Below are 60,948 nucleotides of genomic sequence, written 5' to 3' on the forward strand. Positions count from 1 at the left end.
GACAATTAAAAGGATGATGTACATGTATAGTGCTTAGAGACACAGTAAAGAGACATTCATTTTCTAAAATATGAAATGGATTCACAAGGAGATCAATAATTTTGTTCATAGAAATTTTGATTATTCCATTTGGTTGGCACCAATATTTTTGTTGGTCTACCAAACTCAAATGAAATGCATGAATGAAGAATTCCTTTTTATTACAATTGACCAAACATGGCCCCCTAATTTTTCTATGGATATATGGATGAAAATCAGAAATATGCATGTACCATATAGTTGAAACTCTAGGGGGTCTCTGTGCTTTGTTTGACTGATCACCAACCCATTCTTTCCTCTTTTGATTCCACGCTATCTCAGCTGCATGATAACATGAATATACTTGAGAATATTCTAAGAAGAGGCTTAAAACTAGACTGCATTTGACAATAGAGAAATCATTCACCAAGAAAAGTCTCACATGAGTTAACATCCAAATGCAACAATTTTTTTTAATATATTTCATATTTTCTGACTGGTTTCAGGGATCAGGAAAGGATTAATTCCAGTTATTTCTATAATCTGCGGCTACATTTGGCTGGGTAAGCAAAAGAGATACCTACATGTATATATTTGTTAGAGATGTGATTGTGTATCATATTGTAATACAACCATATGGCAAACTATGTACTTGTACTCCTATCTCAATTTTCACATATTCATTTTTTCCTATCCGGAAGCCACATGCATGCACTATATGCAAGTTGCCTCATGACTTACCAAGTAAACAGGAAAAACAAACAAAGGATCCTAAAACATTTTGCTGATAAGTTTTTTAAAACATTCTGAGCAGGGAGAAAAAACAAAATTAATACTTGAAACGAGCCAAACCATTTAATTTGAAGTTAAACACATACGCGCGCGCGAGAATTGTTGCAGATCTGTTTAAGATCCATGTGCTTACAAGATACCCAAAAAAGTCGAAGCATGAAATAAATTTTGTTCACTAATTCTTATTTTGCTAAACTAGAGCTATCAACAATAAATGTCAGAAAAGGACATACCATGGTTTACAAAGGCTTCTTTCCCAGTCAAATTATTTTTGCGGGCATCATTTGAGCCCTTTGAAGAGTCGTTCTGATGGGCATTTGAACTACAACCAATCAGATCCATCTTTTATGGAGAGTTTTATAAAATTGTCTACTAAACAACTAAGCTGTATGAAAAGTATATGGAAAAAGACTATTAGAGGGAAAGCTTTCCACCCATGTTATACAAATATAAATTATAAAATCATTCCAAGGCCACACTATAAAATTATAAGTTTTTTGAAGATTCACCAATCATGCGAAAGAGCTTCTAGTTAAGCAATTGAAAATGCAAATTGTAATGCCATTTAGGCCTTACAGAACTAAAATGTGTACCAATTGGAGGCCAGATGAAATAATATGTTTTCAGCCTCTAATTCCAGATTCAAAACTAACAAAATGTAAATCCAAATTCTATTTCTCAATACCAAACTATCCAGAAACTAAATTTCAGAAGGAAAAAAAAATCAATATTTTGCAATTAGTTTACAGGGTAAAAGTAAACAATCTCAAACCATTGATGAATAAATCAATAGCGGGTGTAACATGCACACTCATAACAAATCATGAATATTTTGCAATATAAACATCAGATTTCTCATTAACTATTAAACTTGCTTATTATACTTCCGACTTCTGAGTCTAATCCATTAAGAAGAATTTGTTACCAATTGTACAGGTTTCAGGGAAGCATCCCTTCCCTCAAAGGGAAAAATGATCATAACCAAAGCAAATGTTAGGAATGAAATTCCTCGAAAATTGAATTCCTTGCTGTTGGGATATTCACACATTCACACGCGATCAATGTATTGGCCATCATTGCATTCAGATCAGATTTTGAGCATGGAATCCATACTACCCGATCTTGAACCAATTGTCATTAAAACGCTGACTGCATGAAATTAGAATATCCCGACCACGACAAAGGAGGAATCTTGATCCCTCCCTTTTGTGATTACGATTTTATTGGGGAAAAATACATTCATTGATAATGAACCACTAATTCACAAGCACAACACCTCAACATCAAGAACAAATAAATTTAAATATTAAACCAATACAAGATACCGTCACTCCAAGAAATGATCACCAAGGATTTCTTGATCATAGTCAATTGAATCGAACACAATATGCAACCATTGTCATTTCAATAAAAACAGTAACAGAAAATAATATAACAAAGCCGAAACAAATAATGAATACTACTACTAATAAAACAGCAATGATTTCATCAATAAAACAATAGGTTAAGAATATGAATTCATTGAGGATTGAAATGATAAAAGAAATTCAAAGGGGAAATGGAAAGAAAGGAAAGACTGACCTGTTGTTGTGTAGTGTGGACTGAACTTCACTGAGACGAAAGCGATGGAGAGAAAAGAAAACAAAAACAAAAGCGTATCAAATTTTGGCTTATGTACGAGTAATTCAATCAAGGAAAATTCAAACCACTCTTGGCTCCTTTGATGCACATGATGAATGAAAGATACGGTGATTGTATTATACTTTGTCTCAATGTAAAAAAAATACATGATTTATATCTTACATTGTCATAGTTAAAAAATAAAAATGTTGTCCGCTAGTTTGTCTTAGTTGTAGGAAAATTGCATTGCATGCTATATGTGAGGGTCGAATGAAATCAAGCAAAGAAACAACATCGGTGAGTGAAGATAATCTAGTCTAGGATTAGAGTTAAAGTGATCTGTTGAAAGTGTGGATCATAAACATCAAATCTTTATTTAGAAACGACTTGAACATGCATATTTTTAGGTGGCTTGATAAAAAATTAACTTATCACCTACCTCTAACATATGTACTAGGCAAAATTTGAACCATTGGCCGCCATTATCAAGAGACACTTATACCTTTTTTGCGCTTGTTTGTCGATGAGTGTGATTGTTTTCCGTCTTTCTTTAAATGTCATTGATATCTCATTTGAGAAGTGCTAGGTATAAAACACATTGTAGTGTTAATTAGAAGTTATATATATGTACATTTCTAAAATATTTACCAAAACATTATAAAGATTTACCGTAGGAAAAGAACATATTTTATTTTGTTCAAGATATTAGGAAAACAACATTACAATTAACATGATACTAATTAGAACCAATGAAGGAACCAACAAATGATTTTTGCCAACAAATGATACGTTACATAATAGTTAGGTATAAAACACATGGTATATCTTTCAGGATAAGGGAATAGTATATCAATTGAAGGCAGAAAAAAAATTTGGACTCAGAATACTTAGAATACTTTACCTCACCCTAAAGTGATAGGCTGCTGTTCAGAGCTATGACTTGTGAGGTGTGGAATCTTTGATTTACTACATTACCAAACTTTTAGGCTTACGAAGAATGAGAAAAAGCAGTTATGCCTCCTCATCATGACATTAAATGAATGAATATTCAAGATGACCTTAGTTTAATGGTTACACTTACACCTTGTTATGCCTGGCCATACTGAATGTCTTATAAATGTTGTCATATACAGTTTGTTTGAAGCAAATTCTTAAATGAGACATATCCACGTTGTTTAAGAATTTCCGGAAAGAAATTGAACTGGAAATTCTTTTCAACCACACAATAACCAATTTTGTTAAAGTTTCGAACATGATTTTGCTATGTGGAGAATACTTGTAGATTTCATCTAAAACTACTTATTGTTTTCAACCGTATAATTAATCAATGATCTGTACATCTTTTTTCCTACCCTCACGTTCATATTCAACACCGAAACTGCATGGCCACATTTTGTTTAATTACTGGGACAACTCTAATCATGTAGGCTAGCATGAGTTAAATGCCTAAATGTTCACTATAACTTTTGAAAATACTGTATTAGTGCAAAAGTCATTGAATATTTTTGAACTGGTTTAGAAACTTTGGTTCTGGTTGTTAAAAAGTAGCGGATACCTAATAGCATATGATTTGTAAAAGAAAATAATGGAAAGGTATAAACTCCCACTAAGTCTACCATTGAAGATGCTGAAAAGAGAACCAAAACAAAACTTCATTTAGAAGAATCCACTACACCATTTCCACAAAATGGGTTCAGGTTTTCTTCATCACTTCTGCTTCTTCCATTAACCATTTTATAGTGATTTGCAACAGAACAAAACAAAAACCTCAACATGATTCGATCCAAAATTGTTTCACATTCTGAACATAGTTGAAATTCAAACATGGTTCCCTCTATTTTACCCAGGTAATCTCCAACATTCATCCAATTACAGAAATGAAATATCCACTGCTGAACTATATCAAAACTAATACTTCATCTAAATAGAAAATTCAGAAATCAGAATAAAATTATATGAAAAAAACTACAGCCAACTCAATAGGTGCAAACTAAAGAAACCAGATTACTTTGCAGAAGTGGAATATTTTTTTGTCAAATGAGTATTTCTATTTACGAACAAAGGTCTTTGTAGAGAGGATTGAGAGAGTAACTTCAGAGCAATTTATTAATTCATTCTAAATACTTTGAAAGTGAAGTTCTTAAAGATTGTAGAAGTTCCCCTTTCATTAACATTTTTTCAATTGAGTTTCAATGTAGTTTCCACTTCGAATCACAATCCTTACACATCTTTTGAACATAATTAGTCACATGTTTATACTGCGCTATCTATGTAATTTGTTGTCGAAATTTGAAGTTGTGGAAGAAAACACAACTTTAAACTATATATTAAATCACACGTATTTAGTTCATGGGGGGGTTCTCATTTGAGCGGCTTTGCTCATGAGGAGTGCCCCCCTACCTGACATTAAGCCTCTCATCTTAAGAAACAAACTTAAAACTTAATTTCTGCTTTATTTTTTTTCCTTGCTACTTTGTAACAAAAAAAAAAAACAAAAGAGATACAGGGTTTGAAGTGAAAAGTATGTCATGAAATTAATTTTCAATTATTTTTAACTCTCACCAAGCCTACATTATGCCAACTTTCTTTTTAGCGAGATAAATATATATTTATAAATGATCATAAAATGTTGAATAAGTGTAACTTAGTATGTAGTTATGAGGAACATTATTTGAAGGGGTCAATGTTCGAACCTCTTTCTTATTTGTCTACATTTAATAGTGTGTGAATCTATCCAAGTTAGTTGTTGAAATGTCCATTGCAAAAGAAAAAGAAAAGGCACGAACCTGTGTATGTCAACTTGTATACAGAGTAGTGACGAAAGCATCCATCTTGTGAATTGTGATTGATTATTAACAAACGTGTAATGGAGGGTTTAATTGAAGACTATCTATGTACAAGTAATTAACTTGTATGGTGGTGAGCCTTGTAACGTCCATATCTGATATAAGCAGAAAATCAAACAATTAATTCAAAACTCTGTATATGGTGGTGAGTTTTTCTATCTGTCGGTCGGCAAAGTTTGCCCTACCATGCACCCTCTCTCTTCATCTATGTGTGACCGACAAATAGTTCAATATCCCGTTCGTGTTTGTGTCAACACATATTGGTCAAGAAAAGAAGCTCTAATTTGCAAGCTGTACGTGACTTGTCCATAAAATTTCAGATTTTTTAATCATATCTTCATACTAAAAATAGGATCATGTTTGATAAGTTTAAATTAAGAGTTTATAGTTTATATTCTCATACGATAAAAATATATATGATACATAATCACTTTTCTCACTAAAATTTAAATTGTGTCTAATTCAATCTTACAAAATTAATTTATAAAGCAAAAATTCTCTCAATTTATAAACTCATGTTTAAGCTTCATCTCATATCCAACATGGGATTCATAACAAAATTGATTCCACTTTATTTCAATAAACTGATCAAAATAAATCAGCGGTGATTGAAAGAGATTGTTGAACTCATCATATTGATTATTTTTGACTTATACTAGTATATGTTTAAATCTGAAATGATACGTAAACAAACACTATCGTATCCAAAGATAGACACTTTAGGGGCTCTAGTTCTTTAGAAGGAATGGTTCATATTTCAATCACTCATAATTTATCAATATTATCATTAACTTATTCATCAATAATTGTAATTCACTTTATATGAGGTGGATAAACGGTCGTGTTTTGGTTGTTACTTGCAGGAACCTCAATAAAAGCCTCTTGTCTCATGTGATTTTGTGGTATGTTTTCGGGGAACCATGCCTTAATTAAGTGCATGTACTTTGACACCCCAAACATTTTTTACTTTATGTTTTGTATTATTCATTGATCACCGATACACAAGATTAAATTGCAGGGACAATACATAATATATATGTTTGAACCCCGAACACCAAAAAATATATTTCAAAGAGGTTGGAACCTTTTACTATGCAGACAAGAGTTGTGTTCAAAATTATGTCCTAGCTCAAACTTCTTTAATCTGTTCATTTTTTTTGTTTATCCAAATTCTCTGATAATCATCCTCAGATCTAATTATTTGCATATTTGAGTTTATAAAATGCGGGGTGATTATGAACTCTTTCTATATTTCTTCTTCCAAAAGATATTAGTCTCTTTTATTGTTTATAAGCCACATTGATCAAACGATATAAATATTTGTATCTTTTTATTTTATCATCTCCAATTTTGTGTGGTCTGTTTGTTCCTCTCTATCGCCATTATGCCATATATAGCAAAGAGAAAAAACAAAAGGATAGCAATTAATGTTAATTCATTCCACTATGGTTAGTTAGGGTCCCCTGCAAAAATAGTCTCCATGCCGTTACCAAATAATAATAATACTTTTGGTTTCACATTGGATGGTGTCAAGAATTAATAATTTTACCTCCTATCAAACCTCATTTTAGTTTGTTTTTTTAAGGAACCTGTCTTAAGTTTCATACAATACAAATATAGAGATGTTATCTCATGCTTAAGCAATTCATGTACATTTTGCTCCAATGGTAAACTACTTCTTTGATTTCTATGCTACTAACTTTATAACGTCAAGTTATTTCAATAAGAAGAGAAAAAATATGTTCATTATTCTATGAAACTTATTTAAATATCTTCGTTGGAGACGCTTTTAAAACAAAATCGGTTTTTTCTTTAAAAAACGAAACTAATCCAAAATATTTTTATTCAAAAGGTTTGTTTATACCAAAAATGTGGCATTGTCAAGGAATCTATCCTATCAACTAGGAAAAATGAAAACGTTAGAGCAGTAAAATCTAGCATCTCGCACCTCTGTCATTCATTATTTTTTTAATGCCGACAAAAGAATTGTGATTACTTGATCCTTTTATTTACTAAGATTAATTGATCCCTGTTAAAACAACATCAACAACTTGTACCAGAAATAAATAAAAAATCAAACATCAACAATTATTAATAATAAGAGTAAATTTATGATAACAATTATCTTTAAATCATAATTTTCTATCAAAAAGAAAAAGGAAAATTAGCCACCATTTAACGAGAGTGAAGAAAAGTAATTTATAATAGTAGTAGTAATAATAATAATAATGTGATTGGTTGAGATATATATGAGGACTCATTTAGTTGATAGATCAATAAATTAAGATTTCAAATAATTCGTACCATCACCAAAGATTATTCTAGTTGTCAATCAAGCGTGCATATACCCCACTGAAAATCAAATCAAGCTTTGAGGGTCCATTAATGGATAGTTTCTTCTGACCCACCCATCCTTCATTGATGAAGTTCACAAGTTAAAACACACCGTTGCTCTTGTTTGATTCATGAGAATTGACTATATTAGAATCTGTCCCATGATATGATTTCATTAGTTTTATTTTGTTTCATTGGCCCATTTTGGCCTTTACTTGCCTTTGATTTGTATGTTTTATTGATGATTGGTACTCCGTAGTACATCTTGTATATTAAAGGTTAAGTATTGAGTAGATAATATAGTACATGATAAATATTTAAACTATTTGGACATTTTTTTTGTCATGTTACATGCTTGGTGGATAGTAGAAATATAGTACTCCTCTTTGTCAACTTCCAATCCCTTCTTTTATACGCATATTTAGAATTAATGATTTAAATCGAAATATAATTTATGATAGAATACTACGGCGTAATTGAAGTTGCTTTGTCTCGTCGTAATGTTAAAACATTACAAATGGAGGTTCTTTTGATCTTATTTGACTAAATTATCTAATTGTGGCACATGTAAAAAAATTATAATCAGATGCAATAAAATACACATGTAATCAGTAAAAGATCGTTTTCTTAAAATGCACGTATTACTTTAAAAGACATTGACATTTAATATGAACCTGGAGCAAATGACACACTGAAAAGGTGAATGATATGGTAAAAACTTAAGCAAATAAGGTTAATCCGGCTATTGCTTTCAGTGGTCAGACAAAGATACCTGTAGTCCTTAAATGAAGATAGAAATTTAAGAGGTACAAGCCTATGATCTAGTTGGACTCAGAAAGCCATGGAACACAAAATTAAGATACACATTTAAGGCATACTCATCTACCCCTTCTGCATCCCATCATCTTTTTTTACCTTTACAGCCAAGCCACAGGTTTTCTCTCATAAAGAGATTGGGAAAAAAACTAAAGTAGTTGTAGGGTGAAAAAATAAAATAACAATAATTAATTTCAATAATTTAATTTTTATATATTGTCAATTTTTTTCCATCGGTTTCCGACCCATCAAAGGTGGACGACTAATCTAACTCATGCGTAGAGGCATGCACACTAATCAAGCGTTATTCTCCCCTAAAAATCGAACTCGATATTCTTCGAATACGTTCTTTGAAGAAGCTCCTTACCACCGGAGCCTACAGAAACTTGGTTGATATATTGTCAATGTTACTTCAAAAAGAAATCTTAATTTAAATGTCAATACAGGGCATAATTGAATGATATCTAACAATTAAAGATCTATATTTGGTCTACAAGGATCTATGAATAATAATTGATATGGTAAGTTTAATTCACATGACTCCAAAATTTCATTTCACCACTAATTCTCAATTTGGGACCCACTAATAAATTTCATATATTTATATCAAACTCACTGCCATACTCTTCTTCCATATGACCCTTACTTTGATCATCACTTCCCTTCCACAACAGATCATTCCGGATTCTGCTAAAACTTTACCACCCATCACTTTTCATCATGCCTCTCTTTGTAGTTGCTATTTTATTCTTAATGACATTTTCAAGCAATGCTTATTGGCCACCTTCACCTGGCTACTGGCCAAGTTCAAAGTTCAAGTCTATGAACTTTTACAAAGGTTTTACAAACCGTTGGGGCCCTCAACACCAAAGACTAGAACAAAATGCATTAACTATTTGGCTTGATAGAACCTCAGGTTCTGAGTCTGATCATCAGTTACACATGTTTTCTACTAGTTAAATATCATTGAAATTTAATTATTATCGTTGCTTTTTTTATGGTAAAAGCAGGAAGTGGATTTAAATCGGTTCGCCCGTTTCGATCTGGCTACTTTGGTGCTTCCATTAAGCTTCAACCTGGTTATACTGCAGGAGTTATAACATCTTTCTATGTAAGATGTTACAACATGACATGCATGTTTAGATTAGCACTTACTTTCGCGAAATTACGATGACACTGTGTGATTTTGTTGAACCTCGAAAATGTAGTTTTCTCTAGAACTTACTGGCAAATTCAAACATGCATAAAGTTCACTGGTTTGATTTGAACTTATACATTTTGTTTAGATTATTAATTACTATTAGTACTAATGATAATTAATGATTGAATTATTGGCAGCTATCAAACAATGAAGCACATCCTGGTTACCATGATGAAGTGGACATTGAGTTTCTTGGAACAACATTTGGAAAGCCTTATACTTTGCAGACCAATGTTTATGTAAGAGGGAGTGGTGATGGGAAAATTGTAGGTAGAGAAATGAAGTTTCATCTTTGGTTTGATCCTACCAAAGGTTTTCATCACTATGCTATACTATGGAGTCCTAAAGAGATAATGTAAGTCACTGTATAATTTAATTATATTCCTGAATGTCTCTGAATGTGAAATTGAATGCCTAGATTAATTATATTAGTACTAATCTAAAATAGTATAGGGTACTAGACAGGACATGCACTACTTTCTCATTTGATGGGTATATAGGTGTGATAGGGAAATGGACTTACATGCACTCAATACCATTGATTAAGATTGGACGATGGAGACTGATTGTTGAACTTATAATTGAACACATAAGATTTTTTTAACCATGGTTTGGACTTGGTGATTATAGCGACTCTTGAAAATTCTAACCATTGATATAGATCGGATAGTCGAGACCGATTTGTTGACCTTACAATATAAACCATTCGATTTTATCAATGGTTAGGATTAGCTAACTATAGTGATTATTGGAAAATTATGAGAGCATGAAATCTGACTTGCAAGATAGGAAGAGATGAAGAGAATCTACAATTGAGCTTGGATTCTGCTTAGGTGGCATTGTTTGATTGGTTCTTAATCAATTGGGATCAAAGTTTAGGCAAGACTTATTGATATTTTGGAATTTTTTTAGGAGTGGAAAAAGAAAGGATAACAACATAATTTTCTATCCTCTAAAAACAAACAATATAATTTTCTAAGAAATAAAGGAAGAAGGCAAATAAGGATGTGACAGGATTAAAAATAGTAAATCATATCTTATAGAAATACTAAATCAAGGTCTCACATGAATGGCACAAAAAACCTAACATAGAAGTGTGGGGAAACAAATACTATGATACTAGTAGGTAGTAGCAGTGTAGCACCCAACTAATGAAAAGTTAGAAAGTGACAGTAATTTATTTTTTATTTATGAAAGGTTAAACTATATACTAATACTAGTAAGTAACGTTCAAAAAGCTGTAACTATTATATGAATCATAGAAATGATTATTAATACTATATAGTTGGTTTACACTGACATTAAATAATGTGTCAGATTTCTTGTGGATGATGTGCCAATAAGGAGGTACCCGAGGAAGAGTGACACAACATTTCCTATTAGACCAATGTGGCTTTATGGTTCAATATGGGATGCTTCATCATGGGCAACAGAAGATGGAAAATACAAAGCTGATTACAGATACCAACCATTTGTTGCAAAATATACAAATTTCAAAGCTAGTGGTTGCACAGCCTATGCACCTCGTTGGTGCCATCCAGTTTCAGCATCACCATATGGTTCTGGTGGATTGAACTCACAACAAAATAGGGCTATGAGTTGGGTGCAAAGATACCATATGGTTTATAATTATTGTAAAGACCCCAAAAGAGATCATAGACTAACACCTGAATGTTCGGGTTAAATAAAGATTAAAAACTTGCAAATTTGGGGGGTGTCCCAAAAAATACTGTTCTCTTGTGATCTATTTTGTTTGTTTGTTTGAGAAAGTTTTCTTTTTACATTGTGGGGGTGACATGAAATGGGACCCCTATCACTTGAGTGTCCAAGGCTCTAAAGACACGAGAAAATTTGGAAGATTGTGTGAGTTTTTTGTTTTTTGTTTTTGTTTTTGTGACATTTATTTGGTGTAAACCAAAGGGGAAAAAAATAAAAGAGGGACAGAGAAAGGAATAATGTTTGTCAATGTCCAAGAAAAGCAAAGTGGACAATTATGTATTGGTTTGTGGCACTGTTGAGTGCAAAATACTATAAGCATACTTCTCATTTTATAACGTTATTGTCATTTCAACGATGAAAACGAGAACACCATCATAAACAAGCTAGACCTCTGACATGAAACTTGGTTATCAATGTCATCTCTTGAAAAATGTCTGTTGGCCGTAGACACAAAAGATCACATGAATCGTATGTAAAGATTGTGGACATTGATATTCGATCTATCTAAAAGTAACACAGAGAGAGGAAAACAAATGCATGGTACAAAAGTTGGACAAAAATTATAGATAGTTGTAAGTTGTTAATTTGTTAAGGAGAACCAGAATTTGTGTACTCTCCTCGGTCATGTTTATAAGGAAAAAAAAAAAGTACTTTATATTCATTGAATGCATAATTTATTTAGTCTATATTGAATGAATCTAAAAAATATTTTTTTTGCTTATTAATGTGATCGGAGGGAGTAATATGTAAGAAAAAATTGACAAATTGTGTACAATGTAAATTGTAGTTTTTTTTTTTTTTGAAAGATGTAAATTGTTGTTGTTAACACTAATTATTTCGTTGGATGTATGGTTTTGCTTCGGACCTTTTAGCGACATTGTTGACAATTTGTTTCTAAAAGCTTAAGAGTTCGCCTTGCATTTTGAGTCTACCATAGATTTATCATCGAGTTTGACTCTAAAACAACATTGTCTTTGATTCAGATTGGTGTCCAATTAATTGTATCATCCTTATCCAACTTTGATACGCCTCATTTGTGAGTTAAGATCCTCTCTATTTTGAACCCTCTCCATTTTGAACCCTCTCCATTTCTTCAATTTGCCTCTCCATTTTGAACCTTATTTGAGGCTACAAAGGCCTTTCGAAGTCTTTTTTTCAATCACACTTTGGGGAGTTAAGATCCTCTCCATTTTTTATCTTCTCCATTTCTTCCATTTAGAGAGATAAAGACAAAAAAAAAAAAAATGATCGTAGGACCATTTAATTATGGGTATACCAATTAGTTAAACTTAATCCTCCATACTCCCCCTAAAAGTTAGGTCGTCTTACCCTACTACTCCTTAGATTAGTCATGTTCTCCTATAACCTGTAACCTTAAACCTCAATTATTCCCGCCCATCCACGGATTTCCGTCTATTAAGTGCTTCTTCGATGATTGTTATCAGAGAGACTTTCAAATTAAGGTCCTCTCCCCCATTCTTTCTTCATCCCTTCACATCCCTTCGCCACCAAGAAAGAATTCTCTTCCGTTACATGAGAGACCGACCATTCTGTCTTCAGACCTTGATTTAAAAAGGAGAGATGTGGGTTTAAGGGAGGGGATTTCTAAACTAGAGAGACATGAGAAAGAAAGAAAAAACTAGAGATAATTCTTTCGTCCTAGATACTCCTTGTCTTTCCTTCTGTTCTCACTGTCCTTCCTTCTCACTCCCCCAATATCCCTCCCAATGGCAAACTTGCATGAAAAGTAAAGAAAATTAACAAGAAAGTACAAGTATCATGTCAAAAGGGATGGCTCAGACCTTTGACGATGAGTTTCAACAACATTTCCATGCCACTGGAGTGTTGGACTCAACATTTTGGGAAGGCATGGAATCAATACCATGTCCCTCTATCTCAATCACGGCGGTGTCAACTCAATATGAAAAGTTTCACACGTGTGACATTTATGTGGAAGGTGGAACATCAACTAGTAGAAGTGAGTGATAGTGATTGAAAAAGAAAAAAAAGTGATGAGCTAAGCTAAAGGGAGATGACTGCCTGCAATTCAAAGTACCGCTACTAGTGGTGCTACTTTACATGTTAAATTTGTTAATGATAATGCTAAGGCAACGACAATTGGGTGAATCGAGAATCTCTCCAAACAATGGATACTTTTATTTCGAGAGAAATAGACACATTGCATAATATTATTATTTTATCTTAAGTGTCAATATCTTTTTAAATTGAAGTGTCTATTAAATTGAGATGATTCCACCACCTCCATTTAAATGGCAGCATGCGAGGTGGTTAGAATGTAACATACAAATCAATTTGAGTTGTCCATATTTAAAAATGACCTGAAGGACTCAATCAATTGATTTATCCTGATCAATATCACGGCTCTAAAATATAAAATACAAGAATAATTACAAAAAGCAAATACCATTTCAAAATAATTAGAGAAATCAACAGATCATTCACAGGCTCGTGGCAAAGTAATAAATATCTCAACTACTTTATGGACAGCTTCTAAAAAACAAAATTGAACAAAAACAATCAAAGGCTATGAACTAGTATATAATTACCTTCCTCACGAGAGATTGGTACGGAAAATTTGCAATGAATTCTCACTTAAACAACCAAGCATTCCATGACTAGGTGAGTACCTGATATCACGGGCTTGAGCTGGCATTTTGAATCGCTGAATAACTCTAAAAGATGGCAACTCTTGCAAGACCAAGTCACATGTAACTTCATCTCCAGATGCAAACATTCTATTCTGATTCGCAATGTTTATAATTATACATCTTGGTAGTCGAATTTTACTTACATTGCCATACGAAGAACCCATCTTTTGGAAATTATTACCACCTGTTCTTTTTAATAATACATGAGAGCCCTGTACTCCTTGTCCAATAAGCTCACCCGTCAACGTGTTGAGCTTTGGACGGTATGAAACAACAGTGTCATCACTGCTCGGGGAATAGGCAAGGGATATACAAACTTCTTGATTATCAGTCCCATGAACCATAAATGGCCTTCATATTTTCAGAAGGAAAAAAATAGAGTTAGGTGAGCTAAATATAGCATAAACTTTTATCCAATAATTGCTTCCAAAATCTAATCTGGCCTTATAGAACTAAACTAAAAGAGAAAAAAATCATCATATCTTATCTCATATCAGACTTGTTGACAATAAAGTAGTATGTGAATTTCCACAATGCAAAAGAAACCATCTAAAAAAATTGGAGAATATAACTTAAAAAAAAAAAAAAAACACTGCACTATCATGCAAACTACAGGATATGAGTAAAATTAAAATTAAATTCCATCAAACTTAAAAAATCATAATTATTACTGGATAGTGTCAGGAAACAAGTTCAATAAATTTTTATAAGGCATTGATAATTGATTGATAATATAAACAAAAGAAAGTGTAAAGCAAATATCCATAGAATTCAAAAAGCTTACCGATCATCAGAATCAATGTCCCACTGACAAGCACCGATGGCAGATGCAGATAGAATGGTTCTGACACCAGAAGAAAGACCCGTTGTTTGTGCAAGAGACTGCAAACTATGAACAGGGTTGCTAGTCAACCCAGCTAGAGATTTTAAGGGTCCTGCAGTTTGTCTCATGTCAAACACCAGGACTTTACCATTCTGCAGGAAAGTTATATGAAGATTAGCGCTTGAAGTTCCTAGATCTAATATATAGAAAAAAAATAAAAATAATGCTGACCTGTAGTCCAGCATATATGCAATGCGTACTGTTGCGATCCCATGAACAGGACCAAGCAGGAACCTGGAATACGATTATAGAAAGTTATACACCCCGCAGAAGGACATGCAAACTGACTAGTGAAGATTGCATGGTATAAGCAATAACATTAGTACAACCGGGGGAGGGGGGTATAAAAATTTACGATTATAGCAAGGTAGTCAAAATCGAGATCCTAGGCAAGATCGGAGAGGGGTCACAAGATCGTGAATCGATGGATCGTAAGATCCTACCAAATTCATCAATTGACATATGTATGGCAATAAATTATGTAAATGCATAAAAAAATCAATTGTGTACTTGCTAATTACATAATATAACCCTCTCAAAAAGAAAAAAATAATAATAATATAACATTCCCCAAACATAAAATATTTTCTTATTATTTATTTATTTTTGACCAAAAACATTTTCTTATTATTATATTATTTTGTTTATGTGTATGGTTTTTTAAAATCACATGATTGGTTATTAACTAATTATTAAAAATGCCCTTCAAAAAAATTAATTATTGAAAACAAACAGAAAATATGTTAAGAAAAGAAAAGACAACGTATAAACAAACAAAAGGCAAAGCCAAAAAAAAAAAAAAAAAGGAAATGTTGGCGTGTGTAACAAAAAAAAAATAAAGAAACGACTGCGTTTCACATGTTTTATTACTGACATCGTCGTTTTAATGAACCGGGTCGCGGATCCGACCCGCGAGCAACATCTCTGCGTAACGAGAAAAGAAGCGGCGGACATGCACGATTTCACCGTATTTGCGACTTTTCGCGGCGATCCTGGCTGCGCCCACCAAATTCCGATTCCAGCCATGTTTCAACACGGGAAGGGGTTGCGAGATCGCAAAGTCGTACGATCCTACGAGTTGGATCGCGAGTTTAACTACCTTGGATTATAGAAATCTATTTCGATAAGTATGTGGGAGCACTTTCTGTTTTTTTTTAGGTTTTGCAGTAGCCGAAGAGTGTAAGGTTCTCTTGCGGTGGCACTTTATGGTGCTTTTAAGGTTGGAGAGAATTGCTATATATTTTAGGATATCTACTTACGAAAGTTACAACAGCATCATTTGCGGAATAAAGAGATTTTCTTTTCTATACTCATTTAGTGGGTACTTCAAAAGACAGTGGCTAGCTCTAATTTTCCAAAATGCCATCTTCTTGGCTACTCATTTTGGTTTTCGTTTACTAAATTTAAGGACACTTATACCCAGATTTTACTATCTTCTCTTTCTTGCTATGCTCAATAATAAAATAAAATACTATATGTACATTCCAATAATATTCTAGAAAACCATAAGGCATGGAAATATAAACTATTATTAAAAGTTTTATTTCCACTAAATCAGAATTATGGAACAAACTTATACCTCTAGATCATAATTGAGAACAGGGGTGCCGCTGTCCAAGCTGTAACAACATAAAATACGTCAACGACAAAATTTTACATTGCAAGACTAAATGAATCAGTACTTAATGCAGCTATACCTGAGCACTGATAATTGCTTCCCAAATGACGCATAGAGGGCCTGTTTACTACCAAAAGGAGAAATGTGCAGGTCTCTAACACCATTTGTAGATGAAGGCAGTTCAATATGTTGCATCTCAAATGGAGATATCAAGCTCATCTATAGAGCCAGGTTTCCAGAAAGGTCAGTGAAATCAGTCATTGAATGAAGAGATTTAAAAGCCAAGTACATATACGTGAATATTTCAAATTCAAGAATCTTACTTTAGTTATACTGTGCACATCACCCATTCCTTTTGGCTTTTGTGCGATTATTACAATTTGATTAGAAGTGTCCATATCAAATACACGAGCACCATGCAGGTGAAATGCATTCTAAAAACAGGGAAACAAATTAGTAAATAAAATCCATGTCACTGGAATAAAATACTACATCATATAATGATGCTTAACGAAATATTTTTATTATATTCTAGGCATTTGAAGAAAATCGGCTCTTCTAATGGTGGAGAACGAAGACCCATAAAGTTAGGTAAAGGAAACAAAAAATGGCATACCTGAAATTCAAAAAATCCAGATTGTCTACTCTTCATATCTAGTACCAGCTGCTCCAAATAAGTGTTTTTCTACAGAACCAAACTAAGAAATTAAAATTGTTCAAAACCACACATACATAACGATCAAACAGTAAGGCTTATATAATTTGCACCACGGTAGAAAAGTAACTAGGAAAATTGGAGATGTTAAATTGTTGGCGTCATACAAAATACTCTAAAGGTATGGAACTGGAGCAAAGCTCTGCCAGATATTCCATATAGAAATACTAACAGTATCAGAAGTGGGTCTACTACAGAAAATGGTTCTAAATTTTTAAAACAAGACTTTTTCCAATCTAAACGGCAGGTATGCATCCATCATTAACATCATAGTAATATAAAAAGTATACCTTCTTAAGGTTCTGGACATCAAAAAGCAATGCAGCTTCTCTCTTCATCCATCCCTCTTCTTTCTTGCGCCAACTACCATCCTAAGAACATAATTGACAAATTTTCTTAACAAAAACTAATGAAAACATCGCCTCCTATTAATTCTAGGATAACCCAATCCCGCAAAATGCAGTAGAAAAAACACAAGACAACAAAAACAATTTCATAAGACATAAACAGCATCCTACCTTACTCTCAAGAGAAGCACATTTGTTCTCAAGTGACCGAATCATCTGCCAACAGAAAGAAGAAAAAGAAGAAAAAAAAAAACAAATCAGACAAACAAATTACTTGAAAATTAAAACTTTCTTTTGATCATAACATTGAAACAACCTTCTGAGATTCTTCATCAACAGTAACTACTCTAGAAGCATAGAGTTTCCTCACATCCTTCATCGAACATCTTCTATTACATTGCGGACACTAGAACAAAACAACACACAAAATAATGAAATATTAATGTCAAAAACCCTCTTCCTTCTTCAATTATTGCCATATCAATTTTCAATCAAACAAAATTACCTTCCCAGAATTTTTTTTCTGTTGAAGCCATTTTCTGACGCATGACATGCCATAAATGTGTCCACAAGGAAGACAACTAAAATCATTCATCCCAAAAAAACATAGTAAATCAACCACAATTTAACAGTGTGAGAATATCAAATAATATAATTTAAAAATTAAAACAAGGTGTAGAATTAGGATAATTTAAATTTAAATTAAAAAAAAAATGTTGCAGAATTAGGGTTTAGCAGTGTTACCAAATGTGATGATCGCCCTCATTGGTCCAAGCATCCATACAAATAGGACAAATGAGTCCATCAATATCGGTACGGTTGCATTCATTCTCTTGGCTACAATCAACACTTTCAATCGGAATCGACAACGAAGAAGCCTCTCCTCCTTCAATTCTGCGGCGTTTGTTTCTCTCGTCGCCGGGAATAACACTTACTTCGTCGGATCGGGAAACCCTAGACGACGGCACATCGGGAACATATTCTTCATCGTCTTCATCTTCATCGTCTTCGTCGTCTTCTTCTTCGTCGCCGGAGTGGCCGTTTAGGACTAAATTAATGAATCTGGGATCTGCTCCGGCGTCCATGAGTTGTTCTCGGGTGGGAATTGCGCTTTCGTCGAAGTTGCGGAACTCAACGGGAATGTCGTCGTCGAAGGGAAAATCGTTGAACGGAAAATCCATTACGGTGAATTCGTCCGAGAAAACATGTGACTAAAGAGAAAAGAAAGAAGAAGTGAGAGTAAACCTAATAAAACACTGTAACGATAGAAAAGAAAAGGGGGTAGACGTTTGAATGTAGCGAGGGGAAACCTGAAGGCGCGGAAACGGCCCACTACTTTTCTAGAGCTTTATTTTTTTATTTTTATTTTACAAACATTCATTTATTTATTTATTTATTTTAGAGAGATTAATTTCAGTTTTTTTTTTTGGTCCTAAACAATGGAATTGCATTAACTGCCCACATTGATGAAATTTACACAAGAAGAATCATTATAGTGTGTTTTTCTTCAAAAAAGAATCATTATAGTGTGTATCAAAAAAAAAAAAAATCATTATAGTGATGAAATTTACACAACAAGAATCATTATAGGTGAGAATATTTAATAAAGAAAAAAAATTACATTACAACTAAGATGAAATTTACACAAGAAGAATCGTTATAGGTGAGAGTATTTAATAAAGAAAAAATATACATTACAAGTTTATAACTAAAATGAAATTTACACAAGAAGAATCGTTGTAGGTGAGAATATTAAATAAAGGAAAAAAATTACATTACAACTAAATTGAAAGAGGTATAATGAGCTCAGTGTGCAGATTTATTTGCATCGCGTTTAACATGTTGTAACTTACTCCATTTGGAGTCTTGAAAATACGAAGGATGTCACCAATGCAAGTACAAATAAGAAAAAGAAATATTGGCATAACCCATTTGAATCACACCGCTATTTTGGAATCAGATTCGGTTAACGTGTATTGCAGACAGAGGTGGACCTACATTGTTGTTTGATAATCCTTATTTATTAATTTTATTTAGGTATTCATCAACTTAACCAAATAATTTCTCTCTAAAATGTTGCATTCGGTTAGTATCAATTTTACCTAACCTAATAATTTTTTTTCTAAAATGCAACAAACCTTAATATTTTTTCTCATTGATGATTTTTCATTCCTATCATGTTGTGTCATCGTTTATATATATCTATTGTTTCTGTAGACTTTTTTTTTTGACAAGTTGTTGTACACTTATTTAATACATTTACAAACAGAATACCCTAATTTCCATGCAAACTCGGCTACCCTAATTTCCATGCAAACTCGGCTATATATAGCAAACCCTAAACCGTGTTTCTCTAAAAAAAAAACTAAACCGTGGTAAATTACAAACTCGGTTACCCTCCTAATTTTCATGCAAACTCGACTTTATATCGCAAACCCTAAACCGTGTTTCTCTAAATAAAAAAAAAACATAAACCATGGTACACAGGCAGCAAAAGAATCATATATTTTAATATTTTGATTTTTGCAAACGGAAGGTCGTGACATTACAACCTTCCTCTCATACCACTGCTTAATTTAACATGCATTTTATCAATAGTTAAAAATAAATAAAACTGATACTACTAGAAGAAATTACTTTTTTAGATACTGATTTTTTTGTCAGTGAAGCATAAAAATCAATCACTCATTTATTTAGAGACTGAAATGTTAGTCGTTATTCGTTAAAGAATAAAAGATTAAAAAATGTTCATTATTTTGGTTGCTTTTAAATATATTTTACTTTCGGTCACAAATGTTGGACTTTTTATACAACAGTTTATTTCTCCCACTATTCCGGTTGCAATTCGTTTAACCACCACGAAGTCAATCTTTGATTGCTGGTAAAATAAGATCAATCTACGTTAATTTTGAAGCGCATGGGAGGACGATGGACATGTGCTTTATTGCTTCCTCCAGATGCCTTGGGCAGTTGCTATAGAAATGTATGATTGGGGATAAATTGTATTATATATATTGCTTTGTACAAGGCTGCTGTTATATAGATACAGCAGAGAAAGATCACAGACAAAATGAGGTGTCTAAGGGATACAATAATTATGACAATATTACAATCATATAATTACAAATGAATACTGTTAATTATATTAAATGTTGATTTCTTTGACTAATTTTATTTCCTTTAACACTCCCCCTCAAGTTGGAGTATGGATGTCAATGATGCTCAACTTGCTGAGATGTGTATGAAACAAGGGTGAACGCAGTGGCTTCGTAAATATATCAGCTATCTGTTTTCCACTTTGTACATATGCTGTCTTGATCTCTCCTCTTTTGATTTTCTCACGAACAGTGTGACAATCTAATTCAATATGCTTTGTCCGCTCATGGTAAACGGGGTTGGCAGCAATGTGCAGAGCTGCTTGATTGTCACAGAATAACCTTGCTGCTTCAGGATGAGGGACATGTAAATCTCTTAACAAATATCTCAACCAAGAAAGCTCACAAGTAGCTGCAGCCATTGATCGATACTCTGCTTCTGCTGATGACCTTGAAACTGTTGTTTGTTTCTTACTTTTCCATGACACAAGGGACTTTCCAAGAAATATACAATATCCTGTTACAGACCGGCGCGTAATTGGGCATCTTGCCCAATCAGCATCGCAATATCCAACCAAGTGAAGTGGATTATTTGATGGAAACAATAACCCTTGCCCCGGGGCTGCCTTCAAGTACTGAAGGAGTCGATGAGCAGCCTTCATATGATGCATTTTTGGTTCCTGCATGAATTGACTAAGTGTATTCACACAATATGTGATTTCAGGCCGGCTAATTATAAGGTAGATTAGCTTCCCAACTAGCCTTCGATATCGAGTGGGATCCTTAAGAGCTTCACTTCCATTTTCTGTTAGCACCAAGTCAGGTTCCATGGGGACTATTGCTGGTTTTACTCCAAGTAGTCCAGCTTCTTCTAATATGTCCAATGTGTATTTTCTTTGACAGACTGTTATTCCTGCCTTGGACCGAGCCACTTCAATGCCGAGAAAGTATTTTAGAGGTCCAAGATCTTTAATCTTGAAACAACTACTGAGAAAATTCTTGAGATCATTGATGGCTATCTCATTATTACCGGTAATAACCATATCATCAACATAAAGTAGTACCACAGTAACAGAATCTCCACGAACCTGTGTAAATAGTGAGTAATCAGCCTTTGATTGTTGAAAACCAATTTCTTGAATTGCACAAGAAAAACGTTGGAACCAACTACGAGATGCTTGCTTTAGCCCATAAAGTGACTTGTGGAGTCGACAAACTACATTCTCCCCCTGTCGACAAAAACCCGGAGGAGGCATCATGTATACTTCTTCAACCAAATCGCCGTGAAGAAATGCATTTTGTACATCCATTTGGTGTAAAGGCCAATTTCGAATTGCAGCAACAGCTAATAAGCATCGAACAGTGGTTAATTTTGCAACCGGAGCAAAAGTATCCTTATAATCAATGCCTTCACGTTGGGTGAACCCTTTGGCAACAAGCCGAGCTTTGTGTCGCTCAATCGTACCATCAGCATTATACTTTATCTTAAAAATCCATTTACAGCCGATAGGTCGTTTGCCAAGAGGTAGTGGAACCATGGACCAGGTTTTATTGTCCTCAAGGGCCTGAATCTCAGAATTCATAGCTACAACCCATTTGGGATCATGACATGCCTGTTCATAAGTTGACGGCTCAACCAAGAGAGATATATTATTCACAAATGAACGATATTTATCAGATAACCCAGAGTAAGAGACATACCGTTGCAATGGATAGCGAGTGCCGGATGTGGAGTATGAGGAGACATTATGGCCTAGGACAGCAGCATGGTAAGTTTTGAAATCAGCGAGATGTGGCGGAGGTCGGGAAGTGCGAGATGAACGACGAAGCTCGGGGGGGGCCTGTTGTATCTGGTTTTGGTGTGTTGAAGTGGTCTCTATGGATGAGGGCTGCAATATAGGAGGAGCAGATGGGATGTCAGATAAAGCAGTGTCTAGTATAGGTGTTGGGCTGAGTTGAGCTGTGAGAGAAGGATTAATGGCTGTATTTGGCAAGTGTGAATTGGTTGGATCAGGCTCAGGAAGAGGGATATGATTATCAAGAAGAGGTAGGACAGGATTGGTGTCATCTTGTTTTTCTGGCGAAAGCTTATTTAATGGGAATATGTGTTCATGGAATGTGACATCCCGAGAAGTAAAAAATACTTTACCTTCAAGATCGTAAACACGGTATCCCTTCTGTCCGTGAGGATATCCGATGAAAATGCAGCGACGTGCACGATAATCAAATTTGTTATTAGGGGTGAGGTTTGTGGTATAACATAAGCAACCGAAAACACGAAGGTTGGAATAAATGGGTGGAGATTTGTGTAAAAGCTCATATGGAGATTTATGGGAAAGGAGAGGAGTGGGTAGGCGGTTAATGAGGTAACATGCTGTTTGAACACTTTCACCCCAAAATTGCAAAGGTAAATTGGCTTGAAATCGTAGAGCACGGGCTATATTTAAAATATGGCGGTGCTTACGTTCGACTACTCCATTTTGTTGGGGGTGTGAGCACATGTGTGCTGAAAAATAGTGCCATGTTCATCAAGGAATGAACGCATTGACGTGAATTCACCCCCATTATCGGCACGTAAAATCTTAATGTTTTGATTGAATTGAGTTTTAACCCAAGCAAAAAAAGATTTCAATAAATTTTGGGTCTGAGATTTAAAACTCATGAGATGAACCCATGTGAAACGAGTAAAATCATCAACAATGGTAAGGAAATAACGAGCCCCTGAATGTGTGTGAATTTTGTGTGGTCCCCAAATATCACAATGGATTAAATCAAACGGTGCAATAGTTTTTATTGAACTTGAAGGGAAATACAAGCGAGTTTGTTTTGCTAAGGGACAAATCTCACAAATATGCTTAGAATTAAAGACAATTTCTGGAAAACATTGAGATAAATTGTGAAGAGGAGCGTTCGATGGATGCCCGAGACGTTGGTGCCAAAGATCAGAAGTACGTGTTATGTGATGGACAAGATGGGGGTTCTGAGTTGGTGTGAGGTAGTAAAGACCATTAAAATGCTTGCCCAGGCCAATCGTCCTCCTCGTATCCACGTCCTGCACAATGTAACACCCCGTTTTCCCAACAACATAAATATAAAAGTAAATCAGAGTTTAACACCTAACGGGCATGCTACACTGCTTTTCAAAAATCCATAAATAGAATAAAATACTATTTATTAAAATCAACTTTGATTAAATATCAGTTCATTGCAGCGGAAAGTATTTTTCAACATTAAACAACTTCCAATAAAACCTTGGCACACGGCCTCAACAAAATATCAGTAAAGATTAAATTCAACATCAACAGTTTCATAATGATACATAAGGAATGAAAACACGACAACAATTTCCCATCCCGTTACGTATCAGAGCCCTAAGACACTTGAGCCACCACTTCTAATAAGCTTCAATACCTGCAAGTTACCCATACGAAGGACAACATTTTCAAGCAGAAGGGGTGAGATTTCACAAACAATAATAATAAGCATATAATTCATCAAATGCATCTAACAACTTAAACCCCATCATATCAACAGTCATAACTCGATATCATAAACAACATCATAACAGCATCATTAATTCGTATTAACATTCTCCACCAAGCACCTCATTAACAACTCATGAATAGAGGACAACTTAGCAACTATACGTAACATCATCATTTCATAATAATAATTTTTCATCAAACATTCCATTAGCAATTCATGAATAAAAGACAACTTATCAACTTAACATAACCCTCATCAAGTACATTTAACAACTCATAGGTAACCTCATGTAATATCATAACAACCCCACATTCAACATCATAAAAGATCATCATAACCTCGTCATACTCATCAACATAAACAACGTAAGAGTACACCACCTCTTATAACAGACAATCAAAGTAAGAGTACACCACCTCTTAGAAAAACAATAAAGTAAGAGTACACCACCTCTTATAACAACGACAAGTAAGAGTACACCACCTCTTATAAAGACAACGAGTAAGAGTACACCACCTCTTATAAAGACGACAAGTAAGAGTACACCACCTCTTATAAAAGCGACATGTAAGAGTACACCACCTCTTATAAAAACGACAAGTAAGAGTACACCACCTCTTATAAAGATGACACGTAAGAGTACATCACCTCTTATAGAAACATCTAACCTGATCAATCACCAACAACGGATACAACTACGACTTCAACAATTTAGACAACATTAACAACTTAAGACTCCAACAGCGACTTTGCATCATAATATCATGTCCTCGAATAACACGTTTTTTTTAATTAATTCATCTTCTAAATACACATTATTTCAAACTTGTAAGTTATTATCTCTTTGTTTCACAACAGAGGCCATACGGTACTATAATAATACATTAATTCACACTAGTTAATAGATAATAGATAAATTAGGATATAAAGGTTTGGACTATGTCATTCCTAACTTCAAAATAAATAAAAACTACTTCTTGTAAATTCCACTAGCGTACCATTGACATTGTATCACTGTTTTTATTCCTGGGCAGCATTTTTTATTATAATATCATAGTCTCATGATTCATCTTCATATAAAATTGAAACCATAAATATTAAAAACTAATTGAATCCTACTCCAAAATATCACATACACACTCAAGGACCTATGTAGACTAACTCAAAAATCCGTGCATCGCAAAGATTATATATGCCGTTTCAAAATTTGAAGAAAACAAACAACTACTAAATATGAAATTAATAGAAGAAATTGACCAATATAATTTGGTTACGAGAATGATAATTGCTTGAAATCACACTAATCAAGAATCGCTAATTACAGTTCAACAAATAAAGGCACATATATTCACTTTTCCAGCAAATCAGATCGAAACATTCTTTTCAAAACAAATAAGAGAAAATCCACAAAAGTTACAAACATGTTATCAATTTTGACGCACAACAAGTTGTTATATTGCCACATCTTAATTTAACAAAGGTTTTCATTATATATACACATAGTTGAATGGCACCGTAAGAGAATAAATCATACCAATTATAACTTCTAAACCTAATTCCCAAATTCCTAAAACTACAACCTATAACCTATTAAATCCAATTTCAGAATTATAGACTTATGATCACTGAATGATAGTCTCACCCTTACCTTAGATCGATGAACAAAGCTCTACAGAATCTGATTCTCCCCACTTGGCTCTTCTCTTGGTTTTTCTCCCAAAACTCTGTTGTACGTGAAAACTGTCTCCCTTCTATTTTCTATTTCTTAATACATATAACCTCTCAATATTCCTTAACTCCTCTTAATTCTATTAAATTCTAATTTAATCCCCAAACTCCAAAATAAATCCTAATTCTCATTTATTCCATTAAATACTAAAAATAGTCATTTAATAAAATACACCACACCACAAATCAACATAAATGATTTAAAAATAATATAAAATATTTTAAATCAACTAAAAATAATTAAATAAAATAGGGGCGTTACACACAACACAAAAATTCGGATAGAATGTCACTATACATTTCAATGCTTGTGTCAATTTACTCACAGATATTAAATTCACATGAAATTTAGGAACATGAAGAACTCCATCAAGAGACAAATCTGATGATAATTGGATAGATCCAATGTTTTCAATGGCAGCTTTTTCTCCATTAGGTAGTCCAACAAAGTCACGAGGTGCCTTATTTTTATTATGAGTAGGTGAGAGATGTGATACGTGATCTGTTGCTCCACTATCCACAATCCAATATAGTGTTGAATATGCATCATATCCTATATTATTACTATAAGATGTTAGTATACCTGATGCATTTGCAAGTGGCTGGTCATTACCATTTCTGTTGTGGAGCATAGCCATAATCTGCCTGTATTCCTCAGCTGTAAAAGTTGGGCTGTCATTGGTTGATTCTCTCTTCACCTCAACATTATTGGTTACAACTTTTTTATTTCTAGGCTTCACATTCTTCCCGTGCCATTTGTGTCCAATAGGAAATCCATTCAAATAATAGCATCGGTCAACTGAGTGTCCTCCTTGTTCACAGTAAGTGCATCGCGAGTCTTTGCGATAAGAGGAGGTTCCACTTTGTGGCGTTGGTGTGCGAGCGATCTGCATAGCATGGGATATAGGCGGAGTCTCCCTACGGATTACAACCTCCATTTGTCTCTCTTGTTGAAGGATTAATCCATGAACTTTTCGCGTATCTGGGAGTGGGTTCATCATCAAGATCGACCCACGTACCTGCGAATAAGATTCGTTAAGCCCCATTAGAAACTGCATTACCTTCTCTTTTTCCTCTCTGACAGCAACTTTCTTCAACATGTCGCAGGAACATGTGATGGGTTCCTGGTAAGATCCTAATTCATCCCAAAGACTCTTGAGCTTTGTGTAGTAATCAGAGATTAAGAGGGATCCTTGACGACATTCAGAAATTTCTTGCCGAATTTGGTAGATTCTGGACTCATCTCCTTGAGAGAATCTATCATGGAGGTCGCTCCAAACTGCTGCTGCCGTGTCAGAGAAGATTACACTACGAGCTATGTCGGGTTCGATGGAATGAAGGATCCATGTTAGCACCAGATCATTGCAACGTTTCCACAATGGGAGTTTTGGGTCGTCAGCCGACGGCGCTTTCACCGTTCCATCGATCAGACCGAGTTTGTTTTTGGCGCTGAGGCTGAGGAGCATTGATCGACTCCATTCGCCGTAGTTACCTCCATTCAGAGGTTGGTTAACCAGTGATATCCCTGGTGTGTCAGAATGGTGTAAGAGCAAAGGATCGGGCAATGATGTTTCCATCGCCTTTGCACCTTGCAATGTTGGTTTTTCTTTTGATTGCTCTGGATTTTCAACCGTAACAGTGGTTTTGTCAGCCATTTGGCTCTGATTTTGTTGCGGAAGGGGATTAGGTTGGGCAGGCACAAGAATCGTGCTCTGGTACCATATAGAAATGTATGATTGGGGATAAATTGTATTATATATATTGCTTTGTACAAGGCTGCTGTTATATAGATACAGCAGAGAAAGATCACAGACAAAATGAGGTGTCTAAGGGATACAATAATTATGACAATATTACAATCATATAATTACAAATGAATACTGTTAATTATATTAAATGTTGATTTCTTTGACTAATTTTATTTTCTTTAACAGTTGCAGCTTAGCTACATTTACATTATCATTGATTCCAAAGAGCTCACACCATAACTCCAAATAATATAAACAATCCTAATATATTACCAATTTCCTTACACGTTGAGTTCCATTCAATCCAAACAAACAAGCGGACACTTAAAAACTTACTCCAATGTTATTCTTTAATAAATGTGGACCAAAGCTCATTTGTATCTCAATAATAATTTTAGAATTTGTAAAATATACATCTACCACACTCGATATCATAAGTCATGTATATTTTGTGCGAGGTCTTTCTTGGCAATTTTCCACAAAGAAATTATAATTCTAGTTCCACTTTCACTTTCAAACTTCATATTAAAATTAAGTGCACTTCATATTGTAGATTAAAAATGGCAAGTCAGAATCACACAAGTTGGAATGGATGGAATCAATTTTTCTTTTAAATAAATAAGCTAATTTTATTGGTAATTTTATTGGTTTTTTCTAGATAACCCTCTCTTGTTTAGAGGGTATTTACCCTCTCATGATATCAACTAATCAAAATGTAATATATATTGACAACATTAAATGTCATAAATGGGTCAATTTTTTCTAAAAAAAAATAAAATTATAATCATAAGGTAACTTTTAATACTTTTAATTTTTATTTAATTATAGACATGATTACATTAAAAGTCTTTTTTCTTATTTATTTGTAACACTATCCTTTATCTTTATTTTTTTCCGTTTAGGTCTTTTATCTCTTATAAAAGCACATATACATACACATTTCAATTATTCTATTAGAAGTAGCTCTCTCTTTTCTCTCCTTCTCAAACCCTATCCGTCACCCATTTCTTCTTCTTCTTCTTCTTCTTAGAGGGGTGATTTAGGGTCAATTTTGACCCAATAATCACCCATCCGAGTGATTTTTTCCTTCTATCCTAATTGAATAGGTGATTTCACATATTTTCTGTTTCCTTTCGTTTGTTTTAGTGATTTTGTCGTCTCTGAACGACACTGTTTGTTTTGATTTCCCGTCTTTGTGCGGTGTGTTTGATTTTCCGTCTTAGTACGGTGTTTATTTGATTCAGGTTGAAAGATTAGCTTTGAGCAAGTGCAGATCCGATCAATGACAATGACTTTGGCGTCGTCAACGTTGTAGATCCGGATACATGAGTATTTCGGAGACTTAAATATAGTCATATTAGTCATATTTGCAGGCACAAGTACTTTGCCGTTTTATGCTATTAACATGGATGATGTGAGTTTGTTCACAGATTCATCCTTTTTGTTTTTAGTGAATTTGAATTTGTATTGTATCGATGTACTCTATCAATTTGAATGAAAGAATATCGTTTATTTTTGTCAAAAAAAAAAAAAACACATATACATCCTTTTTCTCATTTTTTTTTAAGAAATACATAATATTATTTTTTAAAATATATTTTTATGAAAAATAAAAATCCATAAATATGATGAAGATGTTCATTATCTTCATTTTCTTCCTTTGAATCTTCATCATCTTCATTGAATCAAAAAAATTTCTACACAATTATATCTCCAAATATCATGAATTAATGTTATATTCACATCAAATCTTCTTTTAAACACAAAAATCAAAACCCTGTACAGAAAGAGATTTAGTTTCATCGAGAAAAAAAAATTGTCACATCGTACATTATTATTATTATTATTTTCTTACTCAATATTCAAACCCGGTATAAAAATAACCTCAAAATTGAGAGTAGCTTTGCACATCAATTTTTTTTTGTTTCAGAACAATCTTAACTTTCGTAAAGTCTAACCCTTCCGCCAGTTACTAAGCCTCCACCATCCGCCTTGCAACATTTGTGAAATTAAGATTTTGATTTTTGTGTTTAAAAGAAGATTTGAGGTGAATATAACATTAATTCACGATATTTGGAGATATATTTTAGTAGAATTTTTTTATTTAAAGAAGATGATGAAGATTCAAAGGAAGAAGATGAATATGATGAACATCTTCATCATATTTATGGACTTTTTTTCATCTTTAATAAAAAAATGAGAAAAAAGATGTATATGTGCTTCTAAGAGAGATAAAGGACCTAAACGGAAAAAAATAAAGATAAAGGACCAAAGTGTTACAAATAAATAAAATAAAGGACCCATAATGTAATTTTGCCTTAATTATATTTAGGTGTTCAATCTTAATTAATTTACACTACATGACTGGCTTAGAACAATTAAAATTTCACATCAAATTTCTTTCATCTGAATGTCCTTAAGTTTATCAGTTACATTCATAAAATTTCTTATTCCCATTTTGATTGTTCTTTTTGATTTGATTTTTCTTGGTTGTGAAGTAGTTAACAACCAAGAATCCAACTGATGAATTTAAGGACATTCAGATGAAAGAAATTTTATGTAAAATTTTATTTGTTATAAGTCTTGTGGTGTAAATTAATTAAGATTGAACACCTTAATATATATAAAAAAATCATTTGCTGTTTAAAAAAAATATAAAAAAAATTAAAAGTATTAAAAGTTACTTTATAATTAAGATTAACTCTTTTATTTTAAAAAAAAATCTACTAATTTATTTGACATTTAATGTTGCCTATGTATATTACATTTTTATTGATTGATAACATGAGAGGGTAATTACCCCTAAACAAGAGAGGATAACGTAGGCCTCACCAAACTTATTTTGCTCAAAAAAGTTAATGAAAAGTGCACCGTGTGCATGCATCCGGTTGGGTTGCAAAATGAGTTGGATTCGGGGCCAGCGTCTGTTTCCCCAAATAAAAGTCAATCTGAGAGGCATGGGAGTCGGAAAGAGTAGTCAGCGTAGAAATAGTGAATTACCAGCAGAGAAGATGGCTCACAGTATCTCATACGTAACAGGCTCCGAGCTTCTCTCTCTCAAACGCCAACCAACCATCGCCATCGTTGATGTGAGAGACGATGAGAGGAGTTATGATGGTCACATATCCGGTTCTCTTCACTACGCAAACGATGGTTTCTCCCAAAACATCTCCAAGCTTCTTCAAGAAGTTAAAGGCAAAGACACCCTCGTCTTTCACTGCGCTCTAAGTCAGGTACCTCAACTTTCCATCCCATCCACCCTCTTTTTTCAGATCCATATGTATTGCTCCTTTTGCTCACATCTATGTATCTAATTTACTCTCAAATTAGTTTCTGAATTATATCACTTACTAGGAAATTCAACGCATATGTCCTGTCTTGCGTTGTTATGTTAAGTAGATCAAACACACATTTACTGTCAAACTAGTCAATGAATTATAAGTGTTGATAATACAAGTTATTTCTATAACAAGAGATGAAATTTAACCTTCTTCGTGTAAGCTATCCTTGGTAGGTTATGGAAATAAGCTGAAATCAGTTTAGTTCTCCCAGACAGTTTCTCAAGTGCTTATTATGTTGCTAGATAAGTTCAAACAAGTCAATCTAAACAATCCGTATTCCTCACTGTAAAAAAAAGCCTTTAGGAATGGCGTCGGAGAAGGCTTGAGCAATGTTATACCTTTTCTAAATTTCACGAAAAAAATAATACTACACTTATATATAGAATAGCTAGGACATCCTATTACTGATTATACTGCAATGTCTTCTAGCTGTCTGTTATCCCTAACATGTCTTTGGTGTGCATCCTGCCTAGTACCCTCGGAGGTGCCTCCCTGATCCTTTCTCAGTACTATTTATAACATCTTATATTGGACCTATAAAATTTCAGGCTGTTGTTACTTGTTAGAGATGTGAAACCATCAACCATTCACGATCCTTCGTCTAATTTTTTTTGGAGAGTTGATTATTGACCTAGTATCCTGAGTGAACATGAAAGAACAATAACTTAAAAGGCGGAAAATAATAACTTCACATTTCGCAGAAAACACGGAGGTTGAGGATGAAAAGTGACCCATGGTATTAGTCTGTATTGTTCATTGAATAAAGTTTTAGTCAACACTAGCGTTTTCTAGTATCGTACCCTCTATCAACAAGCGACGGAGATTGATGCTTGCCATCCCATTCTTCTAAATAAAGTGCAACTGTAGCACAAGTCAATAGGTCTCTGCATTGTCCCATGTTTCAAGCCTAAAGGGAACTTGTCTGAAGGGTATGTAAGAGATATAAAACCATTCCCGTGTCTCCAATTAAGATCCAAATGTTTGAGAAAGTTGGCTGTTGGCGGCTGACAAAATTAAGTATGTGCATGCATCACTCTCATAGTGTATAGACTCTCCTTTGACGTTGATTAGCGAGAAATCTACAAGTTTTACCAAAACCAAGATAATTGGACAGCCATGATGTGTGGAAAACTGTTTGTCATTGGCGAGTGGAATATAGCTCTATGACATTGTTTTACCCAGCTTTTCACCACACCTCTAGACACAAATCACATCTAATTTCTGTTATGAGCAACTCCTTTTGCTAAAGATGATGCTTCTTAATTTGGAGTTTTCATTGGCAGCTCCGTAGCTGACTAACAGTAGTGTGGAAAGAAAAAAATAGTATATTTGATTCAAAGGTAGAGTTTAAAATAGGAGAGGTAGTTGGCCAAAATAAAATTGAGGAAGGAGGGAGTAACGTAGATTCACCATTCTGGGAGGAATAGACTGCAGCGGTTTTAGAGGATGAGAACTCCTTAAGCAAAAGAATAAAAATTAATAAAATTTGTTTATATTGTTTGTTTAACTACATTCCATCGGCTCAGGCAAAGTGCTACATTAAATTTTCTCATACTGAATCTGATTCCTGCTCTTAGGATGATATTCTAGTCATAAATTTCAATGTTTACATGATTGATTGATCAGCTTCTTGTATGCACTTCCACACTCTAATGCAAGCAACTTTCTAGGATGTGCATAGTGATTTTAATGTTGTACAGTCGTTACGATGAAAAAATCAACTTGACATGCCTTGTCAGAAACATGTTTGTACAGATTATGAGTCATGACATTTGAGAATCTTTTTCGTCATGGGAACATGGATGTCTTCCTATACTTTTTTTTTGTATGATACCAGAATGTTTCTCTCTAAACTGAAAGTGGTGTGAACTATTTATAGGTTCGAGGCCCAAGTTGTGCTAGGAAGCTTGCCAATTATCTCGAAGAGAGCAAGGAGGATGTTGGGATAAAGAACATCATGGTCTTAGAACGTGGCTTCAATGGGTGGGAAGCTTCTGGCAGACCTGTTTGCCGCTGCAATAATGTTCCTTGCAAGGGGAGTGAGTGTGCTTAATCGAAGACATCTTTGTGGCTGGGAATTGGGATGGAATCATGGAAGTCTATTGTCTTTCCTATGTTATGTATCTGCAAACATTTGTATACTAAAGAAAATGTATGACTACTATAATTACATTACCATATAAATCATAGGTAAGCTGAATATCTAATTACTGTTTCGTCCATCACTTTATGGTTAAAGAAATCCTTGATTGGAGATTGGCAAGAATAACAAAGATACTCATTTTCTTTATGAATTTTTCTGCGGTATTGCATAATGTAACTTAATGAATATGGTTGAGAAGTTTTGCTTTGGCTAGTTTCAATAGTTGGTGTTGCGCTCAACGAGCTTTTTGGGGATTTGGAGACTGGAGTCAAAATTATGTCTTTAACGAGCTCTGTTAAATGTAAATAATATTGTCAGCAGCTGTATGCATGAGTGTGAAGGTTGCTCTGTCTTGCTCATGGCGCATATTTTGTAACGTTTGATGATGTACATGTAGCTTGTCTGTATTAGATTTCCATGAAAGTAAACCAAAAAACCACTTCTCAAAGCATTTTTTATCAAAGCTACACTTGACACGTAAGTTTTAGCCAAAATCTCATTTGTCTGCTATTTTGGATGCGCTTCTGGAATGCTGGCTGTGTCGGATCCCTGTAGTTCATTCTTAAGCTTTGGTCAAAATCTTATTTGACCCTCCGCAGTAGCTAAACAAAACATTCTAAACTTGATCTACATAGTCCATATTGTCTACTACTTTGGAGTAGGAGGTGACAAGGTACGTCAAGTTAGTTTGTTTAGCCATGTTTTTTGGCATGACTGGGACTTCCAATCCTTCAACTGGCCTTGACCTGTCCGCATAACCCATAAAAAAGATCACAAGGGAGGCTTTGTGTTTTAACTTTTAAGGAATGTCTCACCTATTTTTTGTGCTAACCCGTCAGTTCTTCAAATAATCAGCACCTTTCGTGTGTTTTCTTTTTGCTATTGGAGGGTCGACACCCCAATCCATGGTTCTGTGTGATTTTCAACCAAGCTTCTTAATTCAACATGCATTGCCATATTATAGACAAATTAATCACAACCAGGATCAAATGTGATGGGTTGATCCATTTTGTCATCCCTGCTTTAGGGGCGCTTCAGCAAAACTATTATTTGCACGCCATTCTCATTGTGCATATATAATCTTTAACATATCATTTGTCACTCGCTAAAAGTTAAACCAAACATTAATCTCTTCCATAGTATACCATTTACTATTTTTTTAGGTGATTCCAAAATCTCATTTGTTTTTTTTTCTTCTTTTCTACGTTTCTATTACTAACTACACAATGAAAACCCAAGCAACCTAAATTAACTGTTAGCAGGAATTTAAAGAGTCATTGCTATCACATCTTTATAATTTGTACCTTGTTAGTGGTTTGAACATAATGATATAGAAATCAAAGTGATATAAGGAGATCACCAAATTTAACTCCTCCCACTTATACAATAACAACTAACATTTCTTCTAATAAGATAAAATTAGCTCTTGGCCATTCCCATATCAATTTTTTAGAAGCTTTTCTCATTAAAATTCTCTTTAAATAAAGAATAATCAACCCTAGTTATGGTGACTGAAAATAGATTAATAGATGTTGAACCAATAAATAGTTTTACCATGGAGTTGCTCCCATCCCATGTCACTAGGTTTACATACGTGGGCGCTATCCAGTTTTCTATGCTTCCATCAAAACTTTCTCTCTACTACGACGACGTTTAAGTACTCTCATGTGTTTTCAACTTTGAAAGCAATGTTTATACGACGTTATATTGATGTACGTAAATAAATAAATAGCGGTAACAAGAGACATAAGACACGAAGGCCCATTAGCTCAGTTGGTTAGAGCGTCGTGCTAATAACGCGAAGGTCGCAGGTTCGAAACCTGCATGGGCCAATTTTATATTTATTTTAGGGATGCGAAAATCACGAAATTCGGCGCAACGTATACAATACTGCAGAGATACCTTCGGTGAAATATCCAACGGTTTTCGTCGGCTTAGTTGTCGTAAAGCCAGCATTTCATTTACATTTTTTTATTTTTTTTTTATAATTAGAATTGAACCTATTTGTTGTTGCCTTCGAAAACCGTTTGTTACTCATCCATCATCTTCTACAACTCTCTCGTGAGTCGTGACTCTTGCATCAACAACTCCAACTCTGCAATCACAAATCGAGAGATAATTCATTTCAACATGGTAATTCCTATTTTCTCTTCCGATTTTCAATTCATCGATTCAATTTGTATTCTAAATTCATTTCTATTTTTGTGATTTAGGTTTGCTTGTTTTGCTTATTGCCCCTTTTCCTCGTTCCAATCGTCAACGTATTACCTATTCTCTTCTATTATCTTATGGTACGTGCTTTTTACTTCTTTCGCATCATAATAATTCACAAGATTTTTTAATTTAAACAGATTCTCAATTCTATAATTTTAATTTAGTAGAAGTTTGTATTTGAATTGAAGACGGTCTTATAATCGAAATCTTACTTTGGGAGATTTGGGAAAAACAAGTAAAACAAGATTTTTCATCAAAATTTGAATCAATCTTGTTATCCTGTTTTCTGTGAGTTTTGAACTTCATAAATTTTACAGGGAAAAGTATATCGTCTTTTCGGCTGGGAGTATAGGAAACCAGAGATTGCCCCTCCTGCATGTCCTTACAAGCCTGCAGCCCAAAAGGACAGTAAAGTAAGTCAATGTCTAAATAACTATCAATGTATTATTTAGTTATGGATTGAATGACAATGAAGCATATTCTGTTAAGCTGTATGTATATCTTACAATCCAAACATCAAGTGGTCATAGGTCTCAGGAATTAGAAAACCCCAAAATAAAGCAGCTCAAGAATTTACCAACAAAAGTAATGCACTAGTAATTGAAAAGCTGATATAAAACACGACAACAATCCATTTCAACCCGGCCTATCCACCACATAGAATGTATGTATTGGAAGAAATGGTTTTCAAACTATTGAATCAACTCATACCAATTTACAACTCTAGGTATAGGTATCATAATCGAGTTGACTAGCTTATAAAATAGTTTCTTTGCTAACACGGGTAGGCTCTTACTCACACAGAATCCTGAGTTTGAGGACGGTCTAACAAGACTTACAATATAATGGTTGTTTTTCCCTGAATGACAGTGTTTTGGTCTTATTTGGGAAACCCAAAGTGTAATAGTTGAATAATAAGGCTTCGCCATGCACAAAATATTAACCTTGCAGTTGTAGCCTTTGACTCCACCAAGGCATCTAATCTAACATACATCCCAACAGCCCATCATCAGAGGAGGCGAATGATACTGTATTGAGTCTTAACCCCTATAGCTTCCAAGCATAATGGAAGCTACGAATTTGAGAACATAAACAAGCTCATCATTGCAAGGTTGCAATGAACCAAGCAAGCCAACAGAGTGAATGAACCCAACTCCAATGAGCTGAAACATAGCTCTGTCAAGCTGAATCCAACTTAAGTAAAGAGAAGAACATAGTTTCATCATCCTTCACTCTTAAGTAATTTGGAGTTTTGTGATTTCTCAATTTGTCCATTGCTTTTAAACTTGCTATGCTCGTTCTGTATGTTGAGTTGCGAACCTCTCGTGTGATTTGTGAATATGTCTATTGGTTTTGAATTGTTATACTTATGGCGTGTTTGTACATTTTGCTCCACTCTGATCCAGAGACTATGTTTGAATATTGATTGTTGACTTTCTTATCGATGGTTGCCTATTTTTTTCCTCTGAAGTGGATTACTTGTTTATCGATGGTTGAGCCGCTCCCTTACGTTTTTTGGACTTTTCTGCTTAACTATAATTTTAAGATTTCTTTTCTGCTCAGATAGTTTCTGAAACCCAGCAAGAACAGTATTATAGGTCAACTGTTCTAATTAAAGGAGCACTTTTTCTTCAAAAAAATAAAATAAAGGAGCTCTTTGTCCTGGAAGAGTATCCTAGACTTTATTATAAGCAAACTCTATGTTATGAAATACTCTAGGTTTACTGTTCTATGTAACCCGGATTCATTCAATCACAAGTTTTCTCAAGATATTGTTCTATGTTACATGATAGGATGGATGATATACCATTCATGGAGGGTGGCTGTATATAAATAACTATCAGAGGTGGGGAAATATGAATATATGATCCATGCCATAATTGTCAGTAAAATATAGTCATAAATATTTTGGTTTAACTGACAAGCTGATATCACTTATATCATCGGTACATATCCCTCCCTGTATTCGCAATTTGTTAGAGTTTGAATGATCCTCAATGGTAGGTTCTGTTTTGGGTTTTCTGCATCATGAATGTTATGTACAGTACACATGTGCATCATCGCATGCCTAGAAACACATGCTGTTCTAATGTTACTGCCATGAAATTGAATAAATCCAAATGATTTTGCAGGTAGAAGCTGAAGCTGCGCCGGCTCCAGTAGAAGCTGTAAAGGCTGGAGGAGTAGATGTCAAGCAGGACTAACATCACATCTCAAGATCATTCAAAATATTAAATTATAAATTGGAAATGATCTTAAGATCTATCAGAAAACAAAGACTTAACATATTATATGTGATATGTATATAAGAGTACGGTCAGTTCTGTTTGGATTGCATTGTTTTTTGATATCTGAGTTGAAAATGAATCCAATTCAATAAAAAAAACTTGATTTTTGGTTACCAGTATTTGGCTAAGTTATTTAGATTTGCACTAGTTGAAAATGCTTTGTTTGCTTCAAGTTCATCAACACGTATGTTTGTGCCGCCGCCTCTGTAGTCACAGCACTGAGGACGAAATTGTGGAATCCGACAAATCAACTGCCCTCAGATTCTACCCTTTTCTTTACCTCTATGTAAATATTCTATAATCTAGCTTTACTAATATTATAACAATCCTTTGGGATTCAAATTGAATATTTATCCTTAAAATCGTTTGCCTCTTTCTGTCTTTCATTTTCACACAATGAACAAAAAAAAAAAAGAGAGAAAAATCCTTGAGATCTAATTAGTGGATGTGGGGACCTTTGAACAAAGCGCGGTGTTTGTTATAATTTCCCTTCCAAGTGGGAAGTAGATGCATGCTAATGTTTGTTTACCTATAATTAGATACGTCACTGATTACTTTCATTTTTTTCTACTGTCTCTAACTGCCGACTTTATTGCTTCTATATGAGATCATATTTCTTTGTTCCTATTAAGACATTGTTTGCTTCTATAAATGCATATTGGAAATTAGGGGGTCCAGATTCCAAATGTTAGATGATATATGCATGTTAAATTGATTATTTAAAGTGGACTTCGATTGAGTGGTCCTAGAATAAGAATAATACATATCGATAACATGATCTAAATTCCCTAAACTAGATAAAAGATTACTTTCATGATTTTTTGTTAGCAAATATATGGTTGTATGTATAAGTCACTAATAATATTTGATCTAAGAAATTTACTAATAATAAATTAATTTGCACAACAAAAAATAAATAAAAAGTAGAGGTAAAATCTCATATGGAGTTGGATGGACCATGCCATACCAGCGTAGTGGAGTTGGAATTTTGGCATATTTTTTCCTAAAGTGCTCCCCATTTTCCAAGCGTCCCACCAAGTTGACAACTTACCTAAGCATGGCAATTTTGAATTGAAAATGTAATTTACCCTAGCCAATGACATGGTTGCATAATGACATGTAATTGTCTCCTCTAGTGCGGGAAAAAGGTACAAATATTACCTAACCATGGTTACATAATTATCACACTTACATTAAACCAAGGTAATCAAATCCAAATCGACCAGTAAGATTAGTTCCTTTGTTCTTGGTTCTTTCTTTGGTTAAGGTAAGTTTAGTGGAGTATCATGTCATTTTAACGCACTTACTCACACTCACAAGGCTACGAGTGTAATTTCCTTTTTAAATTTTGGGTTAAATATGTTTTTGGTCCCTACATTTTGCACGATTTTGAGAATTAGTCCTTACATTTCAATAAATGTTTTTAAAATCCCTACATTTTTCCTGAGTTAGTGTAAATAGTCCTTGTTGTTAAATTTCTAACGTGATGCCAATGTTGGCGGTTCAATCTCGCCGGAAAACGGCGAAGAACTTCACCACGATCTTTCTCCGCAGCTTCGTAGATGCGGATCGCCGGTGTTCGTCACACTTCCGGTGAAATATGTTGGTTTAGAGGGGAAGATTTGGAAGCCGAAAGCGATGATGTTATCGTTGAAAGCGCTTGTTGTTGCGGGTGTGGAAGGTGTTGTGGTGGAGATTTGGTGGGGTGGGGTTGAACTTGTTATGATGATCTGTGTTTCATCAACATGGCACTGATGACAGGGACCAATTGCACTAACGGAGAAAAAATGTAGGGATTTTAAAAACATTCATTGAAATGTAGGGACTATTCTCAAAATCGCGCAAAATGTAGGGACCAAAAACATATTTAACCCTTAAATTTTCAACCATGTCAATATTTATATACTCATCATATTCATAATACACACTTATTTTCTCTCATTTTCTCCGTTTTTTTTTTGTCCATTTCGTAACGGAAGTTTCTCCTAACTTTCTTTCTTCTATGTCAAATAAATCTCATACTATACTACTTATAGTAGCATACTAGCACAGTAAAAACCGTTTTTAAACGATAACGGTAACAACAACAACAAGAATAGTATTGTCTGTTATTATGGGTATACTACATGATGATGTTGTGATTATGAGAGAACCAGAGAAAGAAGGTGAAACTACCATCATAACGGTTAACTGCCCCGACAAAACTGGTCTTGGTTCTGATTTATGTCGCATCATTCTCCTCTTTCATCTCACCATTCTCCGAGCAGGTAAGTAATACATATTCAAAATTCGTTCTTTCTCTTTTGTTTTTGTTGTTTCTGTGTTTTTGGTATCTGGGTCTGTGTCCTTTTGAGATACTGAGAATGTTTTTTTGTTTTTGTTTTGGTGGAATGAAGATGTTTCAACTGATGGAAAATGGTGTTATATAGTATTTTGGGTGGTGGGAAAAGAAAAAACAAGGTGGAGTTTGTTGAAGAAAAGACTAATTGCTGCTTGTCCTACTTGTTCTTCTGCTTCTGGATTTTCTTATTTCTGCTCTGATTTGCAGAATCAAAAGCCTCCTGATGTTTTTCTTTTGAAGTTTTGTTGCAAAGATCGGAAAGGTCTTTTACATGGTAATTAATCTTGGGAAACTCCATTTTTGAATTTCAAAACTTATATGTGTTTGTTTTCCGATTAAATTGAATTGTATTATAATTGATTTTATTTAATCTAGACCATCAAATTGATTTTAGTGAAATTATAGTTGTTGAAATGAATTAGAATTGATTTTGAATTCTATCAAACTAAACCCTCTTGGGTTGGTCGGGTGATGTTGGCTTGGGTCTTTGGAGTGTGCTCCAGGTTCGATTCTCCCCGGGTGCCAGTTTTGGTGTGTTAGTTTAGCTTCTTAAAAAAACAAAATTCTATAAAACTAAATTTAGTGAAGATACATGAAAAATTGATTATGTCTCCAGACTTCAATTTGACCAAGAGTGAGAAAAAGTAGTTTTGTTTCTGTCTTAACCTATGATTCATAGAAAAATGGTCACAAGTAATCCATAGTTTGGCTGAGACCTTAGTAAAACCTAGCCAAAGATTGTTTCAATCATGGATCAAACTCACGTGCTCTAGAAAAAGTAGATTTTGAGTTGTTTTGAACAATTTATACCATTCTATCAATCAAACGTAGCTTTCAAAGTGAAAACATTTGTTTCACTTCTAACTCAATTGCAACCTAATAAATTTAAAAAGATGAATTTTTTTTTCATTATCAAATTCGTCAAGCATGTTTTTAGTTTTGCTCTCACAGTCTTGCAGATTGAGATTAGATTTAGGATTTCATGATGATATGTTTTTCAAACTTTCCAATTCTAAAGCTTCATTGTGTTTTTTTGTAGATTGCTTTAAATTTTGCCATCCTTTATATATAGAATATTGAGTTTTGTTGGTTATGCTTGTAGTGTGTTATTGATGGGTTGAAAAACTAACTGAATGTCTTTACAATTGAATCAGATGTCACAGAGGTTCTTTGTGAGTTAGAGCTCACCATAAAGAAAGTAAAGGTCTCTACCACGCCTGATGGTAAAGTGTTGGATTTGTTTTTCATCACGGATACAAGGTTGTAGATGTCTATACATGTATATTTTCTTTAAGAGTCTCGTGTTGTAATTTTGTTCCTTATAATTGCTAGTTTTTTCTGTATCTATTTGCTAAAATAATGAACTTGGAAGAGACTAACAAGGAAGCTAAAGCATTTGATAAAATCACTCTTGTGAAGTTTTCCTATGATGTTTGTTCCCTAAAACCAATTATTCTTATTTCAAGAACTGTACTTTTGAACTAATAACTAACCTACAGCACAATCTTATATAATCAGGGAACTTCTACATACAGAGAAGAGAAAGGATGACACGATTGAGAAGTTAACAACTGTTTTGGAGGATTTCTTCACTACAATTGACATTGAATTAGTTGGCCCAGAAACTACTGCTTTTTCTCAACCATCTTCATCCCTTCCAAATGCGATCACGGATGTGTTTGATTTGCAAAGTGGGACTTCTACGTCAGATTCGGTTTCTATTGTGATGGACAATACATTGAGTCCTGCTCACACTCTTGTCCAAATTATGTGCCAAGATCACAAAGGTCTTCTTTATGACATCATGAGAACTCTGAAAGACTTCAACATTCAGGTATAGTAATTTAAATTTCAAATAATTCAACATTTTTTGAATGATGCTTTTAGGCTTGATATGTAGTACAGACACATTAGATTGAAGATGTGTCCGGCTGTCTCATACCGACACATGTGGTTACATCCAAATATTTCCCTTTGACAATCTGTTATCAGTGTTGACATGTCAGCAATGTCGAGTCTGGTGTCTGTGTTAGTGTTTCATAGGGCTTGATATTGTCACTAGAAAGAATTGATATGCCTTTGAAGTTCACTTGATATCAAATTTGATGTATTTTTAATATATTTTTATATGATATGATGAATACTGCATCATGAAATTTCCTTCTCTAAGCAACTTGTAACAATGGCATGCCAATAATTTCTCATTCATCTTATCTAGTATGCTAAAAGTAAACCAAATGTGTCATGTAAACAGATATCTTATGGGAGATTCTCAAAGAAACCTAGAGGAAAATGTGAGATTGACTTGTTCATCATGCAAGTTGATGGGAAAAAGATAGTTGATCCGAGCAAGAAGGAGTCTTTGTCGTCACGCCTTAAGACGGAACTACTGCGCCCGCTCAGAGTAGCTGTTGTGAGCAGGGGACCTGATACACAGTTGCTGGTTGCAAACCCTGTGGAATTGTCTGGCAAAGGAAGGCCCCTAGTATTTTATGATATCACTCTTGCTCTCAAAATGCTTGGACTTTGCATCTTTTCGGTATTTACTCATTCAATATGCTCTATGTTACTTCATACAGTTTAGTAGATTAAGTGTGATCCTTTACTACATGTTAATATTATTTCAACAGGCTGAAGTTGGTAGACATGTGATTGGAGACCGCGAGTGTGAAGTGTATAGAGTCTTGCTTGATGAAGGGGAGGGCTTATCTTTTCCAAGGAACAAGATTGAGAAAGGAGTCTGGAAAAAGTTGATGGGTTGGGAGTGATTCATATATGGTTGGTGGCATTGTTCCTTTTGTATGTACATGTGTCCTTGTATATATAACACAGTTACTATATAGTTCCTAGATTTAAACTAGATGGATGTATATATATTGTGTAAATAGTAATCTTTGCCACTTACATATTTTTTTAGAGGTTTTGTAAATATAATTTGATGTAGCAGCTAGCAAGTTTATAAAGCAAAAGTGAATGAAGATGAAATATTGTAAATTGGTTATATCCATTAGCTTGCAATTGTTTACAAATGTCAAAGATTGAGATTGTTACAACATTCACCACAACGATTTACTTTTCTTTGTTTGTTTTGTTTTTGCAAAGTTGACAACGACACACTTTATGTATGGAATGAAAGTGTTAGTGGTGATTGGTGAAGCCACTTTGCTGCAATCTTTAACGTACAGATCTCACCAACCTGGTTAGTTGGTTCCAAAGGTTATTTTGTGCTAATCTTGTTCAACTAATCGTTGCTTCTTATGTATGCTGCTTCATTTTTTATTCTGTCGGTTTCCTAGGACAGGACCAAGTTGCTTCATTGTAATATTATCTTATAATCTAATCAATAGATTTGCTTAACGTAGACTTACCGGTTGTCTCCCACATGAATATCAACATCCATAGACATCAATTTTAATTAGGTCCACAATTTGTAGGCACGTGTTCAACGATGTTTGGTAATCAGGTGAAATTATATAGGACTAATAGGCTTAATTAATTAACCAGGGGTGAAGGCAGATTTCTTTTTCTCAAGGTCCAAGTTATAATTTATATACTCCTGTAGATTGCTTGCTTTTAGATAGTATTATTATAATAGGTATAAATTTTGTGACTTATTATTGTTGCGTGTGATAAAAGAAAACATGAGTGAGCCAGCCTAAAGAAAGCAAGACACTTTTGCTAAAAAATGTACAATTATTTAAAAAAAACAAAATTTGAGGTAGGGAGGAATTTTATTAATTAAAATGACACTAATGATTTTATCATAAAAAGCGAAATTAATGATCATTTTATAACTGTTTTTGAAAATGTAACCAAAAAATAAAAAATAACTGTTTTTGAAAGGATTCAAAATCAGCACTTTAAAATTACAAAGTTAAGCTCTTATCGCTCAACTATCACTTTAAGTGTAAACATATATAAACTTTAAATTATGAAAAATGCTAACATGTATCATTAGGATATATGTCAAGAAACTACATATAGTAATTCTGTTTCAAAAGTCGTGTATGCAAATTCTTAAAATACATTTTCAATGCATAATTTTTACTCTTAATATGCGTCCTTAGAACACAAATTAACAAAATCCTTTATTTTAGAGGTGTGTTTGGATGGAGGGTTTAAGATAGGGGAGAGTTTATCTTTTTTAAAACGAATCATGTGTGATTAAATTATTTTTATATGTTCATTTACCATGTTGTAATTTCAATTTTTTAAAAATAGCAAATTATATTTTAAAATATAGACTTAAATCCTCCAAATGGAAGCCCTCTCAAAACCTCCTCCAAAACAAACCTTTAAATTATTCAAGCATTGTTTTCCACTGCATATTTCTTAATTAGGACACGTTCCATTTATTGACATAGTGTGATTGCCTATTAGTATAATCAGATTATCTAGATATAGTTTTAACATATAAAAAATGTTTTAAAATAAAATATTGTTCTGACTTTTTTATGCTGCAATAATTTATTATTATTATTTTGTCAAACCTAAACCACAATGGACTTGCTTCTCATTGGTTTTCAAACTATCATTTTACAGACATAGGAAGCATTTCATTTTTTTGTGTGCCTTCCAATTACCATATGTTCTTCCACTTGCTAGCCCTGAAGAATCATTATGGATCAAAAAGTCATAAGCGGATTTCATTGTGAATAGGCCATTCGAAAAAATAAAAGTTCAAAAGAAACAGAATTGAATATGCTATAACTGCTGTTCAAAAAGAAAAGAAAAAAAGAATATGATATAACTTATTTACTCCTTTCAAAGAATAAAAGTCATTCTCTCTTATTTCAACCTTCTTTTCAGGCATCCATCACACTACTGATGTTTATATCAAATCTGTCCACATCCACTCGGTTTCACCACACCGGTGTTCATCGGAAACTTCTATGCACTGACTGTTCCCCTAGCATCACAATGCACACTGGTAAAAATGCATATGCTACTCTTTGAGTCATGATGGCAGATTATTAATGTTGAAGTTATGAGTTATGATATGGCATTCTTCATTTTCTCAAATCTCAATAGAAATAAGCGTTTAATTTAATTGTTATCCAAACACACCTTTATTTTAGAAGGACTCTCAAATCTCAATAGAAATAATGCAAGACATGAGAACCGAAGGTAGGCCTCATGCAAGACTCAAAGGTAAAACACACATTAATGATCTTTACCAACAATCAATCAGAAGATTTGCAGTTTTGCACAAAGTCAGATCCTTAAGTTGGTTAGACGAATGTTGGTCCTGCAGGGGCTAGTCAGATCCTTAGGTTTCTCTTACGTAATACAAGTAAGTTCTTTCAAAATGTGATGAAGATAAGTTAAGCATGCTTGAACGTCTTCATGCTAAGCCAATGGAAGTACACAACAACTACAAATATAGGGAGAGTCAATGGCACTAAGAAGCAGTAGTACCTATGAAATAAATAAAAGTTAGGAAGAAAAGGATGGTTCCCTCCTTTTATGGGAGAGGTAGGTACGAGTAATAGCAACTAACATTTACAAAAGAAATAACAATAGCAATATTGCAATACTAAACCTAAAGTATAGTTTCTTTTCCGCAGAGTCCAAACTCCAACAGGGAGACAACGCGAAAATAACAGAATGCTCAAATAGTGTATCGCATGACAATGGCAATTAATTCAAATTCTACTACGCAACAATATAGCCGCTATTTGACAAAACTTTGTACTAAATAACAATTTGTTCAAATTCTGATATACTATAATACTGCTATAGCCGCCATTTGACAACATTGTTTGTACAATAATGATTTTAAAATTTTCTGATTAATACAACATTAACATAACAATCAAAGTATATTCTCAGTAATTGGGCTCAGCAACATCATAACATTATAATCCTAAAATTGATGATTTATTATTTATTTTTCCAATTGCAACAGAAAGAGTGAAAATGAGAAGATATATAAAAGCAGAGAAAAGACATTAGAATGATAGAATAAATTACTGACCAGTCATTTTGAAAGGAAGGGATGAGTGGAATTTGAGAAGGAGGAAGAAGCTTGGAAAAAAGAGCAAGAAAGAAGTAACCAGCAAAGAAAATAGATCCAATTGATACCAGAAAACATCCCCATAATTTTGTCTCATCAAATGAAGAAGCCATAGTTTTAAGGTGTGTGCCTCTAGGTCCTTCTTTGAGAATATATGATCAGTTTCCCCTCTAGGTCCTTGCCAAACTTTAGTTGGGCTAGACTATGTTTTGCAAATTAGGGTTCTTCAGAGTCAATTTTCCCCTCTTTATTTTACTTCATTTTACCTTTTTTTTTTTTTGAAGGAACAAACTTTGGTAAGTTGTGTTGCATGTGCATGCTTTATTTATTTATTTTTGTTTTAAAGAGTCAATCGTCAAAACTCACACACTAAATGCCGAGAAGTGTGAAGTTGCAAGTTCAAAATATCGCCTCAACATATCTAATGTCCTTGAAACCTTTTGACATCTGAGAAACTAACTGAATATCTTTATATTGAGCTAGAGCTCACCAGAAAGAAAATGAAGGTATCTACTACACCTGATGGCAAAGTGTTGGATCTGTTTTTCATCACAGATACATACATGGTTGTAGATTTCTATTTTGCAATCCTTTTATATTCCTAGTTCTTTATCTATTTACTAAAACTGTTATTTGATCAGTAGGATTGCAAAATATCCTTTTACTGTGTATGTGGTTGGTTACATTCAAATGTTCCACTTTCTCAAATTATTATCACTATCGACGTGTCAGTTTACGTAATATCAAATTTGAAGTTTTTTAAGATGTTATTTGATATAAGTACTGCATTATGAAATTTCGTCTTCATTTTATCAAAGGCACATTCTCTTTCATGTTCTAAGTAACTTTTGCAGCAATTGCATTGCCTATACTTTGCTACTCATATTATCTAGTATGCTAAAAGTAAACCAGATGTGTAATGTAAACAGATATCTTATGGGAGATTCTCAAGGAAAAATAGAGGAAAATCTGAGATTGACTTGTTAATCATTCAAGGCAAAAATCTTTGTCATTGCGTCTTAAGATGGAATTACTATGTCCACTCAAAGTAGCTATTGCGAGCCAGGGACCCGATACAGAGTTGCTGGTTGCTAATCCTGTGAATTGTTAAGCAAAGGAAGGCCCTTGTTTTTTATGATATCAGTCTTGCTCTCAAAATGCTTGGACTTTGCATCTTTTCGGTACTTACTCGTCTCATATGCCCTATATTACTGCATACAGTTTAGTAGATTGAGTGTGATCATTTACTGACTATTGTTTCAACAGGCTGAAGTGTAAGGGCATGTGACTGGAGACCACGAGTGCGAATGATATAGAATTTTGTATGATGCTTTTGTGAATCTGATTTGATGTGTATAAAGAAGTGATGTAGCAACTAGCAAGTTTATGAACAAAAGATAGGGTCAAGTGGCTTGGTCAGAGTATTTTATGAATGAAGGTGAAATATTGTAAATTGGTTACACAGTAAGTTTGAAGCTGTCTGTTATTTACTTTTATTATTTATTTAGAATTTTGGTTTTGCTTGCATACTCCTTGAAAATGAAGAGCATCATTGTAAATCAAGGGTTCCAAAATCAAGTAACATCTGGGATGAAAAAACAGTCGATGAATGAATCTCTTGTACTGACCAATAGAGTTTGTAAAAAAAGTTGATAGAGTCTCTTTACAATTCTTTTATATGAAAGTTTTAGCAAGCAATGTTTGATTTTGAGTTCAAACTTAGAATCTTCTAATTACTACTTCGGCAGAATCTCTTAACTCACCATCTGAGTTGTCTGTTTGGGAGAGAACGTGACAATAATTGATTCTTGCCCTAAATAAATTTGCTTGCAGTTGTTTCCCATGTCAAAGATTGAGATCGTTGCAACATTCATGTCAAAAACTTACTTTCATTTTTGCAAATTACTAATGTATGGAATGAAGGTGTCTTGGTGGTGAAGCCACTTTGCTGCCCATCTTTAAGGTACATATCTTATTAACCTCAACCACTGATTTGGTTACTTGGTTCCATCAACATTCATTAAAAAACACTATGATTATTTGGCCTAAACACTTTGTGACATGTTAATTGCTAGCTGAAATTCCATTATTTTTTTTCTCGGATGGATTTTGCTTGCTATTCATAGAGAAGAAATTGCTGCAACTTACAGGTATGTGTTTTTTCTTGTCGTTTTTAATCCTCTTTTGGAGCATATTTTGGTGCAGAGAAGTGATTAAGACAATTTGAATGCAGAGAACAAAGCATATAGATGAAATCAATTATAAAGTTGAATGTTAATGTGGCTGATAATTGCTATATAGCTTACAATTTCCAATATATTTTTAACTTGTGTAACACGCCAGCTACCACTCCCCAAAAAGTGATTTCTGCAAAGATGACATATAAGAGAGTTCCCACTCTCTCTGAGTTCCAAACATTGATAAAAACATGCTTCTTGATCCAGTGTACCTAATTTATATTTTCATGTGCAAAATGAAAACATATTAGAAAGTTATATATAAAATAGAAAATTATGTTAAAAAAGACATAGCATACACAATAAAAATGTAAAAGGTTTCTATGTTTCTTACTAGTGACTTTTCTGGATCTTCATAATACCAGCCATTTACAAATGCTGCAAAAATGCCCTCAGCTGCCAACACATACACTAACATAGCATTCATCCCTATCCATTCTAAGAACAAGAATGGAGTACGGATCCCCCAAACATCAATCTGTTTTATCATCACAAGATGAAAAAAAAGCAAAGAAAAAGAAGAATTAATTGTTAAATAATAACCAACAATTAGAAAACTTTCCGCTTGAAAATATATATTGTATTTTTCCTACCAATATGTAAAGGATAGAGAAGATAATTCCAGCTGCCCCAGCTGTGAAACAAACATAGCTGAAGCTATAGAGTTGCTTGTTGATTGGAATAGCTGCAGGGTACCATGAAAATTTTGTTTAGATATTATCTTGAACTCAAGTGGTATGTTTTCTAGGATGGATTTTGAGGGATTTGGGTTGTGTACGGTCACAATTCCGTGTTGTCGGTCATAGTAGTGACCATTGATGTGGCTGACTGCGTGACTGCATCAGATTGTGACTACATACAATTCAAATTAGATTTTGAGAAGTACTTGTCACACTAACTTACCATCTGTAAAGTGAAGGATAATAGCGACTACGAGTAACACAAACCCCATTGAGAACCATTGTTTGAGCCTCTCTGAATGACTCTGTCAAATTAAGATTCACTTCATTTTTAGGCCTTTCACTAAATTGCAATTATAGAATAGACATTTATTTAGTGGGTGTATAATAGTTAGCATAGGGTGAGATTTTATAACCTTGAAATGAATCAAGACGTGCCCATAATGGATGCCAATGGTGCCTGAGAGGATTGCTGATATGGAACTATCAAAAAGTAAAACTCCTTTAAGATATTTCTAATAATATATATCAGATGCTACTCAATACAAATTTTAGAGACAAATACCTCAATAAGCCCTCTGGTTCAAATGGAGCAAGACACCAGCTTGGAGCATCATCACGAAATGGACCCTCACTTGGGGAACTAAATGTGCATGCCTACAAATTTTTTTAAGGACAACAGCATGGTAACTCATCAATTCATATAAAACAATACTAAAATATTCAGACCAATGCCATTTTATTTAGAACAATTTTATCAACTTGTGATCAATTTTTGACCTGAACCTTGTGTATTTTGGTTATACATATAATTACTCACCTTTAACCGTCTCCAAACAGGTTGAGAATAAAGATGATTAACCCCCCAAGTTTGTCTATCAACATATCCAACAGCGTTACATGCAGGACCAAGGTGCCCTCTCATCCCACATATCACCTAATATACGAAAAATAAAAACAATAAAACAAATCAAATTGAAAAGTAAAGTAAAAATTAGACATTATAAGGAGAAAAAATCTACCGTGTATCTCTTTGGTTCATCATTGTTAACATGATCTACAAAACTCCAATTAGGAACATACAAAGCAAAGGTTGTGATCATGTAAATGAGAAATGCCATGAAGCCTCCAAACCTAAGTCAGACATGTATATTGTGTACATTAATCAATGGAAGGAAGTTCACAATTTCAATTAGCATATTTGAAATTTGAAATTAAATGTGTGTTGTGTTATCTATCTCACCATTGCCATTTATAGGCAGTGAAAATGGCTATGCGTCCGGGACTCAAGGTAGTGGGTCTAAGCTTGGTGGTAAATGTCTCTATTAGAGCCACAATACAATATACAAGGGCTATTCTCTGCACACAAAATTTCATAAACTTGGTTAATGTGATTATTCTGCATTAGGCCCTGCATAAATAACATTAAATTTAATTCGAAACACACCTGGAGAATGCCACACCATCTGATAAATTTCATGTTAACTCCATATACGAGTTCATCAGGGGCATGAGAGTATCCACCTATAGTTTGTTACATTACATAGTCAAATATATTAGTGCACCAAGATTTATTCATCGATAGATTATATTTAGTGAGTTTGAAGAGTTTTGTTTACCTTGCAAAAGTATACCCCAAAAGAGAAGTTTCAATGTCCTGAGAATTATCTTCTTCACGGTATAATTTATCTTGGGAATTTTCTGCGAAGAACATAGAGGATACTAGTTATATTGATAATTGCAATTTAAATGGAAACAGGACAGAGAGCAGAGGATGGAAAACTTGTTACCTTTAATGCAAGAGCTATGGCCACACCAACGATGAAAAGAAAGAAAGGCATAACAAAATCAGCCAAAGTACATCCATTCCATGGAGAGTGATCAATGCGTGAATAAGCTCCACCAGCATCGTCCACCAATATCATCAACTATACACGCAGACATACCAATAAATTTTATGACCACTACTACTCTCTCTAGTATAATATAACATATTCTATAATATAACATATTCTATAGTATACGATACATTTACTTTTAGACAACTCCACTACTCTCTCTGCATGTTCATGTAATCTATATTATTATATACTATACATGCAAAAAAAATATTCAAAATAAGAAGGTTTGGAATTGGATTACACAAACTAACCACAATGGTGAGGCCCCTAAATGCATCAAGTGTTGCAACCCGTTTTGTCTTTTGCTTAACTAGTAGTACAGGCTGCTGATCATCCTGTTCAGCTATTTGCTGCTTAATATCAGAATCTCCATTAATATTAGTTGTTTCTTGCTTCTTCAAGACTTCATTTTTAGCATCATCATCCAATGGTAAATTGTTACCTTCTTCCATTCTCTTAACACCTTCATCCATAACTAAACAGTGATGAATGATACTCAACAAACTGTTCAAACATATATATATATATATATATATCCTTATTTTTTTGTGTTTGGATGTATGTGACAAATTAACAGCTCTAAATGAAGGATAAGGCCGGCTCTGAAGTCAATTGGGAAGAGAATTAATATCTAAATAGGAGGGTACATTACAAACATAAGAGACATATGGAGGACTTTACTATTTGCATTTTGTTATGTATGCTACTAGTAAATTAGTATTGGCAGGCTGGTGCATGTTAGTTAGTTCCACTCTTTGTTGTTTCTTCTTGTTAATCTAAATTTTGAGTACGTATAATTATTTTGACACATTAAAGATTCCTCTTCTTATCTTATGCTTTGACCATATTTTCGTAACATATAAATTCTTGTGTGGTGCTGTATCAAGCGATAACTTTTTCCCGAATTAATCCAGAAGCCTTACGTGTCCTTTGCTTAAAGGAATGGGGGCCTTGCTGGAAATAACTTTTTCCCAAATTTCCCTTAAGGCAAATTCTATGGTACACTCAACATTTTGAGTGTACCGGTACACCAAATATTAAATTAATAATTAAATTGATTATTTTTTGAAGAAAAAATAATTATTTTCTATCATTGATAATTATAATAATTAAATCTTATTTACCAAAAACGTCGATGAAATAAAATTTATTTTTTTTTAATTTTTATTGCTCATAATGAAGAATATTGATTATTTTTTATGAGAAAATGTTAAAAATTTAATATAATTCATATAAACAATGAAATGATGTTTTTTCTCATGAGATGGTGTTTTCTAAAATATAAATAATGATAAATAACAACTTATTTCAAAAAATGATCATTAATTTATAAATTTATGAAGCAGAGGTGTACCATAGAAGCTCCCCCATCTTAAAGCCTTACATGTCTTTTATAGTATTAATATTAATATATTTTTTTTATACCAGTGTAGTTTGGATATCCAAAAAAAACAATCAAAATTAAAATATATTTAATTAGATCAAGTTTGAATAGAATTGATAGTATGATTGGATGAGGGGATTTTCTAAGATAGTGTAATTTTTTGAGAAAATTTAATTTCTTCCATGTAAATTTCTTTGTTTAGATGATTAATTTAGAGAATTTTCACAATAAAAAGTTTATGAAGTATTTTGTCTTAGATTTAGTTAGAGAATTTTAAATGACATCTAAAAGTTTGAAATTTGAAATTCCTTCTTTACTCAATACAATGTGAATTCAAATTGGTTCTTATAATTTTTTCAATTTTGCAAGCCCATTTTTTTCAAAGGCATCAAAGTGTTCCCTATAAATTTTCAAAACTTGTAAATTGTCCCTACTCTCAATTTTCAAAGCTTTAAATTTTTTAGAAGTAGTCCAAAAATGTTACCAATGAATTTTTGTATTACTTTATGAAAATCAAAACACTTAAAAATAAGATAAAGTCAATTGAATTATTTAAATTGTCTAAAATTTTATATTCTCTATAATTTATAATTATCTCACTCAAACAATGTTTAGATAGGTTTTTTTTTTTTTTTTTTAATGGGAAACCAAGATATCCCTCGAGATTAGGGATTGGATCTGAGGCCAAATAGTTAAAGGACTCAAGTATCAATTGGATCAAAACATGTTAGTTTTGAATTGAGATTTGGTCACACCATGTTAGTGTCTGAATTGAGATTTTTATCGAGATATGAATCATAACTCCTTTGATTATGTGGATCAGTGGTGCACAAGGAACAAACTTGTATCTAAAGGTACACATTCAAGGAATGCGTCCACAATTGCCTTAATTTTTTCATAGCTTCACATACCACAACGAGCATTTGACAACTCACATTCCCTGCCCCTTTTGTGCCCTCAGAGGAAAATGTGTTGGCAACATAATGATAATGATAATGATACTTTAATAAACACAGAACAATCAGTTCATGTTGGATTTCTGTGTTCAACTTTGACAATAATTTTTAGTTTGGTTTTTATAGGCTCGCGGGATTGTCAAACATTCTACACGTAGAGATTCAAACTCTATTAATTTGAATTACTCTTTGTTGGGAAGCAAACTTCAAGAAAATTATTTATTTTCGTGATTCCCTCCATGTCATTCAGTTATTGCAAAGAAAACACCGAGTTAAATCACCATGTTAACCTCTTTGAGATAATTCAAAGTTATGTGGTTAAAAAATAAGATATCTCTATATGCCACATTCTCATAGAAAGAAACTCTTGTGCATGTATTCTTGCCAAATTAAGAACTAACCATCATAAACTTCTTATGATGGTGCATGGGCTAGTGCCTTGTCTCTCTACGATATTATCGGTAGATGTCGTATAAGTGTCTTTCATCAGAGCGTAGTTTTTTTTTCTCCCATGTAACTAACAAAAAAAATTACATTCAAGTCTCTTTGGATAAAAAATAGAGAGTATATTAGCAAAATAAAATAAAAATAGAGAGTATTTTTAAAATTATTACACGATTTTTTAGTTGGTAACTTTACTACAATTTACGAATATGAGGGAATTGACAATTCCACCTCAATTGTGAAATTCCTTGCTGCAACTCTCCTCCGTACTCTCTCGGAGCTCGATCTCTCTCTCTCTGGTCGTGGCTGTTTGTCTGCTTCCCGTATTCCTTCGACTACTTCGTCTTCGCCTGTTCTTCTGGTAATCTCTCTCTCTCTCTCTCTCTCTCTCTCTCTCTCTCTCTCTCTCTCTCTCTTATAATCTTCAAACCCTAGTTTCCCAACACCACTTTATTGTTTCATTATGTCAATCTCTTATAATCTACATATGATTATCTTTTTACTAACCAAACCTCAAAAACGTAAAAATTTGATGAGACTATGCAAATGACTAAAATTGAAAATCTTGGGTGTGAGACACCATCACTATAGTTCGTAAATGTATCAAAATTGCAAACACATCTGAAGTGTCTATTTTATTAGTCATTTTGATCCTCAAATATGTTTTTTGGTAGTCAATTTCGTTATCAAATTTGTTTTTTGTTGGTTAATACTGTGCATAAAATTACTAACAAAAGAGAGACCAGGGAAGTAGGGATTTGTTTGCAATTTAGATACATTTAAGGACTACAGTTACAGTGCCGCATACATTCAGGGACCAAAATGGTTGTTTGCTCAAAAACCTATTAATCTGTAGAAAAACAATCAATAGAATAACATAACCCCTCTTTGATACTTATATCTTAGTGTTTGCAACTTAAGTTGTTTCAGACCCTGCTGGATAACGCTAACTACGTGTTCACTTGAATGTGTCAAGAAATGATTTCGTCACTCCATGTGAGTGCTATGCGGGGCAAAGTCAGAGTTTGTGTGGATATATATTGGAAAAGAGACCTGAAAACAAACTACTTAATCTGATTAAATTTACTACTTAGTAAATATGATACTGTTATTCTGCCTTCTGGACTACTATTTAGCATTTAGGATGTCTCGTTTGCTCTGTTTTTATTCCAGTATCTATTCAGCAGCACTATTAATGTTGGAGAAATGTGTTAGTGGTTTGCATCTAAAACAAACACCTTATCAATAGAGTATCAATTAATAAGCTTCATTACTTGCAGCTTTCTTGGCGGCAAACTCCTCCAAGCGTTTTCACTTTTGCTTACTATCAAACGATATCATTTTTTTACCTCCAGTTCTCTAAAGGTTAGTGATCTCATCTCAAATTTTTATTATTGTTGTTGATTTATAGAACTTCTTATAAATAGCTATTTAGTTCGCTGAAAAACTTGTTGAGAATTATATGCCATTATGTCCCTCTCTGTAGAGATCAATGAAAAATTCAAGAAACTTCAGGATTTTTTTGGAAAGATGTATTTAATTTGCTGAGAAACTTGAGAAACAATCTCATCTCTCCAGTTGTAATTTTAGTTTTTAGCCCTCTCTTTTCAGTATAGTTGTCTCTACCTGTGCTTCGTGTATGTACTAGGTATTCTTACTAATCTACTTGTCACTGGGTTGAGCTAAAATGTTCTCTTCACTATACAATCTATGTGATTCATCTCAAGGAGGTGGCTTTGCTTATAGACTTTTACTTCAATGGAAAAACTGTGAACGTGCATTTAGTCATTACTAAGCAGAAACTGCCTTTGAATTCCATTATGTAGAAGAAGGCAAAATTGACTTTCGTTAATCCCTCTTCTTCTTCTTCTTCATTGTCCTCATCCCTACTGTGTTCCACTTTCTTTTTGTCTTCCGCGTCCATTTTGTATTAATGGCGGAGAGAATGTTGTATTGGATTAGCATTGTCTTTGGGCTTGCCTCTCTTGTTGATGGGTGCAGAAAAGGCGAAAAACTCTTGTGAGTTAACATGCGGTTGAGTCGAGATTCAATTGAAGCCTTTATTTGATGCTTTGGAGCCTCTCAAACGTGGGTCGATGTGAACCAGTGAAAACTGAGGATCATCGATAACCTTGTCATGACTTTGTGGTGAATTATCAGACTTTGAATTATTCTTACCCTTATCCCTGTTCTTCATCTTCTTCTTACCTGTTCCCATAGTGGTTCTTCTTGGTTGAATTTTTGGATCCCATTATGGAGGAGATTCTCGAGTATTATGATACGCTTTACGCCATCAAAATTGTCTTCGAATTCCAAATGGTAGTACGATGAATATGATGATATTTTATTTATTTAAGGGATCAAATGAAACTATATGAATATTTTTGGAAAACTGTTGTAGGTGTAAATACTTTCTTGTGGATGTGGGATATACAAATGGCCCTAGATATTTAGCACCTTATAGAGAGACTAGATATTATCTCAAAGAGTGGAATGGAAACACCCCTCAAAATTATCCTTCAAGTGCAAGGAATGTAATTGAAATGTCATTTGGGATATTGAAGAAAAGATGGAGTATATTAAGAACTCTTTTTATGCAAAAACACAAATTAGAATTATTTATGCTTGTTTCGTGTTGCACAATTTCATAATAGATGAAGAAAAAGTGATCAAATTTTAGAGGCTCAAGACTTGGAGCTTTATCTGTTGTTGATGAGGAGTTAACCAACTAACAAAGGGAAAGAGTAATAACTAATGGTGTAAATGAGGTCGCAACCGTTAAAGTGTCTAAAGATCAAAACGTGACGCTAATGCGATGAAAATGTTTGTTGAATATCAAGATAAGAAATATATATTTGGTTTAGTGGATTTTAGATTATTTTTTTCTTTTTATTTGTTACCGACATATTATTTGGAGTTGTTAGGGTGTGCTTTTCATTTTGTTGCTTTTGATTGCTAAGGAATCTCATAGATTTCGTGGCTATACTTTTGATTGATATCTTGTTGATTACTATCTTATTAGTATATTTGTGTTTCTATCTTATTGATATCTGATTATTATTATGTGTGCTTACTTGATTTCAAGAAATGAATTCTAGTCTAGTCTATGCAAGAGGTTTGGGCCGCAAGACAAAGGGAAAAAGAAAGATGGAAGAAAGCAATATTTGGGTTAAGAAAGAGGATGCAAGAGCTTACTTCACGTGGAATTTGGACATGGAGCGTGTATTAGCTGAGGCACTTAGAGATCAAAGAAGTATGGGCCGCCAGACTAACGGAATTTGGAAAACAGAAGCATACAAAGCTGCAGCTGATGTGTTGTCTACACGTTTTAATGTTCAGCTTATCGGAGAGAATGTGAAAAACCGCGTCAAACTTTGGCGAAGATGGTATGGGATAGTTAATGATATTCTCAGTCAAAATGGATTTGGTTGGGATGGCACAAACTGTATGATTACCGTCGAAGATGAAAATGCATGGAATGAATATGTCAAGGTATTCACTTTTTACTACTGCTATATTTTATTTCTTATGTTTGTGTATGTATAGCTACAATGTTAATAACATGATGTAGTGTATTCTATCACTCTTCTTCCTTCATTGATGATGACAACCTTTATTCTGATCCGTGTCATGCTTCCTCTTTTTTCTTTTGTTGTGATAAGCGCCATGCTGCCTCTTTTTTCTTTTGTTGTGATAAGCGCCATGCTTCCTCTATATTGGTGTCTTTTGTTAGAGGGTTATTAACATTAAAGCTAAATAATTGAGCTGGGCAACCTGATTATGAATGCCTTTATTGATAGAACCTACGTTAAGCGAAATAATTGTGAAATCAAATAGGAAATATGTGTATTGTTAAATGATAAAGATGAGCTCAGGGACTCTAAATTAAGCGCCATGATTCCTTACACAAGTCTGAATACACACCATCCTACCCGTATATAATACCCCCCCTCTAACAGAATCACATGACCCCATATGGCCCCACTCTCTTCTAGGGTATGCATAAGTGTCATATCAGATATTGAAACAGGGGTTGAAGTTTTTGATTTTATGTCAAATACTATTACTTGGGGTGTTATTTCTTAGGCAAAATTACACTTTTGGTTCCTTGACTTAATTCCATTTTGGTTCATTTGCATATGGATTTCAAGCTTCAAATCTATGGTTTTATTTTCTTGTGACCTCCCAATCTTCAAATCTATGGTCTTTCATTCATGTTTGCCTATGAATTTTAGATTTAAAGCTTGAAAATACATATGAAAATGGACCAAAAGTGCAAAACTGAAATAAAAAAAATAAAGGACCAAATCTTTATCTGCAAATAAGTTAAGGGACCAAAAGTCTAATGCTGCCTATTTTTTATAGTGGTCATGATTGAAAGGAATCTGTTGTGAATTCGAACTCAAATCTCACACCAATACAAACTATGATGTTTGGAGCAAAGGAAAGTAGTAACCAATATCAAAGTGAACACAAGCAACAACAATAATAACAACACCTAGATCTAATCTAGTAATCAAAGTGAAAAGCTCAAAACCACAAGCAAAAGATAAAGAGAGAGGAGAAACAAACACACCAAAGATTGTTGACCCAGTTCGGTCCAACTTGACCTAATCTGGGGGAGAGATTGATCTCTCCAATCCACTATCAATGAGTTCTTACAAAGGGATACAAATGGATTACAAGAAATTAGCTTTGACAAGCTCACAAAGAACAACCCTAATTTCTACCAATTTTCCCAATCTCACCAATGAACAAGAGACTCAATGATTTTCACTCATCCAAGGTGTTTACAATGTTTCCCAACCCAAGAGAACCCCTCAAGAGAACCCTAATCAAAGACCCTCAACCCTAAAGTTACCTCCTTTGATTTCCCTAGTTTCTCTCTCTTGAAGCTCTTACCAAAAAATGAAGAATGAAGCCTTAAATAGTGTTCAGGTATCCGCAGCATCGTGCCACGTTTCGAGCCCATCCTGCCACGATGGAGTTGGTAGCAGTACAGTACTTGCTCTTATCTCCTGCATCGTGCCACGTATCTCCTGCATCGTGCCACGATTTTTCGAGTGGCAACCCAAAAACTGAACAATTCAATCGTGCCACGTCATTCAATCGTGCCACGTTGCCCTACAAACGTGCCACGATTTTTCCAAACTTCAACTTCAATTTTGAGACACATTTCAACATAATCTAAAATATAATTTATAGCTTGCCTTGTTTCAAGCTATTTCTTATTTCTGTACATTTTCATTAATACTGCTCCACCTCCGGAAAAGAGAGAATATGTCTCGTGCTTATATTTTAAATTGCTTTTTGGGTCTTAGGTCATGTTTGTTGGATCTAAAAGTTTGATTGGGTTTAGATTCTGGATTGTTAGAGCTATGGGTGCAGGTCCTTGTTTAACTTTCAATAAGTATATGCCATAATTTATTTTGGCAGCTTAATTTGTTGTGGTTTGTGAGAATCTGACCATAGTAAGTAATATACATGCTAGTCATAGTTGGAGAAATAAAATACTTAATTATCTTATTTGGTTTGTGGGCAAAAAAAGCCAGGTCCTATTTAGCTTTGTGAGTAATAAACCAACTCATTATTGATTGTTGTTGTTTTCTTTTGTTTTGAAGTCTCATGAAGAAGCCAAACGATTCCGATTTAAGATCATTCTAAATTGGAATGACATTGTAGATATATGTGCTAAAGACAAAGCAAGTGGAATTCAAGTTGAACGTGCAGTTGATGTGGATGATGTCACGAGCAAAGAAGCAAATGTAGATGAAGATGAAGAAGGTTCCAATGAGTATATTGATTTAGAGAAACCAAGTTCTGCAACAAAGAAAAAAGTACAATGTACTTGTGCTAATAAGGGCAGAGACAAAGAGGGGATGATCGACTCTATGAGAGAAGTTGCTGAGATATTGAAAGACTTTGTGCAAATTAGTAAAAAAAGGATGGAAGGAAATACTCCAAAAGAGGTGCAAGAAGTGTTGAATGAAATGGAGATGATTATTGATATTGACGACACACTACGCTATAAAGCAATCAATTGGTTGATTGACAATCCAAACAAAATAGCGATTCTCAAAGCTCTTCCGTTGAGTGAGAAAAAAAAGTATCTAATGGCTTCTATGTTTTGAGACTGAGGTAATCTTAGTTGTTTTTGGGTTTATTTTAGCTGCTAATGTATTAAAAGTAATATAGAGATCTAGTTGATTCAAAATAAGTTTTGGAATCACAGGAGATATTGTGAGAGAATTAAAAGGATACAATTAACTTCGAAAATGGACTCTTGATAGAGTGTCTTTTTTTTTTAAGAAGACTAGAAAATTTATTATTCGAACGTAAGTCTCTTAGATAGCCCAGAGTTACAAAGGAATCCTCGAGTGACTTTGTTCATGTTCAGAGATTGCATTGTAGGCGAAATAGGTTGTGTAACACTTATTGGTGAAGGACATCATTAGATCACTACTTAATAGCCATGCCAACTTGATTTTTTTGGACAACTATTGGCTTAAATTTGTTAGGTTATTGAATGGGTTGATTACAGAGCATTTACAAATTGATTATTTCAATAAAATTAAATTTCTGTTATTATAATCATTGATACTTCAATTGTGCTTTTGTTAGTTGGGTTGGTATACATGGGTTTAAGACAATGCAATATATGATTTTTTTCTTCCTAACTTCGTGCTTTAATTTGTGCAGTTGACGATTGAAGGATGATACCCTGAGTTGGACTCTAGTTATGTTATGTTTGTGTATACCACATTTGTTGTGGGAATTATTACACCATTTTTTTTTTAATGTTATCTTAGTATTTTTCTTCTTACCGTGACTTGACCCTAGATTTTAACTCCTTTAATCCTTTATATCAAATCAAATGAGATAACCCCCAATTTTAGTTGTAGATTATATTTATGTTCAAACATTTCGGGGTTGAGTAAAATTCTTATAATGCAAATACAAATTTTAGTTTCACTGCAAGTCTTTTGTTTAAATATTTTTTTCTGTTTATGTAAGTTTTTATTTTTTTATTTTTATAATAAATATAATTTAATTGTTTGTTAGAAAAGTATGTAACTTCATACGGTCTTTTATGTGATTTTTTTTAATAAAATATTAGTACAATTTTAACTAAATTTCTCTAGATTAAAATGTATAATCTAAGAACTTAAACAAATTAGAAGAAGATTAATTACATTAAAAGGTAAAAGCAATTATTAGAGGATAAGCTTCAATTAACTACTTTCAAAAATAATTAGAGAAGCATAAAATATATTAATTACCTCATCCAAAAAATCAATTTTGCAAATGAAAGGAATTCAACTACATGACCGAAACAACAAATTTTTAAAAGGTTACATCTATTTTTGG

The 60,948-nt window shown here is 33.7% G+C and overlaps 8 protein-coding genes and 1 non-coding gene across 13 annotated transcripts in view; 6 read left to right on the forward strand and 3 right to left on the reverse strand.

The window, feature by feature from the left end:
* LOC11425781 (uncharacterized) overlaps window positions 1-2,618 on the reverse strand; it is a 3,382-nt gene extending 764 nt beyond the window's left edge. The window contains exons 1-3 of one of the 5 annotated variants that reach the window (XR_003006895.2): window positions 2,392-2,613; window positions 1,044-1,116; window positions 273-360 (exon numbers count right to left, since the gene is read on the reverse strand). Coding sequence is in view for 3 of the 5 variants with exons in the window: in XM_024770226.2 (XP_024625994.1) it covers window positions 273-360; window positions 2,392-2,599 (296 nt within the window). In the remaining 2 variants the exon portion in view is untranslated. Of the gene's footprint in view, window positions 1-272; window positions 361-1,043; window positions 1,196-2,391 lie in introns of all 5 variants that reach the window. The other 4 variants (XM_024770228.2, XR_005642942.1, XM_024770226.2 and 1 more) reach the window with 4 other exon arrangements.
* A 6,425-nt stretch (window positions 2,619-9,043) lies between these two features.
* On the forward strand, window positions 9,044-11,698 carry LOC11435261 (probable xyloglucan endotransglucosylase/hydrolase protein 32). The gene is made up of 4 exons (XM_003625647.4): window positions 9,044-9,342; window positions 9,437-9,537; window positions 9,765-9,982; window positions 10,945-11,698. The coding sequence occupies exons 1-4, from the start codon at window positions 9,147-9,149 to the stop codon at window positions 11,309-11,311; spliced, it is 882 nt and encodes a 293-aa protein (XP_003625695.1). The 5' UTR covers window positions 9,044-9,146; the 3' UTR covers window positions 11,312-11,698.
* A 1,966-nt stretch (window positions 11,699-13,664) lies between these two features.
* LOC11421492 (E3 ubiquitin-protein ligase RFWD3) lies at window positions 13,665-18,901 on the reverse strand. Its single transcript, XM_003625649.4, has 12 exons — window positions 18,323-18,901; window positions 18,084-18,159; window positions 17,895-17,984; window positions 17,750-17,794; window positions 17,522-17,602; window positions 17,133-17,201; window positions 16,840-16,950; window positions 16,596-16,735; window positions 16,478-16,517; window positions 15,070-15,132; window positions 14,800-14,990; window positions 13,665-14,366 (listed from the first exon to the last, which is right to left on the reverse strand). Exons 1-12 carry the CDS (start codon window positions 18,757-18,759, stop codon window positions 13,919-13,921), a joined length of 1,791 nt encoding a protein of 596 aa, XP_003625697.1. The 5' UTR covers window positions 18,760-18,901; the 3' UTR covers window positions 13,665-13,918.
* Window positions 18,902-30,512: 11,611 nt separating this feature from the next.
* Window positions 30,513-33,270, forward strand: LOC11432954 (dual specificity phosphatase Cdc25). Its single transcript, XM_003625651.4, has 2 exons — window positions 30,513-30,868; window positions 32,856-33,270. Exons 1-2 carry the CDS (start codon window positions 30,536-30,538, stop codon window positions 33,027-33,029), a joined length of 507 nt encoding a protein of 168 aa, XP_003625699.3. The 5' UTR covers window positions 30,513-30,535; the 3' UTR covers window positions 33,030-33,270.
* A 1,607-nt stretch (window positions 33,271-34,877) lies between these two features.
* TRNAI-AAU (transfer RNA isoleucine (anticodon AAU)) lies at window positions 34,878-34,951 on the forward strand. The gene has a single exon. It is a non-coding gene; the product is annotated as a tRNA-Ile (tRNA).
* A 101-nt stretch (window positions 34,952-35,052) lies between these two features.
* On the forward strand, window positions 35,053-37,737 carry LOC11435387 (uncharacterized). The gene is made up of 4 exons (XM_003625652.3): window positions 35,053-35,252; window positions 35,333-35,410; window positions 35,651-35,746; window positions 37,466-37,737. The coding sequence occupies exons 1-4, from the start codon at window positions 35,250-35,252 to the stop codon at window positions 37,535-37,537; spliced, it is 249 nt and encodes an 82-aa protein (XP_003625700.1). The 5' UTR covers window positions 35,053-35,249; the 3' UTR covers window positions 37,538-37,737.
* Window positions 37,738-39,563: 1,826 nt separating this feature from the next.
* On the forward strand, window positions 39,564-42,963 carry LOC11432955 (ACT domain-containing protein ACR10). Its single transcript, XM_003625653.4, has 6 exons — window positions 39,564-39,888; window positions 40,018-40,236; window positions 41,117-41,222; window positions 41,481-41,796; window positions 42,217-42,501; window positions 42,593-42,963. The coding sequence occupies exons 1-6, from the start codon at window positions 39,735-39,737 to the stop codon at window positions 42,728-42,730; spliced, it is 1,218 nt and encodes a 405-aa protein (XP_003625701.1). The 5' UTR covers window positions 39,564-39,734; the 3' UTR covers window positions 42,731-42,963.
* Window positions 42,964-48,224: 5,261 nt separating this feature from the next.
* Window positions 48,225-51,300, reverse strand: LOC25499328 (heparan-alpha-glucosaminide N-acetyltransferase). Its single transcript, XM_024770175.2, has 13 exons — window positions 51,048-51,300; window positions 50,686-50,823; window positions 50,515-50,596; window positions 50,343-50,419; window positions 50,139-50,254; window positions 49,918-50,029; window positions 49,716-49,832; window positions 49,461-49,552; window positions 49,312-49,378; window positions 49,119-49,200; window positions 48,809-48,900; window positions 48,550-48,693; window positions 48,225-48,427 (listed from the first exon to the last, which is right to left on the reverse strand). The coding sequence occupies exons 1-13, from the start codon at window positions 51,267-51,269 to the stop codon at window positions 48,281-48,283; spliced, it is 1,488 nt and encodes a 495-aa protein (XP_024625943.1). The 5' UTR covers window positions 51,270-51,300; the 3' UTR covers window positions 48,225-48,280.
* A 2,433-nt stretch (window positions 51,301-53,733) lies between these two features.
* On the forward strand, window positions 53,734-60,481 carry LOC25499330 (uncharacterized). Its single transcript, XM_013594557.3, has 5 exons — window positions 53,734-53,941; window positions 54,861-54,945; window positions 56,666-57,072; window positions 59,202-59,718; window positions 60,280-60,481. Exons 3-4 carry the CDS (start codon window positions 56,668-56,670, stop codon window positions 59,709-59,711), a joined length of 915 nt encoding a protein of 304 aa, XP_013450011.1. The 5' UTR covers window positions 53,734-53,941; window positions 54,861-54,945; window positions 56,666-56,667; the 3' UTR covers window positions 59,712-59,718; window positions 60,280-60,481.
* Window positions 60,482-60,948: the final 467 nt, after the last annotated feature.

This window comes from Medicago truncatula, chromosome 7 (assembly GCF_003473485.1).
Source record: "Medicago truncatula cultivar Jemalong A17 chromosome 7, MtrunA17r5.0-ANR, whole genome shotgun sequence".
In the NCBI taxonomy this organism is placed as follows: domain Eukaryota; kingdom Viridiplantae; phylum Streptophyta; class Magnoliopsida; order Fabales; family Fabaceae; genus Medicago; species Medicago truncatula.

Excerpts from the sequence above, each read along its gene's own strand:
- LOC11435261 (XM_003625647.4), top strand. The coding sequence starts at position 9,147 with ATGCCTCTCTTTGTAGTTGCTATTTTATTCTTAATGACATTTTCAAGC. Across the intron at positions 9,343-9,436 it reads TTGGCTTGATAGAACCTCAG|GAAGTGGATTTAAATCGGTT; the intron begins GTTCTGAGTCTG and ends TGGTAAAAGCAG. Across the intron at positions 9,983-10,944 it reads TGGAGTCCTAAAGAGATAAT|ATTTCTTGTGGATGATGTGC; the intron begins GTAAGTCACTGT and ends ATAATGTGTCAG.
- LOC11421492 (XM_003625649.4), bottom strand. The coding sequence starts at position 18,759 with ATGGATTTTCCGTTCAACGATTTTCCCTTCGACGACGACATTCCCGTT. Across the intron at positions 16,736-16,839 it reads ATGTGCACAGTATAACTAAA|ATGAGCTTGATATCTCCATT; the intron begins GTAAGATTCTTG and ends CTGGCTCTATAG. Across the intron at positions 14,991-15,069 it reads GCATATATGCTGGACTACAG|AATGGTAAAGTCCTGGTGTT; the intron begins GTCAGCATTATT and ends ACTTTCCTGCAG.
- LOC11432954 (XM_003625651.4), top strand. The coding sequence starts at position 30,536 with ATGAGTTGGATTCGGGGCCAGCGTCTGTTTCCCCAAATAAAAGTCAAT. Across the intron at positions 30,869-32,855 it reads TTCACTGCGCTCTAAGTCAG|GTTCGAGGCCCAAGTTGTGC; the intron begins GTACCTCAACTT and ends AACTATTTATAG.
- LOC11435387 (XM_003625652.3), top strand. Across the intron at positions 35,411-35,650 it reads TTCTCTTCTATTATCTTATG|GGAAAAGTATATCGTCTTTT; the intron begins GTACGTGCTTTT and ends TAAATTTTACAG. Across the intron at positions 35,747-37,465 it reads CAGCCCAAAAGGACAGTAAA|GTAGAAGCTGAAGCTGCGCC; the intron begins GTAAGTCAATGT and ends ATGATTTTGCAG.
- LOC11432955 (XM_003625653.4), top strand. The coding sequence starts at position 39,735 with ATGGGTATACTACATGATGATGTTGTGATTATGAGAGAACCAGAGAAA. Across the intron at positions 40,237-41,116 it reads TCGGAAAGGTCTTTTACATG|ATGTCACAGAGGTTCTTTGT; the intron begins GTAATTAATCTT and ends CAATTGAATCAG. Across the intron at positions 41,797-42,216 it reads TGAAAGACTTCAACATTCAG|ATATCTTATGGGAGATTCTC; the intron begins GTATAGTAATTT and ends TCATGTAAACAG.
- LOC25499328 (XM_024770175.2), bottom strand. The coding sequence starts at position 51,269 with ATGGATGAAGGTGTTAAGAGAATGGAAGAAGGTAACAATTTACCATTG. Across the intron at positions 50,255-50,342 it reads GATGGTGTGGCATTCTCCAG|AGAATAGCCCTTGTATATTG; the intron begins GTGTGTTTCGAA and ends TTTTGTGTGCAG. Across the intron at positions 49,553-49,715 it reads CTGTTTGGAGACGGTTAAAG|GCATGCACATTTAGTTCCCC; the intron begins GTGAGTAATTAT and ends AAAAATTTGTAG.
- LOC25499330 (XM_013594557.3), top strand. The coding sequence starts at position 56,668 with ATGAATTCTAGTCTAGTCTATGCAAGAGGTTTGGGCCGCAAGACAAAG. Across the intron at positions 57,073-59,201 it reads CATGGAATGAATATGTCAAG|TCTCATGAAGAAGCCAAACG; the intron begins GTATTCACTTTT and ends TTTGTTTTGAAG.